The sequence below is a fragment of the Erigeron canadensis genome, chromosome 1, assembly GCF_010389155.1.
Source record: "Erigeron canadensis isolate Cc75 chromosome 1, C_canadensis_v1, whole genome shotgun sequence".
Taxonomy (NCBI): domain Eukaryota; kingdom Viridiplantae; phylum Streptophyta; class Magnoliopsida; order Asterales; family Asteraceae; genus Erigeron; species Erigeron canadensis.
In genome coordinates, this window is record NC_057761.1 from 28,841,454 (window position 1) to 28,891,961 (window position 50,508).

Below are 50,508 nucleotides of genomic sequence, written 5' to 3' on the forward strand. Positions count from 1 at the left end.
GTGTGTTCTTAGTGTTTTGTGTGTATGTTGAGAGAGAATTGAGATCAAGTGTGTGTTTTCAGATGTAATGGTATGAAAAAGGTGTCAAGGTTATGATCAGGTTATGTCGAAGTTATGATTTCTAAGGATTGAGGGCTATTTATAGTTTAAACTAACTAACTATGCTAATTATCACAATTAGCCCCTCAACCTTAGAAATCATCAACACATGACTTAACAACAAGTAAGTCCATAACTTAAATTACAATGTATCACTATTTTTGGATTTCTAACATTCCCTCCCTTAGTGATATATTGTAAGGTCTGAAGTACGTGTTTTTGTCTTGTAGGAATGAATTTGATGAGCCCGGTGGTGAAGACAATTGGTGTGTTGAAACAAGTCTTCAAAGCTTTCATTGTCTTTGGAGAACTTGATTCAGTTTGGTGGTCTTGGACTTCTTGAAGTTAAATCATTTGTTGATTCTCAATGTCTTTTTTTTTTTGAACAGAGAATGATGAGTGTGTGTGTATTAAATCTTCGAGGATTGTTGAATCAAAGATCAGAGTTGTCTTTTGAAATGCGGAAGGTATGAACTATCTTGAATTCTTCAATCTTCGAATCTTGAAGTCTTTTCTTTGAAGTCTTGGAATGAATTTTCAGAAATATGTACTCTCCCCTTGATGTGTGCAATGTAGCTTTGGTAAGTGTTGTTGTATGACTTGAAGATCTTTAATTTGATGAAGACTTTTTGAAGCTTTTCTTCTTTTGTCTTGAATCTTCAGCCTTTTGTCCTTTGAAGCTTTGATCTTTGTCAACGTCTTGAACACTTTTGAGAGTAAACATTCAATAAGTTTTGGAAATTCTTTTATGAAAGTAATCATGCTCCTCCTCAATTCATGAGTAATCACAGTCTTTGATTGGAGCATTTTGAAATTTTTGTAACATCTTGAGTGAGCATCCTTTCATTATTGATCTTGATCTTCTTATCCTTAAAATCATTCTAATCTTCCCAATCAAAAATCAATCATACTATTTTCTCCCCCTCATAATGACAATGTTGGAACCAATGTCATTATGCAAACATTGATTGAATAGAATGTCAAAAGAAATCAAAAGAACCATAGCTCAATGGTGTTTACACAAAGATATATGAACTAACAACTCATCAACCCAAACCATTAATCCAACCAAATAACCCTATGGGTGACTAAAATGTAAGGTTGAAGTTGTTGGTATAAGCATTTTTATGGTGTTGGTGTTTTCTGTGTTGGGGTGATGAGAAAGAACCGGAAGAATGATCCGTTTGCATTCAAAAATCGAAAGGATTAATGAATGACCGAAGAAAGAAAGTATACCATTTATCGGATTTCCTATGTATCATTGAGAAAGCACAAAGCAAACCTCTAACATAGTTTGGTCTTTTGGCTTTCCAACCTCAAGATTGCTTCAAAGAATGTAAACCATGGTCAGTGTCACCTAAGCGTTCGATAACCATGTTCTACTATCCTTAAAGACTTTTAGGAAAAAAATCCAAGGGTCAATAGACTTCTTGTTAACTCAATAATTACACAAATGCAATTATGAGACCTACGTTCAAAGCGGGGAATGATGTTAGCAATGGTAGGATTTCCATTTGATCATCGTGAAATATCAATAAGATATCACTACAAATGTTCCGGCTATATCACAAGATAAGCATGTATATCACAAAGATATGACGCAAATGTGTCCTAAAGAATGAATACGATCAAATTAATGATCAATCCGAGAGCTCTAGACACAAAGTGATCAAATGAAGTCGGGACTGGAGCAGAGTGTCACCCTTTTTCAATATAACGTCTTCCAAATGAAGAGTCATAGAAATGAGAAAATCTCCGTGAGAAATAAAACAAGCATTTGTTAAGAAACACTTGAGTGGTTAGGTAAAGATGTGCATCGCTTCACTGGGTCCATGAAGGCTTCTTCAATACCGAGATATCAACAAATGACATTCGATAGAAATGTGTTTTACCCGGCGATTTGAGAATTTTAGAGAAGGGTATCAAGTCTTTTAACCCTTTCTCACAACATTATCACCATAACCTTCACTTTTCGACTGTACTCCCTCCAACTTAGTTGCACGAATTCATCATCACTCAAAAATACCCTCACTATCTAATGAAAGAAGTGAACATTCCGGGTTAGAACTCATCGGCGATGTGCAAACTAAACACCGAACTTCCTTGAAGAAAATATTTTGGAAAAAAAAAAATCATCAAATGTGAAAAAAATGTTTAAAAACACATTTGAAGTTTGAAAGAGATTTGAAATCACAAACTCCCTTAATCTATGCAAAGATAGATCAAAAAGATTTTCATAGAAAAGGTGGAGCAAAAATGATTTGTGTGAAATCAAAACAGGTTTATGAAAAGTGAACTCAATCATTGTTCAAGATGAGACAACTCAGGAGTACACAAGGCGTTCAATCCTTTGCTTCTCATATCAACAATTGAGAGTTTGAAACAGGTGCAACAAAATGGCAATCAACATCTTGTGATACTCAGGTATCATGACGAAAATCCATATATTACACATATACATTCATATAAGACCACTTGGAAGTACACAAAGGCGTTCAATTCCGCGTTATCTTATATCAATTTATATGTATAACAACATGAATTAATTCCACTTTGAAACATAAATAATTTTTCTTTTTAAAAACTGGGTTGCATACAGAGTATATGCAAGCCATTATGAAATAAATAACACAAATAAGCACGGGATACACTGAGTGTGCATAAGCCGAAGTAATAAATACATCATTTAAGCACGGGTTACATACATAGCATATGTAAGCCACTTTAAAAAAATAAAGAAATCTTTGTTATTTTTCAAAATTTTATATTTTTGTATTTGATTTTTGTTTTTCAACTTTTATAATTTTTGAAAAATGAATCAAGAATTCCTTCCATGGTAAAGTGAATCAAGAATCAAGATTTAGCATACCAAGTTTAGAGATTAAGAAATTAAACCTCTTTCGTCCAGTGGTTTTGTGAACAAATCAGCGAGTGGTAGTCAGTTCCCACGAAGTAGAGTTCGATGTCACCTTTCTCAACATGATCTTTGAGAAAATGATATCTCACATCAATGTGCTTTGAGCGTGAGTGGTTGACTGAGTTGACAGCAATTGCAATGGCACTTTGTGAATCACAATAGATAGGGACACGATCATATTTCAGACCATAATCGGTAAGTTGTGTCTTCATCCATAACACTTGAGCACAACAACTAGCAGCAGCCACATATTCAGCCTCCCTGTTGACAGTGATACACAATTTTGCTTCTTGGATGACCAACTTACAATCTTATCCCCTAAGAATTGTAAAGTACCAGATGTGCTCTTGCGATCAAGCTTACAACCTGCATGATCTGCATCTGAATAGGCAGTTAAATTGAATCCAGTATCCCTTGGATACCAGAGACCAAGATTGGGTGTACCCTTCAGATAACGAAAATTCGTTTCACAGCTTGGTAATGTAAATCAGTCGGAGCGGCTTGATACCTAGCACACTACATGTTGCAAACATTATATCTGGGCGAGATGCTGTAAGATACAACAACGAACCAATCATGCTTCTATACCTCTTTTGGTCAAATGGTTTCCCATTTTATCAGCATTAATGTTTGTACCAGCAGCCATTGGGGTTGAAATTGAAGAACATGTAGTCATATCAAACTTTTCAACATATCCTTTTGTACTTACCTTGTGATATAAAATACCAGTTGGTAATTGTTTGATTTGTAAACCCAAAAAGTAATTCATTTCCCCAATCATGCTCATTTAAAATGATTGACCAGTAGAGATGAAAAGTTTCGGCAAAAAGTTTGACTGGTTGACCCAAAAATAATGTCATCAACATATATTTGAACAAGTAAAACATGCTTACCTTGCTTACGAATAAACAGGGTAGGGTCAATAGTGCCTTTGGTAAAGCCTCATTTGAGTAAGAAAGTAGTTAAGGAATCATACCATGCTCGGGGTGCCTGCTTCAAACCATAGAGAGCCTTGTCTAACTTGTAGACATGGTTTGGCTTCTTAGGATCAACAAAACCTTCAGGTTGCTCCACGTAAACTTCTTCTTTGAGTTCTCCATTCAAGAATGCTGTCTTCACATCCATTTGAAACACTGTGAAGTTTCTGAATGCGGCATAAGCTAAGAATATACGAATGGCCTCCATTCTTGCAACAGGAGCGAAAGTTTCGTCGAAATCCACACCAGGTTGTTGGCAGTAACCCTTTGCAACCAATCTAGCTTTGTTCCTTACTACAACTCCATTTTCATCCTTCTTGTTCTTGAAAATCCACTTGGTGCGAATTGGTTCTTCTTTCCTTGGATTTGGAACCAATCTCCATACCTTCAGTCTCAAACTGAGCTAATTCATTTTGCATTGCTTTAACCCACTCTGGATCACTAAGAGCTTCAGAGACTGTTTTGGGTTCGATGTTACTCAGTGAAAGTGCAACAAGACACTCATTGACTGTAGTACGGGTAGAAACACCAGCTTGTGGATCTCCGATGATCTGTTCTGTAGGATGATCTTTGCGCATACGCGACCACTTGTTGTCATGAGGAAGAGGATCTTGTTGATGAATGTCAACATTATCATCATTAAATCCAGAATTCTGTTGAGAAATGGAATCATAGCTCGGAAGAACTCTTTCCTCAAAATTTGGATGATCAAAATCCAGTGGTACATACACATTTGGAGTATTTGATGGATTTGTTGTTTGGGTGATTTGAGAAGGTTGTTCTTGAACATTCTTTTGAGAATAAATATCACTTGAAGATGATTCTTCTTGCTCTGAAGAATTTGAAGATGATTCACGATTGTTGTCAGGAACTGGTTCATTTGTTTGAATAGGATCATTGTTCGGAATTGGTTCATTGATGACTTGAGGTTCCTTTTCTTGAATCGGTTTTGAATTGTAGAATTCTTCGAAAAGAATATCTAGCTCTTCACTTGTTGGAGTTGGATATTTCTTGAACTTTGAAGCTAAGGTAGACGTCCTTGAGAAGCACTTGAAGTACTTGGATCACTAATTGTTGGTAGCAAACTTTCTTGTTCAAATATCATGCCAGACATCTCGTCAAACCAAACATTCATGGTTTCTTGAATCGTGTTTGTTCGACGATTAAAGATGCGATATGCAATCGATGTCTTTGAGTAACCAACAAAGTAACCTTCGTCACCTTTCCTTTCAAACTTTCCAACATTTTCCCGATCATTCAAGGTATAACAGACACACCCAAAAATATGGAAGTAATTGATGTTGGGTTTGCGTTTGTTAATAACCTCATAAGGAGTCTTCTCATGACGCTGATTGATGATGGACCGATTTTGTGTGTGACAGGCAGTGTCAACAACTTCAGCCCACATATTTGATGGTAACTTGGAATAAGCAAGCATTGTCCTTGCTGCTTCCACCAGCGTACGGTTTCTCCTTTCAACGACACCATGTTGTTGCGGGGTACGAGCAGCAGAGAATTGGTGAGTAATGCCTTTTGATTTGCAAAATTCATCGAAGATGGCATTTTTGAACTCAGTACCATTATCCGAACGGATATAACGGACTAGAAGTTGAAGATTCACTTGAGTGGAAGTGATGAAATCGATCAAAATTTGAGTTGTTTCATCTTTTGAAGCAAGAAACTTGACCCAAGTGTATCTTGAATAATCATCAACGATAACCAGAATATATCTCTTCCCGTTTCTGCTTTGTACTTTCATAGGCCCACAAAGATCCATGTGAAGCAAATGAAGAGGTGCCAAAGTGTGTGGAATTTTCTTTGGTTTATGAGAAGTTCTTTTGATCTTCCCAACTGCACAAGAAGGACAGACATGCTCACTCTCATACTTGTAGTCAGGCAAGCCTTCAACAAGTTGCTTGTTGACTAAAGCATTGATGGTTTGATAATTCAAGTGAGAAAGCCTTCTATGCCACAACCAAGAATTTTTCAAAGTAGCTTTTGAAACAAGACATATATTATCAGTTGGTTGGTTATCATTAAGATTAACTGTGAAAAGATTATCATCACGATCTCCGCATAGGATATCAATTCCATCTAGAGTTTGGACTTTGCACAGAGATTGTCGAAAAAGAACTTGAAGGTTGTTGTCACAGAACTGTCCAACACTGAACAAGTTATGACTCAGACCTTCAACATAATGGACTTTCTTAATGACAATTTCGTTTCTTTCAATATCTCCATAAGCTAGAATTGGAGCGAAATTGTTGTTTCCGAAACGAACAGTTCCCATGAACCTTTCAACAAAATTCTTGAGCAATGATTTATTGCCAGTCATGTGTTTTGAACACCCGGAATCGAGTATCCATACACAGATGGTTATTTCCTGCAATCAAAAATTTTAACCGACTTTAGGTACCCACTTAAAGACGGGTCCTTTGTGGTTAGTTAACACAGGCGGGGGGTATAACTTAGGATATGCATACAAACATGCTTTAGAATCAATATGAGCATTAACAAGCACACCATCAATAAGCACATTCGTATAAAAAGTACGCACATTCACATTTGAATTAAAAGTAACATGTTTAACAGCATTCAAACAAGCACGACCATTATCATTGTTTACAGCCCCACAAGGCATAGCCTTGGATTTATTAACATTGTTCACTAAAGATGAATTGTTTAAATCAACAGAAACTCTTTTCTTTCTGTTACCAACACTCTTTCTCCTCCTCCTCTTCTTCTTTTCCTCAACAGACAATTGCTTAAAATTGATCTTAGGTTCTAATGACTTAGGAACCCATTTGGTCTTTCCACCTATTGAATTGACACTTAGAAGATTAGAACGAGGGGTTTTAAACTCATTCATCTTTTTTTGTCTCTTTTGGGTTTGAGGAAACTTCTTGCTTCTTAAGTTTGGCAATTGAAAACCATCCATATCTATCCCTATATGTAGTTACACCATTTGAAGTATTCCTAGTTAGCAAAACGGAGCTAGACTTAGGTACTTTAGAAATTGAACTAGATTGAGAGTTAGACAAAGAAGCATTTGGATTGTCATTTGGAAGTTTCACTTTGTGATACCTTGGTTTTGGTGAGGTCTCAGCTTGTTTCTTTTTAACATGTTTGTCAGGTTTTAGAGGGTTAGGACTCTTTTGTTCAATCTTGACAGAAGGGGTAGAACTCTTTTGTTCAGCCTTGACGAGTTTGGGTTTAACTCGTTCTTGGAAGTAATATGATGTTGGAGTTTTGGACACTGATTTTAGTTTTTGAGATTCTCCTTTTATTTCTTTTTCAAAATTTATGATTTTGATAGATTCAATCTTTTTCTCAGTTTCTGAGTCAAAAACATATTCTCCCTCCATGAATTTATCAAAATCATCTTTGGTGAATTCATTCGAAAATGTAGAAATATCAGGAATCTTGTTGTCCAACATCATACCATGGGTAGTCTCAGGAATAAGGTCGACTTGGACTGAAACATCCTTGGTTTCACAAGAAGATTGAGTAGAAGTATCAACACCTATACTAGCACAAAGCTTAGAGTGAGCAACTAGCTCATCAAGATTTTCGCATGTGAAAAATCTATAAAAGTACCATATCAAAACTAAGTTATGCGCAAGATCTTCATCAGATAAATCAGACTGCACATAATTTGCAGCTAAGGAAGTAGCAGTAGTTTGACAAGTACATGCAAAACAGTCAGTCACGGTCTGGGTGGATGAACTTGTAGATGAATCACAAGTAGTCTGAGTGAAATGGTCTACTAAGAGACTGAAATCAGTTTGGGTACAAGATTCACACAAACTTTCTTGATATCAACAACAACTGATTCATTCTTCGAATTCGGACTTTGAGACTGTAGATTATGAATGAGTTTTTGTTGAGATTCCATTGTTTGTTGTAAACCTTCTATTTGTTTTTCCAAAAATGTGGATGGAATATACAACTTAGTTGGTTTTGGTGGAGAAATGACAAATTCTTGGTTTTGAAAATTAGACGCAATCTCTTCTAATTCAAAAATCGTTGAATTTTTCATTTCATAAGAAGTATTGATAGCATCATAATTAACCAAAAATTTATTCTTTTGAATCTTCTCAACCTCATCAGTCTCAAATTCGTCATCCAAAGGACGAATGAATTGTTGTACTATACCAAGTCTCAAAAATTTCTCATCATACAAAGGTATAATTTCTTCTTTTGCTTTTTGCAATGGAGTGATATTCTCAAAACCCAACCCAAGAAGAAGTTCCGATCTATTAATCTTTGATTTATTGAAATAGGCAGTGAAATCCAAAAGAGGATTTTGTTCAACTTTGTACAACTTTTCTTGATAGAAAAGTATATTCTTTTTATGTTCCTCAATTTGTCTTTCAAGGTTTTCAATCTCAATGCCTTTTAAAAAACAATTATGATTTAAATCAGAAACTTTTCTTTCGAGTTCAATTGTTTTTGGTGTAGCTTCTTGAAGCTTCTTATTCAGAATATCAACATCCATTTGTCTTGCATTTGCCCGAAGCCATTCATTGGTCTTTTGAACTTCAAGATCTTGATTGGCTTTTTCAAGATCAAGAATGGTCTTTTTTAAATTATGGCACTTTTCCAATAACTTAAAATCAGGAGACGCATTCATCTCACATTCTTTAACCAACATTTGTTCTTTATAATTTTGAAATTCTTGTTTCATAGCATCATACTCAAAAAGTAGTTTGGAATTTTCTTCAAGAAGTTTTGTATCTTCCCTTTTTGAAAATAAAATGCTATTTTTCAATTTCTTGTTTTTGTTGGCTAAAGAAGTGTAATGATTCGTCAAGTTTGATAAGGCAATTCTACAAGACTCTTTATCCTTAATTGATGAAAAAGTAGAGTCGAGATTTACCTCATCATCGGGATATTCCTTGTCAATGCTGTCAGCCTCCAACACTTTGTCTTTGCTCAACGTTGCCATGAAACATACATTTGCAGACAGATCTTCATCTTCATCATCAGTCAGCAAAAGCCACTTGTCATCTTCAGCAATCAAGGCTTGACCGGCTTCAACTTGCTTTGCCAAGAGCATCTTCTGCTTGTAGTATTCATAATTCTTCTTGCGAGGCAGCTTGCAATCCATAGCAAAATGACCAGGAACTCCACAGTTGTAACACTTTTTGTCAGATGTTTTTCCTTTTTCCATGATTTGTTTCTCAGTTTCTGCTTTCTTATCTCCGTTCTTGGAACCAGTTGTTTCACCTTGTTCAAAACTCTTGTGATGATATTGTTCCTTCTTTGGAAATGCACTTGTTGATGAAGTACGAAGATTGTTGTTAGTTGGCCTCGCTTTGAAATACTTTTTCTTGAAATGCTTAGTCACAGCGGCAAGATCTTGGTAGAATTCATCAGGAACACCATCTCTTGGAGCCAAGAAGTCTTCTCCCTCCTCATCAGACGAAGAAACAACAGTCATTTGTCTTTTAAGAGCCTCAGAAACCTTTCTTTCAACAACCAATGCCAAAGGATCAGTAGATACAACTTCTGGCACTTTGTTGAATGAATATTTGCTTAGAACTTGATGCTCATTCAACTTGAAAGATTCATAAAGAGTATGAATGGTGAATTTGGTCAGATCTTGATGTTGCTTAATTTGAGTTCCATAATCTTCCCATTCGGGACCAAGTGCTTTGATAAATTTGATGTTCAGCTCAATTTCAGATTTCTTGACCTTGTTCTTTCTCAGTTCATTGATCACATTGCAAAATTTGTAGACGGACTCGAGAGATTCATTTGGTGATTTCTGAAAATTGTCAAACTCAGTTAAGACAGTTGTCAGTCGGATTGTTGAGGTTACATCAGCACCTTCCATTTGTCTAGCAACTTCATCCCAAATCTCCTTTGATGTGTCATAAGAATCAACTGAGCCATAGATCTCATCAGGAAGTGCTTGATACAAGCATGACCTAGCTCTGTTGTTAGCAGCAGTACGATCTCTTTGTTCGGCATTCAAAAGATCAGGAGTCAAAATAGCACCGGTAGTAGGATGACGATGCCTAGCAAGTCCATTCATGATTGAATCCTTAAGCATGTGACCATTAGTCTGACGTTCCACATAATCCATGAACCTTTTCTTCCAAAGTCCATAGTTACCACGATAAAGAACTGGAGGTCTTGTATCAGTACCCAGAGCCAACGCTTCACGAGTAGCCATTAGAAATTGATTTGAGAATTGAATTGATTTTTTGAAGAAAGTATGAAACGATCTAAAATGAGATAGAATGAAATGATCTAAAGTTGGAAAGATAGAAAAACGATCTAAATTAATAAAGGAACTGAAACGATCTAAATCTTAATTGGAAATGAAACGATCTAAATTGAATTTTGGATGAGAAATTCTAAGTATTCTGAATGAATTTGGACAGAGTTTTGGTATGAAATGTAATGGAATGAATTGAGCAAAACCAATCACGAAGATCAGTTACCCAAGAAGTAATCAAACCAGGAATTTGTTTGAGTGAAAGATGAAACGATCTAAAAGAGATCGTTTTAGATTCACCAAAACTGAAACGATCTAAAAGGGATCGTTTTGGTTTTTCAAAGTCTGAAACAATCTAAAAGAGATTGTTTTGGATTTCTTCACAGAATTTCACCAAAACTTGATTATTTTCAAGAAATTGAATTGACCAAAACCAATCCAAAGGATCAGTTAGCCGCAATCAACTCTTCACACCACAACCACACTTATCAAAACGATCTAAATTGTATCGTTTTACAAGCCACAACACTGAAATGTAAGTATCAAGAAAAAAAATTGAAACGATCTAAATAAGATCGTTTTAGCTTCACAGTGTCGTCTTAACCTCTGAACATGAACAACTCCATTGACGATTTTTAAAAACTTCAATATCTTATGATTTTCTGAGAATTGGAACATAAAACCACTTGCAAACAGTTTGTTTTCACCTTAGCAACGATCCGATTAACACACTTCAGCTTATAACACAACAGAATCAAATCCCAAATTTTAGCGCCAAAAACTCAAAATCTGAACTTTTGATCCAGATCGAATTAGAAAACGAAACTTGAGAGGATTATGTAATTAACTATGAGGAATCGAACGGTGAACAAACATTTGTGATTTTATGTGATTTGAGAGGTTATTTTTGAATTTTCAGTGATTCAAAAAAACGAACAAAAACAGGATTAAAAGCAGAATTAAAAGGTGATTGTTTGATGAATTGTGATTGAATTCAGGTATGGATCGAGATCAAAACGATGTTTTTCTCTAATACCACATGTAACAACACGATTTTATCACTCGAATTCACATCAACAATGGCGGTTTAGTGTGTGTGTGTGTGTGTTCTTGGTGTTTGTGTGTGTGTTGAGAGAGAATTGGGATCAAGTGTGTGTTATTCAGATGTAATGGTATGAAAATGTGTCAAGGTTATGATCAGGTTATGCCAAAGTTATGATTTCTAAGGAATTAAGGGTCATTTATAGTCTAAACTAACCAACTATGCTAATTATCACAATTAGCTCCTCAACCTTAGAAATCATCAACACATGACTTAACAACAAGTAAGTCCATAACTTAAATTACAATCTATCACTATTTTTGGATTTCTAAGAGTGTTAGTAAAGAAAATGATCAAGTGATATGTCAAACCAATATTTATGGTGGAAATTAAAGGCTTCAATATAATCGACTAAAGAGCTTGAGTCTTGATCACATTATGACGACAAAAGCCTCCTTGGACGAGTAGTTTTGTCCATTCGTTTTCACTTCTTTCTCTTCCACTTGAAAAATATGAAAACCTCTCGAGATCATAAATAAGCCGTTAATTCATCGTCAAAAATATCATCTGCAGTTGGCATTTGGACAATCTCCACAATAATGAGCCTTCCGGTTTCAGAAGCCAAGGCTTTTCGACAGTTTTTTTAGTATCTTGATACAATCATTGTCGCCCCAATCGTGAAATATCCACTATAATGCAAAGAGTGATAGATTCCATTTTAAAAAGTATAGATACTCATGCATGTAGATTTTCATATATTATCATTTTCAGATAAAAGAAAAGGAATATATGCTTATAGATGTTATATACTCGTATATACAGTGGCGGATCCAATTAACAACGAGGGTGGTCACCGCCCCACCCTCAACCCATCTTTGTGAGTGATTGTTTTTCTTCTTTTTAAAGCAATTTTCCTCAGGCCCCCGAAGTTTTAATGGAATAAATGTGAAAGCTGATGAAGAAAAAAGCATGAAAAGATAACTTTTAGATTTTTATTACTATTTGACTGCTTATATATTTGGCAGATTTAAAACCAAGTTTCAATGTGTTTTAATGGAATATATGGATGTAAAGATAGATGTAGAAGATGACATATAAGAAGATAACTTTTAGATTTTTACAACTCTGACATTTTAACTCCTTATATTCTTTTAAGACTTTCATTCTTTCCCCTCTAGTTTTATAACTTGTTATATAAGCTGTAACTTTGACTAAGTAAGTAAGTATTAATCACCATTCTTATTAAAAATACTGAGTTTCTTTCACAAACTTAATTATAGATAAGTAAGTTTAGCGGGGAAAAAAATAGGCCCCCTATCACATAAGTTTCTGGATCCACCACTGCGTATATATATATATCAATTAGCTTACCTAACTTCATAAAGATATAGTTCAAATCGAAATTAATGATGCCTTCTAGATGTGGATATGCCTTGACAATTTCCCATATTGCCACCCCAATACCACCTCCGCCACCACATATATCCTTCCTTTCAACTCAAGAAATGTGTTCTTGTAATTCGACATGATGGCATCGGTAGTAATCTTTGCAGTGCACGGCATACCCTCGTTAAAAACCTTATTGAAATTCGAGTTAAGCGAACAAAAATCAAACAACTCTTTTCCATGTGTGTACTTAAAGGCAGTACCACCTACTCTAATAGATTGACTCATTAATTGCATGCAGAGACGAAACAAACACCACCAGTGCGCCAATGTTATATCAGTGTCACATAATAGCCACTTAGATCAGTGGTTCAATTAGTAAGCCATTTCTCTTTCCTCAGATTTTTTTGTACGGATACGAAATTTTTGGAGGCAAATTAATGGTGCAAATACGAACTTTCGTTTGATATTTTGCATAACTACGAAAACTGGTGTCTTAAACACCCGGTCTTAACATTTTGGGGCAAAGCCGGTGTTTGAGACACCGTCCTAGCATACGTGGCCAAACAAAGCCGGTGTCTTAGACACCGGTCTACTACTTTCTAACAAAAACGGTGACTCAGAGGCCGGCTTTCACTTGTTTGGAGGTTGTCAAAACCGGTGTCTTAGACACCGGTCTTAATAGCGTGTCAATGTCCCAGCCAAGTGTAATGTTTTGCTATGTGTGTATGTATATGTATAGATATATGTTTATATAATAGTGTAATATAAATATATGTACGTTCATGAAAAATATGTGATTGCCGGAGATGAAAGTGCCATTTGAGATTCCGCCGGTGATAATATGGGAGTTTGGAGTAGATGGCGAGTTGTCAAAGTCAAAAAGGTGAACATGTTTTGTTTTAAAAGATTTTTTGTCAGTAAAGTTGTTGGTTTGAAATTTGTTTTCTTCTTATAATATATTCCATCCATTATCATTACAAAATACATTTTTTATTTGGAAAAGTGAATATAAGGTTGTCGGCATTTAAGCTTAGGTGTGGAATCCTTCACATACAAATTTTTTAATATTTTTTTATTAATGAATAAATGTTTGGGCCTTCACGAATTTTATGGATCAAACAAGTTGAATTGTCGCTCCATCTTTGACATAATAGTCTGAAATTCTAAAACCCGAATTAACGCTTATGCCCATTAACATTCCCAGATGGAGAAGATGCTGATTGGCCCTTGGAATCCCTACATGTTCTTCAATCATCACTTTGAGTTCACTGATGGTACATTGACTGCTGACTTGGGGAAGAACATTCATGTTTCCGGTAAAAGAAGCAATGGATAGAGTCAAAAGATGTTCATCATCCCCCGTGGCGGTTCAAGGTTTTTATAACCCTCAAACGAAATCAATTTTAGAGGCCTAATCCATTACCATATAAGTTAAAGTAAAAAAAAAAGTAGCTCGACTTTTGTTATTCAACTACTAGTAATAAAAAGATGCAGATGTTGATACAAAAACTAAAAAAGGTGTTACTGCAATGTAAATTTTATAATGATACTTAATCCAAAATCCAAACATTAAGTCTAATATACTGAATATTGAGGTCTTGAAAAATTGAGGGCCTAAAGCGATCACCTAGTCTCGTAGTACTATTAAGCCACCTCTGATCATCACGACCCGGCCTAACAAACAACTCAACTGTTGACTCGTCTGTACAGATGTTGTGATCTGATAAGGTAAATGCTAACAAGTTTTTTGCCACCATAAAAAAGAATTTGTCGATATGGTAGGATTTCCGTCCTAGACTGAATTATCTCTTTAACATCACGGATGGTAGAAGGGAGCCTGACATTTAACCTCATATTTTCGGTGTGGGTCTTGACAAAGATCGTCATTGATTCCTAGATACATAAGGTGAGGGTGTGGTTGTTCTCGATATTATTTTCTTGTATGCTACTCTGATTCTCCAGATACTTTCCTTTAAAAATCAGGCTTTGCCTTAAAGGCTGCAATCCATTGACCAATTGGATCATAGTTTTCACGTCCAACATCTTGTGGTCATTTTCCACTTCCAGATTGAAGGTAGTTGAGTGTCCATGTTGAATTTGGATTTTCATTGTCACTCTGAAATAATAAACACCTAACATAATCAGCTTAGGTTACTTTATATAATTAGCTTAACATGATTGTTGGTGTTCTAGAACTCAAATCCTTGGCACTTCACCTTTGTAATACCCGTTTATACAGATCACTAGCTTTTTTGCTATTCCAAAATAATCATTATGGTGCCCAATTTCTGAATTGGCAACACTGGCTTGAACACGACAGTAAATTTTGACCTATTAATCCATTATCAGATTGACCTGTTGTGACCCTTTACCAGATTGACCTGTTACCAAAATGACTTGTTTTGATATTTTACCAAATTGACATGTTTTGGCCAGTAACCGATACAACCTGTGATGACACTTTACCTGACCACCACCCCTTACGTTGACTGTTACCATCATCATTGTTTTTCTGTTTTGCCGGTCTAGGCTTGTATAGGCAATCAGGGACTGCAACAGTTTTTAACAGGTCAAACGTAACAGATACCATGTAACAAAGGAACCAATCTAGAAGGATGTAAGCCTTTAAAGAAATTAAAGTACCTTTAAGTGACTACCGACCAGCTCGAGTGCTCAACCATATCCTTTTTAAGGAATGTATGTATAATATAAATGTCACTCCAAAAAAAAGTTGGGTTATTGCCTATGTGGCATGCTTTAAAATGCAAGAAAGCCTAAAAATTTCAACATGAGAAGGAGATAGGCACTTGATGGATTGGTTACTTCTAATCTCCCACCAAACGGTTATCCCAGAATTCCAAATCCAAAAATATAAACAGCCTTCCTTCCCTCTATTTGCTCAATTCAGTCTTTCTCTATATATTATTCATCCTACACTTCTTTCTCTCTTTCTTCAGCAGTTTCTTTTAAAGAATCGGTTATTTACATATTCCAAGCAGTTATAAGGTAGGCCATGGATTCCGAATTCTCTTGCTATTTCTAACTTAATGATATAGTATGTTTTGTGTGATTATTGATCGTGTGTGTATATGTGTATATATAGTTTGATTAGAATTAAGATACGTGTTGATTGTTTTTGATTAGTTGTTGAAAATTAGGGTTTTATAAAAAATATTGTGTTATACTCAGTTACTCACAAAAGACGGTCTGAAAGCTTGATGGTAAAGATTGTTTATTTTTTGTTTTTTAATGAATTATTATTGTTTTTTTTTTTCTTTTGATGTCCAGGGTTTAATTAGTTTTCGAATTAAAATGTGTACGTTTATGTGATTGGTTTGGGGAGAGTTATAATGTTAATGTGATTGGTTTGGGGAGAGTTTGTATGTTAATGTGATTGGTTTGGGGATAGTTGATGGGAAAGAAATAGTGGTACAATTTACGAGTTTGACGCGAAAAAACTTATGATATGTTTTTATGTACAAGTAGATATACTAAGTTATGAAATACTGAAAAAAGGTTTATTTTGTATGCTTTTTGTCAAAATCGGGCTGGTAGAATGCGCATAGAGTAGAATGCGTATACACTCCATTATTAGAAGTGTGTCTTGCCTTAGAAATTGCCCAAAGAAAGTCTGATTGATCCTTTATTATTGACTCCTTACCTTATTTGTCAGATAGATGTGTTATTATGCCATCTTATAAACAAAAACCCCATACTGGTAATGAATACAATAAACACATGTACAAAATGACTAAAATGTGTTTCCATGCAAGAAGAACTATTTTAGGTCCTACTCATTAATCAAGTATTTTAAAGATGATTGAATTGCATAAAGCCACTGCTCATTCAGGGAAAGATCCCTACTCAGATGTGAGATGGATTAATTATAAAAGTCATCACCCTTCACTAAGAAGAGTTCCGATATTATAAGCATTTGAATATAACACTTTAGATGACTCGCGATCCATTTGACCCGTTTCAACCTATTGCCAGTTTTTTTATCACTGTGTTTTCATTATCATTAATGGTGCTTTTACTTTTTACTGGATGTTGATGTCATGTGGTTGAGGGATCCCTTCCCACATTTCGACCCATATGTGGATTTTTCAAATTGCATGTGATCATTACACTAGAAACTCAACTAATGTCTAAATTTTCTAGATACTACATATTTTGGTGGATTTGGTGAACCAAGTAAGGACTTGAACAAAGTTTGCATATGCATGCAAGTTGTGCTGCCTGTTTGGGAAACAAAGTTCATGATCATGACTGGAATAACTTCATGGATCTTCTTCCTCACATGTAGAATTCATATATAAACTCTGTTGTTTATATATGGAATCGGGTGGGTGGACCAAACTGATGATTCTAGGCAGAACTGTTTTTAGATAAAAGGTTTGACTTTAAGAGAGCTGCTTCAGCATACATCACATCCCAACACTAAAGTTTGCAGAGGTATTGTTTTTGTTAATTTAGTCTAATTGTTGATAGGTGGTGATTTGTATTGATCGGTATTAGGGACATCTTCCTTATATATCCGACAGAACTTAACTACTCAAGATGCATAAAGTCTGTTACAGAAAAATTGCATGAGAGATGGGTATAAGATTTGTATGTGAGACCCTATATCAACTTCTAAATATTTATTGCTTGCAATAGCAACTATGTTATCTAGCATACAAGTAAGATTTTTCTGCTATATTAGAACTTCCAGTGTCTTCGTTTGCTATAAATTTTGTTTGGATACGATAAAGTCAATGCAATAAAAGGCTTTGAAACCAAATGGATCTGTTTCTGGTAGGTAAAGGTTGGAGCGTTAGACGTGGCTTAATCGAAGACTATCAATCTTGTTGATGGGAAACACTTGCCTGATGTTCCAACGTTTTTGAATTAATCGGTATAGGTAATTGTTTCTTGAAGTTATATGTTTTATATAATAGTTTAGAAGTTCAGTTAATATATACATGCTTTCTTTTTGATGTTTGAGTCATCAATCTAATTTAAATATATATTGAGTTGATGACTTTATATAGCATGTATAGTCTTTAATCTTCATGACCTTTATAGATATATTGACCTATAACTTTACTAGGTGCACTGCAGAGGTTTAGGAGAATCAATTAGCTTTTGAGTTATCGATAAAGACACATAAGGAAGCCTTGAAGCTTGCTAGAAAAATGGACCATTAAAAATCTTAGAGACCAAGGAAACCAATCTAGGCTCTTTGATCAGAAAAATGGATGGTCCTGATTGATTCCAATCACATATGATTTGAAATTTCTATGGAAGTCTCATGTGACAGATATTTCGCATGTGTAAATCACATGTGCACTACATGGAAGGTTTTTTAGTGCTCTAAAATCAACCCCACGGTGCCTATGTTCTAAAATGTTTTTTTTATTGATTTAACTATAATGTAATAATAATGTTTTTGTAATCATAATTTGCGATTCAGTTATCTATAATTTAGTTAAATGGCCTAAAAGTGTTGTCAGGGCTGGCTCTTTTTGGCCTGTACATTGACCCATTTTAGCATAAACTATATTCGGCCCCTACCCAAGGTGCCCATTTTACCGCTTCTGTTCAATAGCATTTGACGTTTTAGGTTTACCCTGGGCAAACTCTAGGCAGTGATGCCATAAGAGGCAATCTTGGTCGAGCAGGGGTGAATGAGAAATCTGGAACCGCACCATTGAACTGGCTCGAGCCTGTTTCCCTGAAGCATCATCAATGCACATAATGCCTTCCTTGCCTTCAAAAACTCCCACATGTCACTTCATACTCAATAACATAAACACAGTTCTTAAATATAATTGTATTATAGATTTATAGTATAATACAACTTTGTAATCGACCACTATAACATTTCTTAACTAGGCTAGCTATATGTGATTATGTTAGGATTTTGAGAGTGAAGCTATAAATATTTTTTATTTACCTTTCAGGCTTGGACAGTTAAGGAATGCATTGATCAAAATCATGCGTTTCAGTGACCAGGATATTGTTACTCTCTTTGGTGGCCATACCAAGGTGGGTACCATTGCCACATTTCATTGCTCTCTCTGGTGACCAAGATACTGTTAGTGCACTACCAATACACATGTTCAAGCTTAAATGTTTAATCACATGTCGGAAGATGTAACATTGAGCAGGTATGCGTATATTACATGCAATGACTGAGAAAAAGTTTTAGTTTTTCTTTTTTGACGCATTACACATTGCATATATAGTTTAAATTGATCCATTTGTTAGTAAATGGGTCAATTGCTCTATTCTTGGTAACAAGAGGTTAAAATCTCTATTCACCGATTGTATATCTATCTTATATTAATATAAACCAAGGTTATCGTTATAGCGTAAATCTTCCCAAATCTTTATAGTTAAAAGAAAAAACAAAATTATAACTGCAATGTAGATTTTGTGATCATCTTTGAAGCAATACTTATTTGTAAAACCTACATGTTTATATCCATAATTCTACCTTTAGTATAATCTCAGTATCACGATCTTCACAAGTATATCAGAAAGGCTAATGTAAAAACAAGCTAATTCTAAGAAATGACGTTGATGTAAATGTTGCTTAACCAATCTTTCATTAAAGTGGGTTTGAAGCCAATAAACAATGTGGCTCTAAGGAAGTAATGATGACAAATTGGCAGTTTAGGTGTGACATGACTAATTCTACAGATTACATATCAAGGATGATCTAATTAGGCTTATAAAATTGGTTGACCTACCCACAAATCCTCTTCAGTCTTTGATTCCAAGATACCATCATTTAAATTCTTTTCTACAACATCGAGTGCTTTCATGAACTTTTCAGCCATTTGAAACTGTTCATGTGCAGCGAGGAGCTCTGCACATCTATCTTTCATATTCCTTTGAGCCACTTATTGAACCATAATGGTTTTTGCTTTCCTATCCGTAACAGAAGTAGACTACTTCGTGACATTCTCCTTTTTATGAATGAAGTCAGTTTGAAGGTACGACATGTTGATATTGGTCGCCTCTGCATGTGACACTTGGTTCTCAAATTCTTTCATCTGATAAATGATTGTTGTAACATTGGCGGCTTGAGTTATCAGCGATGGCAGACAATGGTCATGTGAATGACGATATCAACGATCAAACTACTTTGTCATTGGAGATGTTGAAAATGAATTATCCGTTTGTGTGTTGTCAAGAGAGCTTGAAGATTCACTTACTCTTTCGCTAAGGCACAAGTTGTGGGAAACACATCCAGTTGGGCAGTTTAAGGATCTCTGTGACTTGACTTTGCCTGAAGGTCCAATTAAATCTCCCATACCTCTAAAGTAAAACAAGAATTCTATTTTCTGAATCTCTATAGATGGGTTGCTTATGATATGGACTCTTAGCAAACAACTATTTGGAGGATGATCAGAATATGTTTAAGTTTAATGACTCAAAAGAATTTCTGTGGTAGGCCCTTCATCCCTCCGGGCTACTATAAGACCTGGCAGATTGGGATTCGTGTGAAAAGTTCAAAAAAGCTCGTGGCTTTCATAACTTGGCTGCCTCCAAGAATGGGGATATGCAGTGAAATTGTTAGCATACTAAAGGTAATTTCTTGTGTGTTCATAAGAAGCCACGATAAAAAAGATTGGCCCTGTCATGATCAAAGAGGTCACCAGGAGTTTTCACATGGAAAACATATGGCAGGTTGCTTATGCAGCAAGGGTGGTTCTTTCGACTCTAATTACTTCTCGCCAATATTGACTTAAATTTTTGAACCCTAAAAAGCTCATTGATGTCGAGTTTTCGTGACTTGGCCCAAGAATGACAATGATGAAGTTTTATAAATGCCCGATTCAACTGCAAGTTACTAAATTTTGGGTAAAAAAGGGTAATGGAGGGAACCCTAGCCCTGGTACCATAACTGGTATATGCTCTTCAAATCTGCAATATCGTATTGTGTGAACCTAACAAATTTTTTGGTTACTAAACACAAAATCGCATTGATACTCCAGGTTTGTATAACTAAATTCAACTGTACATTTTTCTCATTATCTTTAATTTCTATGTTTAAATTCTTTATATTCAATTGTGTATTTGTGTATTACTGCTCCCGGTGCTTTTAATTCAACTATCTTTTCAGTAAAAAAAGATGATATGTAAGGGGGAAAAAACATACCCTATAATGTCCCAACTCCCCCTTACTCCATTAGAGTTCTGAACCACATATTACTAGGCTAGTGAGATGAACCCTTGGATATCAAACTCTACATTTATGGTATAATTTATAGATATTTTGATGGTAAATATTATTGTCTGTAGCTTACTTTGTATGAGATCACATATTAATGGGCGTTTGACAAGTGAGTTTAATACTATGAGCTTTTCCGGAAAGGGAAGTGGATGTCAAAAGTTCGTATTATTGATATAGAGCCTCATCTTTTCTACATAATAATACCAGGTGCTTGGAAATGCTAAAGGAGCAGTTGATGTTTTGGTGTCATTTATGATATTCAAGGATCCGATATCAGTAACAGGGATGCTAGGATACATTCTTACAGTGTGCTGGGATTGATTCTTTATAGTGAAGCCAAGAAAAGGACAAAATAAACCTCTTCTATTTTCTCGCATCTACAGGTTCTACCATTCCCCTTTCAACAATGTTGGGAGAACACACTTTTAGTATGATTTGTTGTTCATTCAAGTCCATGTATGACCTAGAGTTTTTTGTTTTAAATGATGGAAAAAAATGATGCATTTCGTTTGTAACTTGTGACGTGATTATGAATCAGGCAAAGTAAAAAGTTGTATAACTACTATAGAATATGAATCAACATGAATACCTGACTCTGCCCGCGTTCATCGTTTATTTTCTTTAATGTTATATTTCTAATATATTATTTGGTTTTAGATTTACGATAGTTGGCTCATTTATGAACCTTATCTTTTTAATCGAGCTTTTCAATCTGATGTTTTGAAAACCCATATTTTATCATGCTACGATATCTAACGTATCTTTTCAACTAGGAGAGCTTTTACTGTTTTGAACACCATTACTTCATCGACTAGCTAATGAAACTCGGGTTAACATATAGACGCTTTGCAAATAAACCGAATGCTATCCGAGTAGCTTTAAAATATGTTGTCATTATAAAACGTATAATAACAACATTAAATAAGTTAAAAAGTTGTGATAAGTTATTATGTCAAAAAACGAAATTAAACGGAAACAAAGCTTGTGTAATTGTTGGCACACGTTGAAACACATACGGTTAATGAAAACAAAAAATTGAAACCATTCGGAAAGACACCATAGTTTTTGCCTATTATACTGAAAAACTAAGATGATTAAAATATTACATAAGAATGTAGGCATTTAATAAAAATCTATATTAAAGATATATATTTTAAAAAGAAAGAATAGTTTGAATTTTAAATTGATAAAATATGATGATGTCATAAGTTTGTTAAAAGGATGTGTCATAATTTAAGATATTTTTTAATTATTTAATTAGTTGAATATTTAGGATAAACATGAGTTTTATATTTTATATACATTATTACAATAAAAATATTATTTAAAAAAAGATTTATGATTTAAGTTTGTGTTATTAACTTTAATCTGGGTTATAGTATTTTTGAGTTAATTGCAAGAATCATCCCTATGGTTTGTATACTTTTGTAGTTTACATCACTCTCCAAAAATTTTAATGAAATTGATCCATCAATTTCCTTCCCTTTCCTAAAATCCAACAATACAAACCTTTTGTTCTCACATTGCATTATAAATACCCTCAAACAACTACTTACCTGATAACAACTATTTATCAATTGACTTCATCTTCATCATATAGATATCGATATATAGATCCGTGATATAAATATATAGATCTATATATACATATACAGATATATAGATCTAAATATCTGCACGAGGGGTTTTCAATACGGGTCTTCGTGTTTTGGCGCTGACAGACTGATGGTGGCTGGTCATGATGGGTTGGCGGTGCGGTGGCTGGTGGTATGGAGGGGACAGCGGTTAAAATGGGTATTAATATAAAATTCAAAATAATATTTGGGTTTTTGATCTTTTTAATTAGTCAAGTGTGTCGGTACGTCTATGTAAAACGTTTTGTCTCATGATCGAGTTTGTTGGTACGAAACAACTTTTTCTTGTCTATGTTTGGCTTACTATGGTCGACCATGGAAAGCAAACATCCTACAATGTGTCATCATCTATTGCTTAAGGTTGGTATTTGTATAAAGCAAAAGGATGATTTAATGATGTTGATTGTTAATAATAAACAAACAGAATCCTTATGATGACGCAACACTTCGCTTAGTCCAAATGAATGTCAATCTTTCTCAACTTTTATTCAAATTTGTATCATGCTAATTGTTTTAGTTAAAGTTAAAAATGAGTATACCTTAGAAATAGATGTTGATTATTCGAAGGATTATATGAAGTCATTAAATGGTGATACATTAGAAATAGATGTCCCTAACATAAGAGATCTGTAGATGTAGATCACAAACAAATAACTATTTGTGTTTTATGATATTGAAGAGTATTTAGGATTTTACATTTAGATAAAAGAGGAGAAGTTACCATAGACAAGATGAATAAATTGCAAGAATCATTCAATGTTGTTTGTGAAAAGACAAAAGTACCCTCATGTGAGTGAGTTTTAAGGGATATAATTAGACGGAATCAGTTTAAGGGATGTAAAGTGCAACAAAACTATGAAGTTTGGATTGATTCCACTAAAATTTTCAGAGAGAGATATAAACCATGGAAGTGTACAAACCACAGGGATGATTCTTGCAATTAACTCAGTACTTTTTTTCAAATATATATTGGCTGTCCATAATATATAGGAGGATGAAAATTTAATAGATGTGTCAAATATTGAACACAAATAATAAAAGTGAATATATATAAAGATAATAACTTATTTTATTTTTTACAATTTTACAAATGATATATCATTTTTATAATTAGAGTCGGGTTCAATATTCAAATTAGTCATTGCTTATCGATATCGATAGGAAATTAATAGAGCTTCAGTGATGCACATAAATTGCAAACTAAGTATCTTGAGTTAAAATTGTTTTTTTTGGTAAAAGGTCGTCACCCCTGGGCAGTATATATTAATATGAAAAACAGGCAACGTAGCTAAGTACTATGTTGAGTTTACAATCGTCCATGCACCACACGTGCAAAACAGATTAAAACCAACCAAACCATTAACAAATATTAGAAGCAAAAATAACTCAAAAGAGACTCTAGAGATTAACTTATAACACCGGAAGATCCCAAGCAGCAAAAAATCTTTCCACGTTTGAACTCCTTTTGTATTTAAACGTGAGCATCTTGAGTCGAATGGTAGAGATAATCACATCCACTAGCACATCAACCGATCGATATTCATGCTTGAACAATCTAGCATTCCATTCAAGACTATGATCCCATTGAAGCATTAGGTCTTGAGTTTTAAGTCTTCCTCTAAAACCAACCAAATTATGAAAGCATGCCTCGGTATACCATAAGAGAACCAAACCAGACCATGCCAAACCACTTTATCCTATCTCGTTCGAAGGTCTTCCCAAACCACATTCACCGAAAAGTATTTAAGATCACCAATTCTATCTTTCCATAACCATTCATCAGCATTAGAATTAAGCATAGGCGGGCAGACATAGTAGTAAGTCGAGTAGTCCAATCACTAGGCCCTTTCCAAACACCATTAGTGACAAAACCAGAGACTTTGGAATCAATTGTGAACCCAGCACTATGTATTTCTCTTGGGGTGATCCGGTCGTATAATGGACCAACATTACACCAAACATCATGCCAAGCAAAAACAGTTTGGCCATCACCAATCTTAACCCAAATAAAATTATGAAGAATTGGTCGAACCTGAAGTAGTTTCCTCCAACTCCATGATAAATTACCACGATATGGAAGATTCCAGAAACTCGCACCTCGTAATTTATTTGTATGAACCCATTTTACCCAAAGCGACTCCTTATCAGTAAGGATGTTCCATATATGAACTAAAAATAGAGCCACGTTAAAAGGTCGAATCTTACGAATACCAAGACCACCCTCTTCTTTAGGTAAACAAACATCATCCCAATAAACTTTGGCCCTTCATTTCTGCATTTCACCCTGACACCATAGGAATCCGCGCATAATTTGCTCAATATCCATAATAATACTCATTGGCAAGATTAAAACAGAAGACCAGTAAACATTAATAGCTGATAACACAGAATTTAATAGCCGAACTCTGCCTGCAAAAGATAAAAACCTATTTCTCCAGTCATTAACCCTCTTGTGAATCTGTTCCACCAACAGTTTGCAATCTTGATATACTAACCTAGATGATACCAGAGGTACTCCAAGGTATTTCACAGGGAGACTACCTTCTTCAAATGGAAGTACCTCTAAAATAGCCCTCTTGATAGAATCGCGAAAATTACACAAGTAAGCGGTGCTCTTAGGTAAACTAGGAGCAAGACCAGAAACAACTTTAAATTCATCAATAGAGGCCATAATAACCTTAGCAGAATCCACATCACCACGCATAAAAATAAACAAATCATCAGCAAAACAAAGATTAATCACTTAAAGTTCTTGACAATGTTGATGGAAAGAAAAGTAAGCCGAATTCCTAACAAGTTAAAATTGTTATAAAGCAAAGATACATCGAATGTTCTTCACACATTGTTATCTGCCCTTAGAGTTGTCTATATTTCTTTTATTATTTTAAAATTTTAAAAAAGATATCATGCATAGACATGATGTTTGTTACTTTTGAAAAAATTTACAAACATGAATTGTTATGATGATCAATTTCATTGATAAATTAAAAAACCGTTACATTCTTGATTTAAAGTTAAAGAGATTATTTAAGGCTCTTCTCGATGTTGGTATTTTTAATTGGGTTCCATCTTGAAATAACAACTTGGTTTTTGAATTGATAGGTAGAGTTCTATATGCTATTGGTGATGGTAATGGTAAATTTTATAATATTGGATCACTAATTTTTGATCAAATAATTAAATTTTGTGAAACGTATGATGAATTTCATCCTATTATATTCTCCCGTACCATATATAGTATCATGTTGAATCAATATAATCCGTCTTCCATATCTGAGCCAATTTTTATTCCACAAGAAGAGATTTATGCAGTTGAGAATGGATCTGCTAATCCAACATGTTCTTGCAATAATGTTTTTGGTATACAATAAATTGATTAAATTTCACCGAAAGATGTAGCCAACTCAATGAAACGGAAGAAATCAAGCATGAAGTGAAGTTTTGAATTTAATTGTTAATTATATAGTTTGTGGCTTTTTTATGTTTAGTTATATGATAATATTATGTTCATATGAATCTGTAATCGACGTTATTGTAATTATTTTCTTATTTTTGGTCTTATTCGTTTACATAATTATGTTTCCAATTGCTTAACTGTAGAAAGTTTGAAAAATTGCTTACGACTGCAAGTGCATCGCACGGGTCTAAGCACTATGTATGTATAAATATATATGACAGTCACAACTGACCACCCATTAGGAAAAAATCACAACCCACTTACATCAAACCGTCGCTTACATTAGATTAATGTTTTTATCTACCAACATGAACACGTTCTACCCGTTTTTTATGTATGATATATATGCCGAAAGCCCCAAAACTAGCTATCTTATAGCAAATAACTTAGGCAAGCCTACTCAACTAATCTCATAAGTTAAGTAAAGGCTTGTTTGCATCGTAACTAATAGAAAAAAAATTCATCTAACCCGTTCGGGTGGTTCACCGGTTCCACCGATGAGACCCTTAGAGTGATTCACTCGATACAATCAATAAGAGGCAAAAAAAAAAAAAAAAAAAGACAGAGATTAGTAATTAATAAGTAAAGACAAATTAATTTCATTCATAATATTTCTATTTCACAACCCTAACAACAACTTAATTAATACATAAATAACGAATAAATGTAATACCTGTAATCTACTTTATCACATAAAACAAGTTGAAATAATACATAAATAACAAATAAATGCAACAGCAATACGTGTAATCTACTTTATCACATAAAAAACAACTTAATTAATACATAAATAATGAATAAATGTAATACCTGTAATCTATTTTATCACATAAAAAAGCTTAATTAATACATAAATAACAAATAAATGTAATACCTGAAATCTGGTGAAGATACGGGAGAGCAAGATAACAATGATGGAGAATTCAGAGCGGAGTTCAAGTCTTGGGATGTACATATGAAGGCTTGGTTTGGGTATACTCAGATTCAAGTCTGAGAGGGCAGAGTTTACTTTTATTGATTGTCGTGCCTTCGGGCAGATTAGTAGGGGGTTTCCCCCCATCGAGTATTTGAAATAGGCATTTTTACTTCGAGAGAGCTCTCTAGTGCGGACCCGGTTAAGACAACGTATGTAATACCTTCAACGTATGTCGAATCGCGACACGAATTTTCAAGCGAAATTCACTTTTAAAAAAAAAAGAAAGTCACCCTGTTACATGGGAACCGAGAGAATTGCACCTAGCTAGCCTATTATGTTTTTGGAAAATGATAATGACAGCCTAAGGGTTGTTATTAGTATGCTATTACATGCTATTACATTGTCTATTTTAATGCATCCAAATAATTTATTCTGACAGTCCTCTGATTTTTTTTAAATGTATAAATAATCACCCTGTTTGTTGTTTAGGCCTATCTCGTGATAACTTCCTATAAATTGATAATCATGCGGTTCGAATATACAAAGCATGCTTGGATAAGAAATAACATATCTATAAAAAAAAATAACATCTATAGAAGAAAGCGAACCATAATTGTCCAAATATTATATCTTCTAACAACAATTTCCGTTCAATCGCTTGGATAACATATCTATACAACTTTTTGGCTGAAGTTTCACAAAAGACTTACTGTCGTATCTCATTTTGCATGAATTTGATTCCAGAAATACATAGAAAGGGATAAAAATCTGGACAGAATGTCCTTATGTGTGCGATTATACAATGTCACAGCCGGAAATAAAGCTACCAGTCTTTCATCTTTACTTATATCAACTAGAAACCAGCAAAAACATTACAGTTTAATATTGTGATTATCCATCATCTCATTAACTTGGATCTTTCTTATTTTTTCCTCCATGCATTTAAATCCACGGGAATGCTTCCAAAAGAAGATTACAAAACTGTTTGGAGCAGGCCATGGTGAGGTAATGGTCCTAACTTCTGGTGTGGTTAATACATGGACAGGGGAATCAAGGAGTCGAGCAACCCAAAGGGCAAAAGCCATTGTAGCATTGACTTCTACTTTTCATTCTTCTGGTGGAGGTAAAGGTCCTGCAGGATTTGGAACAAGGTCGTTCACAGAGACGATATGAAGTCAACTACTTTATCAGAAGTTCTTATTGATACCAAAATTGAAAAACTCTCCTGTTAAATAACCTGGTATGTACTGTTGACCAAATTATGCACTATCATAATAATAGTTTAAATAGGTTTCTATACAGTAATAACTATCTATAGAGGCAGTGAACTGGGCAAGTTGGGTAACGGGTCAAATAGCATATTAGGGATAGCTAAAAATAGGCCAGATTTGACTACACGTTGTCCAAAATAAGTGGTTCGTACAAAATTCATCGGGGTATGCAAGTACATGTAAAATTGTGGATCCACCTCCAACTTTTATCAGATTCTAATGCATACATGACTCTTTATACACTTAGAGAATCCAGTAGAATCACCCAACGTAGCCTCTAAAGAGCCATCTGAGCCAGCTCCTAAAGAAGATAACTTCAAACAAAAGGTAGCAATAGAGGGGAATGAAAATGGTATTTTTATCTTGTAAATTGACTTTGAGCTATACAAGTCAGGGTTAAGTCAAGGAGCCATGTTCCTGTAATCAACCTTAAGCGATTTACTGCAATCAATTTCTCTAGTGGAATGTCATTATCGCTATGATGGAATGTAATGTTAATTTGGATTGCGTGGAATGGAAAGTGTTAAACATAAATTAAGTTGTTGCATTACGGGATTTGATGTGTTGCATTTGATAAATGAAAGTGTTGTCATGGTTTGTTGGAACTGTAGCATTTGATTATATGAAATGTTGTTTTTAATTGTTAAAAGTGTTCCAATTCATCATACAAAGCGTTACATTATATTATAAAAAAGTGTTACTTTTAAAAGTGCTACATTTAGTTTTAAAAAAGTTTTAGATTATAGGATAAAAAGTGCTCGCAATTTTTTTTAAAGGTAAAAAGGGTTGCATTTAAGACCCACCATTTGCTATCCTTCTCACATAGCTGTTTGTTTGGGTGGGAAGATTTGTCGGTCGATTGTTATATTTTACGAGAGAAAGTGTCCGTGCATTGCAGCGTTGAGATGGTGGGGGTGATAGTTCATAAGAGGTGATAAGTCATAGAGTGTGATAGCAAATGCTTTACCCGTACGGGCTTCGCCCTCGGATTTAAAAATTCGTCGAAAGTATATCGAATGTCTAATGAAAGGGCATAAAATTTTAGGAACACTCCTACAATTTTTATAATTTATTGACATAAGGTTTTTGAAATAAAAGATTTGAAATAATTAGAAAAATAAAATGATTTATGAAGGAGAGAGAAAAAATGAATGGTTGAGATTTGAGGAGAGAGGGTAAAATGAGTGGATGAGTTTTAAGGATATTATAAGTATATTAGGTAGCGATGTTTAAATTAGTGAATAAAGATGTGTAATTTATCTTTTGAGATTTAAAAAAAAAAAAAGTAAAATGTTTTATAAATAGTATAGATAAAGATATAGAAGTATAGATATTTCTTTGGATGTCTGTAGATTGATATATCCTTCTTTGGGCATTGCTATAACTCAAAAGTATATAAAGTTAAAAAATTATATATTTGATGGCATTCCAAATCGTCAAATGTTTATACACAATTGATGTGTTCACAACGGTCTAAATCCGGTTAAGGATTACTTTGCCCTCACATCCCATGCAATTTAGTCTACTTAACATGGCAATTTAACATACATCCATTTTGGGGGCTAAAAGCGTGACAGGTTTGTATTGTCAGGTATTGAAACCATTGATGATTGGGAGCGTCGTGTGACAGACTGACAGGCACTGCATTCTCGAACTATTGAAACCATTGATAATTAGGAGCGAAAGGTGATACGAGATGCAAACCACAAGGACCATTGTAATTAACTGCATGTTATATAGAATGTCACATAGGGCTGAAGTTATAGAAACATTGATAATCTAACAATACGAAATGAAGTTACACAGATTTTTCATAATTACAACTTCCTACGGAAATAGATCCAGCAGTTTGCAACAGGTACTGACCACCCTCCGCCACCAAAAGTAAGCTTAAAGCAAGGACCAATATGAAGTTTAATTCAAACCAGCCCTATTCGACGCCAGTATAAACTTTTCAATGCTTGTCCAAGAGGGAACCTTAATACAAAAGAAACATACGGACATTATTACTAAACAACATCTGATGTTAACAGAAGAAAATTGATACAAGCAGCAGTCATTTTACAATTAACATGTATCAAAGAGCAGCTATATAGCCATGCAATAAAATATACCTGGATAACATCCTGGTTCAAATTCTTCTCAATTCTTTCCATAATCATGTTATCCCTATTACCACACAGCAAATTGAATACAGCTCCTGTGGCAGTACGAAATAACTGTAAGAATAGCATCCCTACTGAAATTTTTATAATCACTTTTGCCCCAAAAATATGCAACATTACATTCTTATTGTCATTGTTGAGGTGCATTAACTACAATAGCAACACTTGACCAACAGTCAAAATACTAACAATAACCAAGCCAAACATCGCATTAAATGAGACATAAGAAGCGATCAATAAGAAACATGCATATATGTAAGGAACAAGTCCAATCTAAAACAGCATATCGTTGCAAGATTGTAATGTCAAAAAGACATAAAAATGATAGTTTTTTAATAACAATAGCCAAGTCAAATAATGCAGGCTCTTTCCAGAGAATATACAAAAGACTCAAGAAATCAAAGCATGGCATGACCCTAATAATAATAAATATTGTAGAAAAAAAGACACCCTAGGCATATATCCTAAAGACAAAGTGGAACGTAACTGAAGCAATGTAAAAAATAGCAGCTTAAATCAACACTAAACTTATGCATTGTGTAACATAGTGCAAGTGGATCCTAATAAAGACGGTTCTTGTCATACTGTTCTAGGCACCCGAATGTGTCGATCATTCAACTTAAACTATTAAGTAATGCAACAATATACTACAAGATGTTTGCCTCCCGCCACGTACTAAAAGAAGAAACGGTTGAAAAGGATACAAAACATTCTCAAGGGAGGGGCAAAATAATATATAAAGTGCATTACCATTATAGAAGCATAGCCGCTGCAAATATACATCAATGTCAGGCTCTTCAGAAGCACGTGTTACTGGCAGATCATAATTAACAACCAAATTGACCTGAAAAGGCGTAGAAGAAGTAATCAGATTAAGGAAAAACTGAAAGTAAAAGGAAGGTTTCATTTGATGCTAGAATCACAATGAGTACATATTCGTGTATGTACTAAGCTGGAATGGCTCTCGAATTTGGAACCCATACCGATTACCGAGATACGTACTCATATAAGGAATCACATTGATTCACATACTGGCCCCAACCAAAACATCACCCAATAAAAGAGAAAGAAGGTATTCAGACCAGTGAATGATCAAACCCTTCCGCAAGTGAATCGGTTGTTATTAGAATCTGAGTAAACCTCTCATTGAAATCCTTAACTATAGTATCTCTATCTTTGTGCGCAAGATCAGCATGAACAATAGATACGTCGTACGAAAATGGTTCAAAATACTTATCAAGCGACTCATACAACATATCAGCAGTTTTTCTTGACCCAACGTATATTATTGCCTGCATTTTGTTCAGCTCAAACCGTATTAACTTATCTGCAGTAACCTCAAACTTGGAACACTCATCGGGTACGTTCACTTTATACTGCTTGACACAATCCGTAGATATATGGTCCATCTTCTCAAAAGACTGGTTACAAAAAGATTAATGAGAACTTTTGATGAAAAACCATAATAAACACCTGGATACATGTATATACACTAAAAGGGTGCACACATAATGCAGGGGCCTCAAACCTTTAAAGCCGGCAATTATGGTTAAATTTCATAATGATTTCATAATTTATAAGTAAAAGAAGTTATCATGGGCGAGTACAAATCATTTACTAAACAATTATTTGTGGTTTGAATTTCAAATAAATATTTTCTTAAAAAAATGTAAACTTGATTTTTGAAAATATAATTAAAAGTATTTAAATGTGTTTGACTTATAAATAAATGGTTTCCTAAGAATATGTAAAGTTGACTTTCCAAAATATGTACGAGCAAAAGATTTATATTTAGAGAGTAAGGATAGAATGGTCATTTCACATATTAGAATTTTCATTTTACAACAGGGGTGGAGAATTTTTATAAAGTAGATAGAATAGATATAGATATAGATATATATACACATAGTATTTCATATTATTTACACAAGGTAAAAAGTCTTTCGATAACAGATATCTATATCAGGCAGCAAGAAAAACCCAACCAGCCATGCATGATAAATCTAATAGACTAACCCCAATAGGCTGGTCTTTACTTTTTCCATTTTGGAATGCAGATATAGATAAAGATCAAACAAAATACTAATATTATTTGAACCAAAATCATATTGATAACAGATGTCTATATCAAGCAGCAACCCATGCATGATAAATCTAATATTGTAACCCCAATAGGCTGGTCTTTTTTGTTTCAATTTAGCAATGCAAAGATAGATCAAAAACAAATACTACTATTATTTGAACCAAACTCATATTGAAGTCAAGAGGCTCTTATATCCATAACCATTTCCATATATCAGTGAACAAACAGAATTATAAGTTCTCAAACCAAGCCCAAGGTCTCCTAAATCGTTGGATTCGTCTGTACCCAAATGCAATATGATTTTGTCCCGGAGGCCGGAACAATTGGATCGTGATTTCTTTGCTGTAATTAGTTAACGCATTCATTGAATTTTAGATTTCTAAAGCATTTGATTACTATAAAAAAAATAAAGATTCAAACTATTATTTTACTGTAATAACAATCTTTTAATAACAACTTCTATAACACTGTTATACGAGTAAAACTTATTACTGTCATTATAATACAAAATTTTAGCATACACACTGTACGGCACATAATCCCAGAGCAAACTCTACCACGCCTTGTACCAAATTTCGAAAAGTGTGATCCTAACCCGTACCGGAGCTAGCCTCGTTCAAGATAACTAAGAACCAATTATCATAATGGCTAAGTAAGTCATCAAAACATTATTAAAAGCGGGGAGAATTTTTTTTTGTAAGAAAAGTCAAGTACTTGGTAAGATAAAGGGAACGGTATTATTATCGTTATTATAAATTTAGTAATTTCAAGAAGAGCTTGTAGCAGTTTAAAAATCATAACAATAATAATAAAGAGAAGTAATAGCCAGAACCTATCGTTATTAGTAATCGGTATAACAGGAGTTAATAATAATAATAATAATAATAATAATAATAATAATAATAATAATAATAATATTTCTAAGGGTTTTCACATCACAATATAATAATAGTAAGAAAGAAATTAGCTTCACGTACCCGATGGTTGATCTGGAGGAGAAGCGATGAATGGATGATACAGAGGTTCGGTGAAGAAAGAGGAATTTAGGTTTTCTTTTGTTTCAAAGTAGCGGCCCAAGTATTTAAGTCCGGGTCATTTTGGTATCCGGATATCCGAATTTTTTTGAAAAGTGGTATCCAAATCTAAAATAATCGGTCATAGGACTTTAATAAAACTTTTAGCCAACAAAAGGTATGGAAAATCCCATAAGTCCAATCTAGCATGAAGTCGCATCCCATAAGTCCTTAAACCATCCGCATGAGTTCAAGATGTCCATTACGTTAATTCTTCATTCATTTTTTGATCACGTACCCACCTAGACCATCATTACCCAGAAAGATATCTAGACGCAGACTACACGCAGGGTGCTACACCCAGGCTGTGCAGAACCTTAGCTGGAAAGATAAGCACGAATAAAGGCTGTCATATCATTTCCTAAATTAGAGGAAATCTCCATCAGCAATAAGAGATTCATTCTGATCCTATTTCCTCCCTTCCAAGTCATATTTGCACTATAAAAGGAGGAGGAAAAAAGTAGAGAAGACATGATCTTTATCACGGGGGAAAACCCTAAATACCAAAAACCCTAAATGATCATCATCATGATCATCATGGGAAAAACCCTAATCATTATCATCATACTCTTTACGGGAAAAACCATAAAGAAACACATACAAGATCCACGGGCAAAACCCTAAGAGATCTAAACATATCTAAACCGGCGTACAAGGGAGGAAGACTCCTACCAACAGGGAATCGCCGTCCAACCCATCAAACACTTCCAAATCCTTTAACTTAATCCATTGTACAAACAATTTGCGCCATCCTCGGGACAGCCGCTACTCATCACCACAACTTACACCAAAAAAGGTTAAAATCCGGAAAAAATTTTCTCACAAAAATCGCAAAGACGATCAGATTCCTATTTCGAAACACAGATCCAAATAATGTATGCCGGCAAAGATCCCAATAAAGCAAGCATGAAACAAAAAGATCCAGAAGATTCGCAGATCCAATCAAGAGATCTATATTTTCCCGCTTTGGGAGATAAAATAACTACCAAATCTCAAAGATCCCAGCCTTTGAAGGTCCAAATCAAAAAGATCCATAATTTTCGCAGCCTTTGAAGGTCCAGATTTTGAAGACCTATATATTCGCAGCATATAAAGGCCCAGATCGAGAAGATTCATATTTATTCAAGCATTTGAAGGCCCAGATCTCGACGATCCAAGATTTTCGCACCCTTTCACGACCAAAAAAAATGTAGATCTTTTGCAGCCTTTCAAGACCCAAATCTCAAAGATCCAGATTTTTCATAGCCCATATCTGAAAGATTCAAACTTTTTCGCAGCATACCAATATCCCTCAGGATACGACAAATTCAGGATCAAACACCCAGGAGCCAAGTAACCCAGGGTCAAACACCCAAGGACAAGGTAACCTAGGGTCAAACACCTAGGGACAAATAAACCCAGGACCAAATCCGAACAACCAAGGTGGCCATAATATACAAAACACCGCTCAGGGAATATAAAATCCAGGATAGCAATATAATGCACCAGGATATGCACACTATACGCAGCATACCAATATCCCCTGGTATCCGATAAGTTCACTGTCGCAATACCAGGCATAAGGAATAAGTAACCCAGGATACCACAGTCAGGGAGCATTCACTCAAAACCCTGAGAACGAGGGCCAAAGGTCGAACATGACAGGATATCAGCAGAATACCCAAGGGCAATTTAACCAAGGTTTCTCAGTCAACACACAAGCATCTAATATGCTGGGAACACAAAGTCACACTCAGGGTCCGCATACACAGGGCAGCAGTCAAGCCTACGGGTCACATGTTAACCAAGCAATGCCACACACGCATGCAGACCTTGCCCTGGGACCAGCAAGGGTTCCAAGCGCCAGGCCAAGTTCCATTAAGCACATGACCACAACACCAAAATGCAGGATTTCAAGCCGCAAATACAGGTCAGGGTTATAACCAACATTATTTAAATAGCCAAGGCATTTATAGTCAAGGGTATGAACAATACTACCAGGGTGGGGGACCCAACTCAAACACCTACGGGACAAACACATGGGCACCAAATGTGTACCAAACCTCACCAGTGTATCAAACAAATATACCTAGACCATTCAGCCTTAACAAAACACCACCAAGGTCACCGTTCGCAGAATGGATAAGGAACTACCAACTACTGGCAAACATGAAATACCCAGCTCACATAGGAACTTATAGTGGCAAGGATGACCTAGACGCTGAAACGTAAGGTACACCCTGGATAAACTCAATCTTCGATAAATAAGGAAAGATACGTACTTATCGATAATCCCCGCATCTAGGGAAAAAGATAATACTGCATCATATATTTCAGGAAATGATATACTCCATATCAAAAACCCTACTTGGGGCTAAGTCACGAATATCCTACAAATAGAGGAAAAAATGACTAACCGAAATAGAATAGCGATACGCAATAATAAAGTGATACCATACAAGGTTTTAATCGTCTCCAAGAAGAATGAGAGACTGATTACAATAGATCCCAGCAGATTAGAGTCTGAGGAATTCACAAAAGCATATCAAAGAATGGATAGAATAATAGCGGTTCGAAATACTACGCAGCCAATAATACCTAGGGTTTTGGGAAAATCACATTATCCAGGGTTTTCAAAACAACAATCAGAGGGCTTTGAAAGAAGGGCACCAAAACAATCCCCGAAGGCAAATAAGGGTTTCCCACTCAAACGCCAAAGAATCAGTAGCCCCAAGATTCCATATCTAAACCCAGGGTACACCCGCGCCAGGGTCAATAAACCCAGCAAGCGCATAGCTTTCAAGCCAAGAAATAAGGTCAACAACCCCAAGAAAGACTTTATTTATCAAGCACAACCGCAAGGATCCCAGATGCCAGATGAAGTACCAAATACCCCAGGGACTGCACGGTCAGGGATATCAACCTCAATGCAAAGAAAAAGAAACCTAGAAGTCGCAAGTAACCTACAAGCAAAATGAATACCCCAGACTATCAGTAACATAGCTTCAAAGGGCGATTACACACCAAAAACTTATGCTTATGTCTCCAAGAACACATCTCAGATGCTACAACAATTTAAGGAAGATAAAGATGCCCGAAGTCTCACAAACAAGCTGCAAAACAAAAGATAATAGATCACGAAGACTCTACGTGATAAAACCTCTACATGCCCAGACTTTACGCAGACTTACGCAACCTCCTAAGTGACGTTTACAAAAGGTTAGAACTCTATGAAGACTTTTTACTTGAAGCCTTTGTAATTTTGGTTGGGCATATGTCCTTGCGAATAGGAATAAAGCGTCGTGAAAGATGAGACGTCTTGGTCCTATTCTGGCACATATACTAAGTTTATATCAATAGTTGTAGTGTTGGCACTACTTACGCAAATGCATTAAGATAATCTCCTTAGATTAGAAGGAATCATTCAGAACTCTGCTAGAGACTAAAGGTCACACAATCGTTTACATCATGGTATCACCCAGAGTAATGCACGGGTAGAGTCAATAAAGAAGCAAACCGTGAAGGTCATGGATATATAGTTGGAACGCAGCCATATAGGCTGGATTAATGAATTACCCTTGGTCTTATAGGCGCATCAAAGTCCTAAAAAAAAAAATAATGGGGAGACTTCGTGTAACTTAAAACGGAAACTTTATTACCAGCTGCAGTCTAGGTATCCGCCTGTGTGACGACCATTATTTAAATGAAGGATAATGATACGGATCTTAAAGTCAACCTAGACTTCCTGGAAGAAACAATAAGAGTGATAGCTACTCAAGAAACCATAAACATATATCAGCAAACATAAATATTCTTCGAAGACAAAGACCATGTTTCAATATTAAGGAGCATAATCCAAGTAAGACACCTGGGGAAGATGAGACATACCTGGGAAGGCTCATATCAAGTCATCAGTAACAGCGATTATAAGCTCTCAATAACAGATGGCAATCCAGTTGGCAGGACATGGAACGCAACAAACTTGCGTAAATTCTATTGCTGAAAAAGCAAATCTTTTTGAATAAAACATTCACAAAATCGCAAAGATGTGCAAAACGCATGAGAAATGCGAAGCTGCATGACATGCGCTTGCAAAGATGTCCAAAACGCATAAAGAATGCGAAGCTGGATAACATGCAAGATTTTATAAAAAGTGCACTATATAAAATTACAGGCCTGAAAAAACTAAAAAACGGTGGGGACGCCTACCGAACTAACACAAGGATGGGTTACAAACCCTCTAGTATGAAATTTTTTATTCATGGTGAAGAAGGATCGCAACCTCACACACATAATTTTGAAATGCCAAAAAAGGCAAATGCATTAAAATAATCATACTCCTATGATTATAGCAAAATATATGCCTAAAAACGCTAAAAACGGCAATGGCATTACAAAATCATACTCCTATGATTTTATCAAAGTATTTAAAGCCATACTCTTATGGTTATTATGAATTACATGCCTAAAAACGCCTAAAAAAGGCAATGGCATTAAAAATCATACTCCTATGATTTTGTTAAAGCATATGCCTAAATGCTAAGAAAAGCAAGTGCATAAAACAAAATCCTGAAAAAGGTAAAATTGAGTGAAAGGAGAAGAAGAGATAAGGAAAAATATTATGACTTCCACAATTATACAGGGCACTACTCTCATTATCAAAATAATGCAGGGGAATACAAGTATAAGCCAAACAAAGGCAGTACTCCCTTAAACCCGGATGAAGAATCCGAGTACAAGTCCCTTACATTCACTTTTAAACCCCTACAGTTGTCCCAACAGAGGATCAAGTACCCTGGGAAGATACGAATCACCCAGCATCCATGAACGAACAGGCGTGGTCATTAAAAAGAGGAAGCCAGGGAAAAAGAAGGGGAACTTGAATATATCTTCGCTACAATGACACTCAAAAAGCAAGAATTCCCAAAACCCAGAGAAAGCAACTCTGCAACAGATACGCAAGGAACCAAAAGCCTACGAAGATTTGGGTGCCCTAGATTTATAAAGCCGCAAAAGTTGAAGTAGAATTCATTTTCGCACCAAATACACTCTAGAAAGAGATCCTTCATATGGTCACATTTTAGACATAAAATATCCACGAGAAGACATTTCTCGATATTACATCGATCTGCTGCCTAGGAATACGCAGACATGGCTGAAGTTCCCCAGACTCTCAACCTGGGGAGACAAGAATTCATCACAAGATATCACCTTAATAAGCAAAAAATATGAAGTTGGCACAACCAGAAAAAACGAAGACAAAGCTGCATGAGATAGACAAGTTAATGAAAGTTATGATCCGATCAAGCGATGGAACCCCAGAAGAAAAGCCAGCAACCACCTCAGCCTGGGAAAACACAAGATAAGAACAAGATACTTGTAAACCCAGTCTCTCCTAAATAGTTGATCACTATTGAAAGCGAGAAGACATCAAGAAGAAATTACATAAGCTATTGCAGCAGAATATTGACATTTTTGCATCGGATTACGCAGATATAACCAGGGTCCCCAGGTTCGTCACCCTGGGAGAAAACACCTTCGTCACGAACGAAAGAAAAATATGGAACCGGTGCACCAAAAGAATGAAGCCTGTCAAAAGATAGATGGATTAGTCAAAGACGAAATCATACGAAAAGCAACGTGGATTGCAAACCAAGTTATGCAACCATACACCTTGGATACCTGGGATCGAAGCTCAAGGAGACACGGAGACATGACTCTCACAACTCATCCAGGTTACAAATTATACAACCAAAGCAACACCACGAAACTAAATCTGGTGATATTATAGCTACTTGCCTTATAAGATCTCTGAAACCCTAGCCTACCTGTTAAGGGGTTAGGAGTTCTATTTTGCACTAGTCGACTGCAAGAGCATGGAAATGAGGTCAGGCTAGGAGTCTAATACGGCGATCTTTGCAAAGTCACCCCATTAGACTGGGGGGCTTGATGACGTACCCACCTAGACCATCATTACCCAGAAAGACACCTAGACTTAGACTACACGCAGGGTGCTACACCCAGGCTGCGCAGAACCTTAGCTGGAAGAATAAGCACGAATCAAGGTTGTCATATCACTCCCTAAATGAGAGGAAATATCCATCAGCAATAAGAGATTCGTTCTGATCCTATTTCCTCCCTTCCAAGTCATATTTGCACTATAAAAGGAGGAAGAAAAAAGGAGAGAAGACATGATCTTTATCACGGGGAAAAACCCTAAGTACCAAAAACCCTAAATGATCATCATCATGATCATCATGGGAAAAATCTTAATCATTATTATCATACTCTTTACGGGAAAAACCCTAAAGAAACACATACAAGATCCACGGGCAAAACCCTAAGAGATCTAAACATATCTAAACCGGCGTACAAGGGAGGAAGACTCCTACAATAGGGAATCGCCGTCCAACCCACCAAACACTTCCAAATCCTTTAACCTAATCCATTGTACAAACATCTTTGTTGCAAACATCTTTTACTCACAACCAGGGCCGGTCCTGAGTTTTCGAATGCTCCGGGCAAGATGGTCAAAATTTGCCCCTAGTGATATCTTTAGACAAACAACACATTGTTTTCTAAGTTTAACACCTGTTCAAGCTAGGCAACGCTATTACCCTAACAACTTTATAAAATAAACTTAAAAAATATCAGCTTGCGGAGATAAAACCCAATTTAAACGTTCAGTAAATTTCCAAAAGGTGTAACTTAACGAGTACATCCTTAACCCCACATGCTTTTAAAACCAGATATTATTCACTTCGTATGAAAAATAGCCTAATTGCGTTACATGTTCAACATAATAAATTTTAATATAATATCTGACAATATTTTAGTTGTTAAGAGTTATTCTACCCAACTTATAGATTGTGAATACAAGTTTTATGGTGGCTAACATGAGATATATGTGTATTTATAATTATAATTGTTGTGCAAAAAATAAAATAAACATATGGAATAATTCATCTAAGCGTTATTTATGCAAAATTATTTTTCATTTTATTTTTATAAAAAAAATTTAATAATTAAAACTGGAAAAATTAATTCTTACTAAGCATATCAAAAACATAGTAAAATAAAGCTATGAATACGTAAAAAACGCTATGAATAGTAAAAGCAAAGTAGAAATTATACTTTTATTTTGGTGGGGTAGCTTTGTACTGAGTTTCAATTTTCCAAGTATATTAAAAAATACCTTTAATAGTTTAGGGGTTAAAATTGAGACTTGATAATATAGAAAGGTTTTAAATGAAAATATATTGTAAGTCATCTTCTAGTCTATGATCCAACCTATAACTTAAATTCCGCCGCCTCCCCTTCATCCTTTTCTTTTTGGTTTCCGGTATAGCTCCCATGAAAACGTTTATGCCCCCATATTTTTCTACGCTCAGGGCCGTCGCCCACTTCGCCCAATGCTAGGGCTGACCTTGCTCACAACAATAATATATTCATCTTTCGTACAAACAACCAAACTATGTTTGTTAAACCATTTCATCATTCATCTAATTTTTGCCATCTTTCACCATCCTTCCATAGTCGTGGAAGGTATCCATCTTTCACCACAAACTAGTTGGATACCCTACACGGCTCCACCTCATCACCCACAATCATATCCTTCCTACAAACATCTTCCATGTTATCACAAATCACCTATATAAATATCATTGTTGTGGATGGTCTTATACATTCTTACATATCACTATTGATGACGTACCCCTCTAGCGGTACGCGGGACCTAACGCTGCGATACGAAGGATCGTCCGTTACGAAGATTTCCACAGCAACGTATGAATTATTCCCCTACGAAGTCGGGATTCGGCCTTATCACTTTTACTTGATAACTAGGGAAATTATATTCAGGGTCTAAGACTTAGGAAACTCTAAAACGGCCTACTTGTTCTCCAAGAACACTCTCCCTATAAAAGGAGACCCATAAGACCTATTAAAGGCATTTAACAACACATCCTCGATCACACACTGATCGTGCTAAAAGCTTCATTGGCGTAAAGAGATTAACTCTACCATTCGGGAATCTCCAACAAGCCATTCCAACCACATATAATCTCCTGTCGTATCAACCTTGGTTCGGTGCATAAACATTTGGCGCCATCCGTGGGACCTCATACTCAGATCCCGCCACCACTCTGAACCCTGTTTTCTGTATCGAATCAAGGAGAATGACCTACGTCCCGCCAGGATTCGGGCAAAACTCTCAGCAAACAACCGAAACACCGACTAATGGCGATCAGCAGACTGATCGTCGAGCAGCGGAAGACACTGAGCGCCCGGGACAGACACCAGGCGGACAAGGCGGATTCGTGCGAGGATCTTCATCTGGAGCCCCGCAACTATTTGATCCAGACTATATTATTCGAAATTATAGTCATATTAATCATACCATCAGGTACCTTCAAAGCACTGAAGCACTCGATGGTGTCACTGGGACACTAAATTTCGATGACGAAACCGAAGATGAATATGATGCTGACAGCCCTCCAAGGGGACTCCGACGATATCCTCGGATACCGATATCCTGGGTCAGGACTGATTACGGATTCGGGCTAGGAAGCGAGGGGATTCGACCCCAACCCCCCTCCCCCCCCCCCCCCCCCCCCCGCATCGTACGCAACCGGAGGAATTAGGGGCCACAAGACAGGAAAACATGGCCTCCGGGGCCAGCCCTCAAACTAATGTCCCGCCAGAGCCAGCGAGGCCTGGAGTCCCGCAGTCCAATCCATCCCAGTTCGGGCCCGCCCAGGCAAGATCCGACGCGACGAACGGCGCCCCCTAGATATAATTTCCCATCGGGAGGTTACCAAGGACCTTCGGGGCATACCTTTCCAGGATCCTCAGGTTATATCTTCCCAGTGCCCATGGGACATGCCCTCTCAGGACCTTCGGGATATATCTTCCCAGGAGCTTCGGGTCAGACCTTCCAAGGAGCTTCGGGCCAAACCTCCCAAGGAGCCTCGGGTCAAACCTCCCAAGGAGCCTCAGGCCAAACCTTTCAAGGATCTTCAGGACCCTCGGGTAGCATCCCTCAAGGACCTGCGGCACAGAACTATCAAACACCCCAGGGTCAAGCCTACGGAAGTATGAATGGACCCGGGGCACAACAATACTCCATAGGGCCCTATGGCACCCATCTCTCGGGAGGGATTTATGGCAACCAATAGGCAGGGCAGTCGCAGCCCCATCAATATTATGCATCACAGTTCGCCATGCCGACACAAGGGGTCTCGCAAGGCATAGGGGGACAACAATACGCCATGCCACCCCCGGGTCCTACGGTCCGCAAAACTGGGGGGGCTCCCGTATATCAGAATGCCCTAGAGCTACAAATAGTTGGAGGAAGTGCATAAAATTCACCGTTTGTAGCCTGGATACAAAATTATCCCCTCCCAAAAGATCTAAAATACCCTTCCCATCTGGGAACATATAAAGGAAAGAGCGACCCAGACGACTTTTTGGAAGCATTCGAAGCAGTAGTGGAGATGAAGGCCTGAAATGTGCCAACCGCATGCAGAATGTTCAGATATGCACTTGAAGGAGACGCCAGTGAGTGGCTGAAGAATGTCACGAAAGGATCCATCGTCAGCTTCAATGACCTTAAAGAGAAATTTAGGGCCCGTTTCAGCCAACAGAAGAAACACAAGAAAATTCATGTGGCCGCTCACGGAATAAAACAAAAGGAAACATAGGGTTGCAGAACATTCATGGACTGATTCACCACCAAAACAGAAGACATTGTGGATCTTCCTGAGTCACAGAGGATATCAGGGCTACTGCATGGCCTCCGAAGTAGAGGACTAGTCGAGTTCATGTATAGGGTTCTCCCAAAAACATATGAAGCGGTCCAAAAGAGGGCTTACGTATACTTGGATGCTAGAGACACAGCCTTGAAGGGAGACATGAGCCCCACGCAGGAAAAGGAAGCTCCGACAAATAGGATAGGTAAATGGACAAATAAAAGAGAAAAATCGAGGTATACCCCGTATCACAAGGATGATAAAGGATATATTAAGTTGAATCTTTCGGAACTGCACAAAGCCCAAAATAAATATTGCTCACTGAGAACGTCGCAAAAACCTTCCTGTAACACCCCGACTACGGCGGAAACCCGAGATGTCACAGAACGACATGGTACAAAAGATTTAATGGAAAACATCATAATTAAAGTCTTAAAATCATCCCAAAATAACCGGTTACATAGTTCAAATTCAAATGTTTACAACCATTACATAAATCCAAATCCGAATTAAAAAGATACTTGTTTGCATCACAAGCCTTCAAACATCAAACAATTACAAACATCCAGAGGCGGTCCATTAGCAAACCTACTACTCTAAACCTGAAAAGCATGAAGAAAAAGTGTCAACTACGAGAGTTGAGTGAGTTCATAGGTTTTTAACTAGCAACATATACATATTAATATACCAATTATGATTACCAATTTGAGGACTTTTAAATATGAAAATCGTTTACCGAAATAGTGATTTTTGCCTCATTTCTCAACCAAATTAAGTGCTTCAAAAGGGATTTTTGTTCTTATTTCATTTTTTCCAGAATTTCCATCATATTTTGATGTCCTAAGTCGTGATTGTGGTGGTGGTGTGCTATGTGCAATTTTGTGCTTTCGGTTGGTGATTATTTGACCCGAAAAAGTGATTTTTAAGCTTGTTATTGTCTTGAACCAACCAAGTTGAGTTTTGTAATATAAATATCAATTTTTCACAGTAACTTTGTGATATTTTCTTGGTCATTTGATTTTGGTGCAAGTGGGTGCTAAAAGTGCATTTTTACAAGCTTTCGGTTTTCGATTTCAAGCCTAATTTGACTTGTTTAGTTCCATACTTGTATTTTTGACATATTAACAATTTTTCCAGAATATTAACACAAATATTAACATATTTTTCACTTATGACAAGTCTAGCTTCATCTCATAATCCAACCTTCTTAAATCTAGCATATATGCACTTAAATCAATACTTTTTAACATAAAGCTTTAACCATCAAAAATCCATCAACATAAAAATATATTTTCATGAAATATTCCAGAAATATATATGCAAATATATATACAACATGTTCATCTTTTTATATAAAAAGTTACTTTACAAACTATCAACACATATCCACCTTTTTTATGCTAGCTTTTATAGATCCAACACTTTGTCAACAAAATCTATATTTTCATAAAATTTTCCAGAAATATAACCCTCATAATATTCATAAATATAACCATTTTTCAAAGGAAAAATCACATCAAGAACTATTAAACATATATCCACACTTTTGGGTCTTAAACTAGTTGAATCCTTGGATCTTTCTTCATGGATTCAACATGCATGAGCATGGAAAGAAAGATCCTATCAACCTTGCCCTCATCAAGTGTATATTCAAAAGAAAACATGAAGAAAACATGGACTTTTGATAAAACCTTTTTAATATGAACAAGAACAAGATTAATCTAATAAAGAGATGAAGATATATACCCTTGAAGAACACTTTTTGAAGATGAAAAATGGCATAAATTTCGTGACTAAAATGGCTCCAAAAACCCTTGTTCAAACCTTGCAACAACCCTTAATTTATAGCTTAATCAAACCCTTTGTTAATCTAGCCTAAACCCTTATTATTAGTATAAGTTTAAGTTGGATTTTTGCCTTGTTCTTGCTCTCCTTTTTGGCTGCCGAAAATGATGAAGAAAAGAGGGAGAAGAAGGAGTTTTTGAGAGAGAATTGATTAGTGTGTGTGAAATGGGTGTGTAGTGTGTGTTGGAGTGGTGAGTTCCAAGACTAAAAGCATGCAAAATTTGAAATGAAAAGTGTTGTGGGTGTGTAAGCGGGGGACGGCCAAGAGGGGTATTCAAGGGGTTTATCTCTTCTTTTTTTTTTTATAATGTATAAGTTGTTGTATAAGTATATGTTAATTATGTATTTGTTTTGTAAGTGTTTAGTTAGTTAAATGTAAGTATTTGGTTGTTTTAGTTAGGAATATGTATATATGTGTATAAGTCATGTATATTTATGTGTATGGATATATTTTTGTATTTTTAGTTGGTTACATAGGTCATTGGTTGTAAATTTGTATTAATTTTTAAGCTTATATGCTTACTTATTAAGTTTTCGACGCTTTTACGTACATAATACTTCCAATTATATTTTAGTTGAAATTTTTATTTATCATGATCATATCTTCTTGATTTGGTTTTATTTTTGATTTGTTGGGCATTCCATAGGAATTTTGATTGGTATCTCAATTTGTGAGACTTAAGTTATTATTATCGTATCGATTAATTACCTCTAAAAATTTTTGTTCCAAGGTATTTTCATTAGGTAAATCTTATAACATATCATTGGCTTTAGATTACTAATTTGGGGCATTACCTACTAGCTTCAAGTATAACTATGGCTTGCGGGAACATAGACAACCTAACCAGCACATATATAATATTAAAAGTACGGTTGTTACATCCTAACTAGCCACGGGGCCTATCCTAGCCACAATTTCAAATGGCCCAATGTATCGAGGACTCAACTTTCCTCTCTTACCGAATCTCACGGTTCCTTTCCATGGCGACACCTTCAAGAGCACTTTGTCGCCAACTTCAAATTCTAGGGGCTTCCTTCTTTGATCTGCATAACTCTTTTGCCGATCTCTGGCGGCTTTAAGCTTTTCTTTAATGATAGCTACCTTGTCCGTTGTTTCTTGGACAAAATCAACGGTAGCTAGACTTCTTTCGCCCGTGTCTATCCAACACATAGGAGATCTACACTTGCGTCCATACAAAGCTTCAAACGGTGCACATTGTATGCTAGAGTGATAGCTATTATTGTAAGTAAATTCAGCATATGGCAAGTGTTCATCCCAACTTCCACTAAATTCCAATGCGCAAGCTCTTAACATATCCTCCAACGTTTGTATTGTTCGCTCACTTTGTCCATCCGTTTGAGGGTGGTAAGCCGTGCTTAATGCTAGTGTTGTGCCTATTGCCTCTTGCACATGACCCAAAAACGTGAGGTAAATCTACCATCCCGATCGGATATTATGGACAAAGGCACGCCATGTAGTGTTACAATCTTCTCGACGTACAAGCGGGCTAAACGCTCGGTGTTCCAATCTTCTTTGATGGGAATGAAATGGGCTGATTTCGTAAGACGATCAACAATCACCCATATAGCATCATGACCTTTCTTTGTTCGAGGCAATTTTGTCACTAGGTCCATTGCTATTTGCTCCCACTTCCATTCAGGAATCTCTGGCTGCTTTAAAAGACCAGATGGCTTTTGGTGCTCAGCTTTGACCATCGCACAAGTCATGCATCGGCTCACATATCGGGCTACGTCTCCTTTCATGCCAGGCCACCAAAAATCCCTTCTTAGGCCTTGATACATCTTATCCGCGCCTGGATGAATTGAATATTTCGTATTGTGGGCCTCATTCATAAGTACATCCCTTAAACCATTTACCTTCGGTACCCAAGCTCTTCCTTTGAAGTATAAGATTCCTTCATCATCCTTGTCAAACCTCATTTCCATACCGCACAATGCTTCATCCTTAATGTTCTTCCCTTCAAAGGCCTTTGCTTGGTCTTCTAAGAAACAATCTCTCAGAGACATTCTTACTTGTAAGTGGTTGATTCTTGCCCTTGGCACCTTTGTATTCACCTTCCTACTGAGTGCATCGGCAACGACGTTTGCCTTCCCCGGATGGTACTTGATTTCACATTCATAGTCATTTAGTAGCTCCATCCATCTCCTTTGCCTCATATTCAACATCTTTTGATCAAAGATGTGTTGCAAGCTTTTGTGGTCGGTGAATATGGTGCATTTAGTGCCATAGAAATATAGTCGCCATATCTTCAAGGCGAATACCACGGCTCCTAACTCCAGGTCGTATGTCGAATAATTTTTCTCATGTGGCTTCAATCGTCTAGACGCGTAGGCAATGACCTTGTCTCTTTGCATAAGCACACATCCAAGTCCTTTATTCGACGCATCACAATATACTACAAATCCTTCCATTCCATCCGGCAACGCTAGTATGGGTGCTTCACACAACATATTCTTAAACGTTTGGAACGCTTGCTCTTGTTCTTCACCCCAAATGAATTCTCTTGATTTTTGGGTCAATTGGGTCAGAGGTACCGCAATTTTAGAGAATCCTTGGATGAATCTTCGATAATAACCTGCCAATCCTAGGAAACTACGCACTTCCGTTGGCGTCCTTGGTGCCTCCCACTTCTTAATCGCCTCTATCTTAGACGGATCGACATGAATTCCTTCTTCGTCTACAAGATGTCCAAGGAATTGAACTTGGCGGAGCCAAAATTCACACTTAGAAAACTTAGCATACAACTTCTCGTCTCTAAGTAATTGCAATATTATTCTTAAATGCTTCTCATGTTCATCCTTACTACGAGAATATATTAAAATATCATCAATGAATACTATGACGAATTTGTCCAAGTATGGCCTACAAATTCGGTTCATTAGATCCATGAAAACAGCAGGCGCATTTGTGAGACCAAATGGCATCACCAGAAACTCGTAATGCCCATAGCGCGTTCTAAAATCCGTTTTAGGTACATCTTCTTCTCGTACCCTCAACTGATGATAGCCGGATCTAAGATCGATTTTCGAGAAATGCGATGCTCCTTGAAGTTGATCGAACAAATCGTCTATTCGTGGCAGCGGATACCTATTCTTGATCGTCAGCTTATTCAACTCCCTATAATCTATGCACATCCTCAAAGATCCATCCTTCTTTTTGACAAAAAGAATTGGAGCACCCCATGGCGAAGAACTAGGTTGGATCAAACCCTTATCAAGCAACTCTTGCAATTGCTCAGAAAGTTCTCGCATTTTGGAGGGCGCTAACCTGTACGGTGCCTTAGCTACGGGGGCTGCCCCGGGAACTAAATCAATCGTAAACTCCACCTGCCTCGTGGGTGGAAGTCCAGGTAGTTCGTCAGGGAACACATCTAGAAAGTCCCTAACCACCATGACCTTATGAGGATCCTTACTTTTTACTTGCTTATCCACTACTTGTGCCAAGTATGTGTGATATTCTTTACGTAAATATTTTCTTACTTTCATAGATGACACTATCCTGGATTGGACTCCCGCCCTATGGCCTTGTATTATAAGCACCTCATTATTATCTAAGGGAATTTTAATGACTTTTTCATGGCAAAGTATTTCAGCACGCATCTTAGACAACCAATCCATTCCTACTATCACATCAAAACTTCCTATCTCAATGGGAATCAAATCTATATTATAATCTTTCTCGTCTAAAGTTAACATACAATCAAATATAATTTCCTTAGTCCTATACTCGTTTCCATTAGCATATTCGATGTAGTAAGTTTCATCAAGCTCACTAGGTTTCTTACCAATCATTTCCTTAAATTCAAAAGAAACAAAACTTCTTTCGGCTCCAGAATCAAATAGCATAGAGGCATAAACATTATTTAATGGAAACGTACCTACGATGACATTTGGGTCATCACGTGCCTCATTCGCACCCATTGCGTACACCCTTCCTCTTGCTTGCCCTCTTTGGTTTCCACGGTTTCCTTGATTGTTGCTACCTTGATTTCCCACATTAGCTTGATTCCTAAAATGTCCTCTATTCCCACCATTTCCTTGATTCACTCGATTTCCGTTGTTGCCCCGATTTGCTTGATTCCCACGATTGCCAACATTCCTAAAGTTGCCACGGTTGTTGTTTGCATTTCCTTGTCCTCCTTGAGCTCGCCCCAATCTAGGATAAGCTTTTCTCCAATGATCAGTACTTCCACATTCGTGACATCCCCTTGCTTCATTTCGGCAAGTGGCAGCGAGGTGTCCAAATCGGTGACAAATCTGGCACTGCTTACATTCTCCTCGGTGATGGTTGCCACAACGGTTACATCTTGGCGGCATACCATCATTTGGGTTGGGCTTGGCATCAACAACACCATAGTTTCTTGCTACCTTTTGCCTCTTATCCGGCCCATTCCCTTTGCGATCACCAAATCGACTTCCTCCTCCTTGTTTCGAGCTCGCTTCACCTCGCGGGTACTTCCCGGTCCTAACCAAGTCATTAACCAACTTTGTCGACAAACTTATTGCTTCTTCCAGTGTGGTGGGTTTTGCTGCCGTGACCATCAACCTCACTTCCGGTACCAATCCGTAAATAAACCTCTCAACTTTCTTGGCCTCAGTAGTCACCATATCAGGCACCAGCACACACAACTCGTGGAAACGAATGGCATATGTCTCTAACTCCATTCCTTTCATGGCATGGTTCCAAAACTCAATTTCCAACTTTTGGATGGCAGGTCTGGGGCAATACTCCCTTTTCATTTCCTCCTTAAGCTGCTCCCAGGTCAAAGCATTCATCGTGGCGGCACCCCTCATGGTGACTTGGAGGTTCCACCATGTGAGTGCCTCCCTTGGAGCTTACTTGCCGCAAACTTGACGCGGTCGGCTGGCGCACAATCGATGATGTTTAGGACTGCCTCCATGCTTTGAAACCAAGTGAGTAGCCCAACGGGACCCTCCATCCCATAGAACTCTTTGGGGTTGCAAGACGTAAAAGTCTTGTAAGCATTCCGGTCATTGGCATTTCCTCCACCTTCTTGCCTTCTTGCCAAGTTGATGGTAGCAGTCACGTTCTCAGCGATTTGAGTGGCAATGTTCGGCATGGCAGCATTGATTTGTTGAGATATGAGAGTCGCCAACTCAGCCCTGCGCCGAGCTTCTTCCTCTTGGCGTCTAGCCTCAGCGCTTGTTTCTTCGACGGTCCTTCGTGGTGCCATGTCTCTACAAAGGAGAACATAGTTTAGTCATTTGTATAAAGGATTATATGACATGGACCCGACTCACAACTTTCGATCTCACACGTGTTCGTTTAAGTTACTTAGTGTAATAAGGCCACGTTTGTATGCACAGGTATACCTATATATTTCTAAATTCAATTTTTCTTCCTTTAATCACAACCTACTTATCACTATGAATTACAAATGGTTGGGTAAGCTTAAAGCATGTCAATCTTGTTTTTG

The 50,508-nt window shown here is 36.4% G+C and overlaps 1 protein-coding gene and 1 pseudogene across 3 annotated transcripts; both read right to left on the minus strand.

The window, feature by feature from the left end:
* Positions 1–11,672: 11,672 nt before the first annotated feature.
* LOC122589129 lies at positions 11,673–12,935 on the minus strand (annotated as a pseudogene).
* A 16,914-nt stretch (positions 12,936–29,849) lies between these two features.
* LOC122597595 (DEAD-box ATP-dependent RNA helicase 38-like) lies at positions 29,850–33,476 on the minus strand. Of its 3 annotated transcripts, none has more exons than XM_043770186.1 (5): positions 33,381–33,476; positions 31,529–31,741; positions 31,071–31,164; positions 30,270–30,355; positions 29,850–30,132 (listed from the first exon to the last, which is right to left on the minus strand). In XM_043770186.1, exons 2-5 carry the CDS (start codon positions 31,727–31,729, stop codon positions 30,070–30,072), a joined length of 444 nt encoding a protein of 147 aa, XP_043626121.1. In that variant the 5' UTR covers positions 31,730–31,741; positions 33,381–33,476; the 3' UTR covers positions 29,850–30,069. The 3 variants fall into 3 exon arrangements, with proteins under 3 accessions (XP_043626121.1, XP_043626116.1, XP_043626109.1); XM_043770181.1 differs by having other exon boundaries at positions 31,481–31,741; XM_043770174.1 differs by having other exon boundaries at positions 31,403–31,741.
* Positions 33,477–50,508: the final 17,032 nt, after the last annotated feature.

Excerpts from the sequence above, each read along its gene's own strand:
- LOC122597595 (XM_043770174.1), bottom strand. The coding sequence starts at position 31,729 with ATGGACCATATATCTACGGATTGTGTCAAGCAGTATAAAGTGAACGTA. Across the intron at positions 31,165-31,402 it reads AAGGGTTTGATCATTCACTG|GTCAATTTGGTTGTTAATTA; the intron begins GTCTGAATACCT and ends ACGCCTTTTCAG. Across the intron at positions 30,133-30,269 it reads TGAACCAGGATGTTATCCAG|GTTCCCTCTTGGACAAGCAT; the intron begins GTATATTTTATT and ends TTTTGTATTAAG.